The sequence below is a fragment of the Adiantum capillus-veneris genome, chromosome 21 (genome assembly GCF_014529385.1).
Source record: "Adiantum capillus-veneris isolate H3 chromosome 21, ASM1452938v2, whole genome shotgun sequence".
NCBI lineage: Eukaryota > Viridiplantae > Streptophyta > Polypodiopsida > Polypodiales > Pteridaceae > Adiantum > Adiantum capillus-veneris.
The window spans coordinates 87,789,288-87,861,376 of NC_140951.1; the positions used below are offsets into that span (position 1 = coordinate 87,789,288).

The window sequence follows — 72,089 nt, forward strand, 5'->3', positions numbered from 1 at the left end:
ATTGGCAACCATGTGATCAAACCATGGTGCCCCTAGGATTACATCCTCATGATTGAGAGGAGAGATGAAGAAATCCTCCTTGTCCACATAGCTTTGGACATGGGGCCTCAATTTCCCAATTAAGGGAGTGACTCGGGCTTCTTGCCCCTTGAAAGCACCATCTACAGGTAGGAGGATACCAATGTAACATTTAATGCACTAGTAACTTGTGTGTAGCGGAAATTGATAACATAGTGAGCATTTCATTAAGAACAACTTCCTAATGAGCATAGAGAGAGTACTTAGTTTGAGAAAAGAACCATAGCAATTTACACCTAGCTAATTTGTCATAGACAATACTTGAAAAGAGAGAGAAATAGAACAATTGACAACAATTGAGGACCGGATTTACATGGAGCCCGGTCCCCCCTCCAAAAAGGCTTTGGATTATAGCTTCTCCCATCAAAGGAGACTTTTGTACAATAAAATCTTTGTGTTCCTTGACAAAACTAGTTGGTGCAATGAAGATGCAAGCTGCATGCACCAAATTATGCTTGAAAAATACGCCTAATGTCCCTCGCCTCAGTCCCAAGACCTCACACACCTTCAAAAATGGTGAGAGCTAGCAGGGAATGAGGAAAGATTGACAAGAAGAAGATGTATCTTACAAGAAAGAAGTATTCTCCACACATAATCACTCTAATAGCAGAGCTTAGCTTAGTAATTAGCATGGTAGAGGAGATGAGAATGTCATTGAAGCTTGGCTCTTGGTTGGATTTGCATTCCATAGCCAAGAGTTGTTGGTGTAGGTCTCTACTTCTCAATGCTTTGAGAAGGAGATGGAGTTCTTGCTCAACACATGAGTTGTGTGTGTGTGTGTGTGTAGCAAAGTTGGTTAGACTAAAAAAAGCCAACTCTCTCTCTACTTGATTGACCCCTCTTGCGTTTTGCTCTTGTCGGCTTCCCATTGGCTCTTGCAAAGCTAAGCCAATCACAAATTGAACCATAATTGATAGCCTTGTGACAAGTGTCCCCCTTTCCCCTTTTGTGAGAGCTTTGGGTAATTCAATAATTTAATTAGACTCTCATTGGACCCCTTGATAGACTGTCCAATAGTCTTCTAGGGAGCTTAATTTCTATTGATCCTTTTATCAAACATTTTTAAAATTATTATACTAATTTTACTCTAGACTAATTCTCATTGGTCCACCTCTATGGCCATCCACTAGGATTTGAGGGGCAACTAGGCTAGGAGCCTTCCATGTGTCCATTCTTCCCTTTGGGGAGAGCTCGAGTGTGTGTGTGTGTGTGTGTGTGTGTGTGTGTGTGTGTGTGTGTGTGTGTGTGTGTGTGTGTTTCTCTCTCATCCCCTATCATTAGGGCTCGCCCCCTCCTTCCTAGGGATGTGGGAAGACTTTTTAGTCTTCCATAACCATCCGATTTCCCCCACTTTGGCCATTGAACAATTGAATTAAATTTAGGAACTTTAGCCTATGAAAGTCTTAATGGAGTTGAACCTTAGGTCTTTTAAGCCCCATTGAAGCACATTGCACTTTTGCAGATTGTCCCCCTTTGGATCCCTATCTTCCCTCCTTTGGATCCCTGCAGAGACCAATATGGCAGGATTACCAATATTCTAGCTTTTACTCCCCTGGTACTTCCCCATATTAAATTATTAGTTTAACATGAGAAAATTATTTGGGAGAATTAGATATTAGTTTTTATGACATAAACTATAACAACACACACACACACACACACACACACACACACACACACAAAAGAATAGATTGACAAGGAAAAAGTGTAAGAGAGTGTAAGAGGAATTGTAAGAGAGACATAATCATGGAGAACAACGAAATAACATAGCATAGTATAAGAGAGAGGGAAGGAAAATTTAGGGCATCTACACAAGAAAGGCCTAAATATTGCACCCTAAACTCCACTGCACCTACCTCTTCTGGAGTTTGGTATTTGATATTTGATATTATTGTTGGTGCCAAAAATTGGAGGTCCCTCTTTTACACTTTAGTCCCACTTTAGTTATGAGTGGAACACATTACTTATTGCATGACCCTCTTAGGGTGAGTTCTCACTATCCTATTCACAAAGAAGCCATAGTGGCTTATATATAGAAGATCTAAAATACTATGCAAATAAAATGATCAAGATGATTATTATTTGTCGACGCCTCCTTCTCAACTCCCAAAATTCCAATCTACAAATCATCATGCACTCAGTGTTAGTAAAAATCAAATAGATATCACATAATTAACCATTAAGCCACCCATCCCAATTGCAGTTAACCACATGCAACAGGAGGTGCCCAATCTTGTAACACATCGTGGATCTCAATCAATCCAATGATGGAAGCAAGATGGTGAAGGTGCAACATATTTACAAAAGCGGCATAAATGCAGCTTGTAAAGGAAGATAACTTCCCTTCAAATAGCAAGTCCCTCTTTCTACTTCATGTGTTTTAGTTTTTTCTCCCCTTCATCAACTTTTGTTTATGCCTTTTTGTATCTAATAGCTCTCACACGTATGATGCAGACAATTTTTTGTCAACGTTCATAGAATAGGAGCCTTCACGTGATCACGTGAAATGTCTTGTGATCACAATGTGCTATTATCACATTCACATTATCACAATTTACATGATCACAAAAAATCCGATAAGTGGTGATCTGGCAACCTATATATGTATATGTATGTATATATATATATATATATTGTCAACTTTCCCTTCATAGACTTGATAATAACTACACATAAGCCAAAAAAAAAACTTTTATAATATTAACTATGATAACCATACACAAAGAAAAGAAGTACATTGTCTTTAATATATATCTTGGCGTCATAAATTGACTAATGTTTTGATTGTGTAACATGCGTGAAATCTATTTGATTGGAACCTAGATGCTCTATGCTAAACATTTGAATCTTTTTTTATAGTCGCCTCGTGTAGAGATGACGCATGAACAGAAAAAGATCATCATGGGAGCAATTTGCAAAGAGTGCATACAAGCAATCTTAGCATGTGTAGATGCTAGAATCCAACAGATCAATGAAAATGATATTATTAAGGACTTGATTAGCACTGTGGGAGAATATGAATCACAGGGTACATGACGAAGCCCACCATGAGTTATTGGTACCATTGGCTATCAAATAATTCGATCCACATCACAAAATCGGAACAGTGCTTGGTACCATGAAGGTCTGTTGTAGAGATTCCCACATGCAATATGACCAAGGTGGAGACCAGTCCAATTTGTCCAAGAGAGTAAAGATGATGCAAGATGCACAGGGAGACATCGGTGGCAGCTCAAATGCCAGCGACATGGAAACAATCATACACAAATCATTGAATGCTAAATGTGTGTATCTAATTAGCATCCCCTATAAAGATTTGGTAGAAGGTGTCAGAATTGACTTAGGATCCTTTGGTGTTTGCAAATTATACACTATCAAGAGTATTTTCTTCTTTCCAAAGCACTTGAGTTACATCAGCAAATGTTACAAGGGAGGGGCGGAAGCAAAGCTAGGTATGAAAACATTGCATCCATCAATTGTCAGATGCATTGATTTCACCATAGAGACCCATGGATAACTTTCTTCCATACTACAATGGAGATTTAATGCACCGAGTGCCTTTTTTGCAAGGCACATTTCAATGCTACAAGTATAGACTCTAACATGGTTGGAAGACACTGCTCCCAACAAATTTTGAACCTTCAGAGATAGCCTTAGAATGGTGATCCAACACATGTCTACGATTTTGCATGCATTGGTGGATGATGTAGCAATCGCTCACTCAATTGGTATTGTACATTGTGATCTACATCCATACAATATAATGTTAGATTTCACACAAGCAAATCAGCTTTGCATCAACATTATTGATTGGAGAATGATGCTCAAAACCCGGACAAGCGAATTGCAAATAACTATGTATATAATGTGAGTTAATTTTTTATAGCATTTTTGGAAGCAAAGAGTGTAGGAGAAAAAAAATGTCAAAATAGTCATGGATTGCACCAAAATTTTATGATCCACATTCTAATGATGCATACACAAAGGCCAACGACATATATGCTCTCAGTTTTATGTATGAGAAAATGATAGATTCTTGGAATGCAACTAGAAGAGTGTTTTTCAAAGATGAAGTATTGTCATTGAGACCATGATATTCTTAGAGCTATATAACAAAAGTGGATACATGGATGAAATTGAGTGAGCATGAGACCAGAAGGAACACTTTTAACATTTTGCTAGTTTTTAAAGAGCAATTAAAAACAAATCCTAGCACTGTTGACCACTCATTGAACTCAAACATGCTTTTTACCTAGTGTAGACACATAAAAATTGTCAATATTTGTTGTGAATGGTTTTTCATTTGGATTAACTATCTTAGGTTGTGTTAATTACTCTATTTTTGAATTATATATAGAATTTAAACTATTCTCTTGGTGAACTTAAGGAGTGGCCAATGGGATAGTGTTACCAATTGCATAAAGACTTAGGTATTGGAGTTCTCCCACCATCTCAGCTATCTGGGGTTGACAGACTTGATAAAGGCTCTAGATTTTAGCATGCCTCTATTTGTTAGTTCTTGTGTCTCTGGTTTGTGACATCTAGCTATTCGCGCATGATTGTGGGGCAAGATGGCTTGCTAGCTGAGGAGCTAAGGGAGATCAGAAAGATTTCTACAATAGAGCGCCTTACTATCAATAGAAGAGTCTTTAGAGCGCATGGATACTTGTAGGGTAGAGGTATAGGCACGTGTTAAATGGAGGGTCACTGAGAGTGTGCTTGCTGAGGCCAGGTTCAAACGAGCATGGTGGAAATGCACATGCTTTTTGCTACCTTTGCGTGACTTGTACACACATGGTGGATGTAGTACTCCATTATTGTAAAGGGGGCGCAAATGTGAAGCATTTCCTAAGTAGTAGCCTACCAGTATTGTTATTGGCTACTGCAGGGTAATTGTTGTTAGCTCGAGCTCTGGTGTCCACGTTTCACGTTGATAAAGGTAACATCAGGTTTGCTCTTTCGAGGAGGGGTGTGGGTGTGTGTGTGTGTGTGTGTGTGTGTGTGTGTTGGGGGGGGTCGCCGCCCAATTTTGGGTGGGTCTCGAAATGGGCCACGTTTTTGTTGCCCAATGTGCGCATGTGTGCAGGGACTATGGCACCTACCCCTCTCTCTTCCACCACCCCGTCTGAACCCAGCCTGAGTTCTTGGAGATTGAGTTGTGGGATGCTTTGAGGGCTTTATCATTCTCTGGGAAGATGGCCTCACCCCTCGTTTATTTATGAGGCAATGGGAGCTACTTATTCATGGTTTATGCATGGAGTCATGGACAACGTATGAGAGGGACCGATTTATCTCATCCCTAAGAAGGGGCCTCCACAAGAGAGGGTAATCGTAGGAGGGAGGGTTATTAGACCCTTTGAAAAGGCAAGAGCTCATGCATACACCAAGGGAGAGGGGGGGTAAGAAGGGGCCTCCACGGGAGGCTGCGGGCGAAGACGGAGAAGCTACTGGCAAAAAAGGGTAATGGTTAGCCAAGACAAGACAAGATTGATGTGATTGGGAAAATCTCACGCTCACACGAAAGGAGAGAGGGCTTTACGTCTTTGAGGTAAAGTTAATTGAGAGGAGGGGGGTAATGGCACCTCAATGAGGTGCAGTTAGTGAAAGGAGAGGGGAGTAACTCAATTACAGTTACCCCTCCCGTGGAATCCCCTTTTAAGGAGGGAGGGTCTTTGGATGACATCAAATAGTGTAGGCTTGTCACAATCTTGAATTCAGCCTACAAAATTCTAGTGAAGGTCCAACCACTCCTTAGGGAATCCTTACTACAATTCTACTTTTTTGGAAGACAACTAGGGCCCATTTGCATTATGAGAAGGTTATGATTTTGTTGCTTGGCTTGCAGGTTACACCTGTATGTGAGGAGCTCCTCAATGTAGAGGAGCTTGATGACACTGCATTGTATTTGGATGTCAAAAAGTCCAATCTTTATGAGGGTCAGCAGGCAGTTGAGAGTTTTTGTGTTGCTTCGGATGCATTGATTGATTAGTGCAAGGTGGTTATGTTTTGGATTGGTCGATAACCCATTCATGATTGGAGATGACCACTTGATTGGGAAACGCAACAAATTGCCTCCCTTCTCATGAGCATCTAGAGGAAGCTTTTACATCGGATTCATCTCAACTCTGGTACCAAGCGTGAGGTCTTGGCAATGATGATGTACATCACTTCATGTCAGATTTTCTTGAATTCCTATATAAGCTGTCTAGAGTGTCTTGTCAATGTCCCAAGTCTTTGAGCATGTATATTGGATCTGATGTTGCCCCATCATACACCGAGTGTAACCCTAAAACTTACTAAAGAGCCAATTGAAAACCACATTCACCTCCCTCGTCACTAAATGACACTACAGTGTGGAGAAAGGCCGAGGGGAACACGAGTTGGGACTCGTAGCTTGCCTATCATGTCGAGCGAATTGTGAGCTAACATGAGGTCGATGACAAGCTCACATGCTATTATGGAAAGTGTAAGGAAGGGACCCAATCATGATAGCAAGTGGTAGAGTTAAACTAGCCTAGGGAGGATATCAATTCACTTGAAACTTATGGTTAATGAATTCAAACCTAGTGTATAGAGATTTTGTAGTGTAGCATGTGTGGAAGATGAGCCAGTAGTAGTAGTAGTAGTATTTTCTTAACACTCTAAGAATACTCCCACAAGTCTATCCCCAAATCTAGATCTCATAAGGAAAATATTGTATAAGAAAGGATGTGCTCTTGCCAATAGAAGACTTGCTAGAAGATGACAAAGAAATGGTGGTGGTCGTGTACCTAGTTGTTGAGTACAATAGTACGACACTACCTAGAGATGCTACTAAGCCTCGTTTGCTCCACGTAAATTGAAAAAAAATAAAGGAATAGAATCTTTCTCCTCTCTTGGTGCTTGTTAAAATTGAGTATGCAATGACATATTCTCTCTCTCTCTCTCTCTCTCTCTCTCTCTCTCTCTCTCTCTCTCTCTCTCTCTCACACACACACACACACACACACACACACACACACACACACATGTGATTTTTTAGGGGCAATGCCAACAAATGAGTTTAATCTTACCCATATATAAATTTCAAATTTTGGATTTTTCAAATTGAAAAATAAGGCAACAAATTTGAATATTTCTAGGTTTCATTAAATAGTTTTCTCTAAAGAATGGTGCCTCCCTCCAAAAGAGGATGCTCATTGCAAAGCTGCACCTCTCTCCTATTCTTGGGGAAAGGTAAGGGAGCATGATACCTTCATCTTGTTTGACCATGTCTCTACTCACAACTTCATATCAACACTTGGCCACCAAGTTGGGCATTCAAGCTTTCGAGACGGGAGACGCTGTAATGGCCGACACTGCTTTCAAGGGACAACGAGCCTCTGTTACTCCCTTGATTGGGAAGTTGAGGCTCCATGTCCAAATCTATGTCGACAAAGAAGACTTTTTCATCTCTCCTCTCCAACATGAGGATGTTATCCTAGGGGCACCATAGTTCAACAGCATGGCTACCAACATGAAGTTCCTTGAAAGGAGAATCTACTTTGCCTACAAGGGAAAGAACATGTATATAGATGCTAATGAGTTTGGTTGTACTATACCACTTGTAAATCCTCCTGCTTTTGATAAATCAATGAAGAGCTCAATTTCAGCGTACATGATTTTTGTCAAAGAGTCCCTAAAAGATCCTAATGTTTCATCAAATGTAAATGATAGGAGGAATCAAGAAGAGTTAGACTCGTCTGATTTTCTAAAAGGATTCCAAGATGTGTTCATTGATGATATCCCTATGGACTTACCTCCAAAATGAGGGGATGATGACCATCGAATTGAGCTCCTACCAGGAAACTCACCGCCTAACAAGCCTCCTTATCGAGTTTCTCAAGCTCAACAAGAGAAGATCATGAGGCAAGTACAATAATTGGTTGACAAAGGGATGGTGAGGCCTAGCTCCTCTCCCTTTTGTTCTCCGGTCCTTTTACTCCAAAAGAAAGATGGTACATACCGTATGTGTGTGGACTATCAAGCACTAAATCATATCACTATCAAAAATAGATTTCCCATGCCTCGAGTAGAAGATCTGTTTGATAAGCTACAAGGCTCTACCTACTTCAGTAGGATTGACCTTAAAAGTGTCTATTATCAAATAAGGATAGTGGATGAAGATATCCTAAAGACCATGTTTTGCACAACGTTTGGTCTTTATGAATATTTAGTCATGCCTTTTGGCTTGACTAATGCACCGGCCACATTCAATCGATTGATGAAGAAAATCTTTAGACCCTACCGTAAATTCACTGGAGTGTTCTTTGATGATATCATCATCTAATACAAGTCCTTGGAGGAACATAAGCAACATCTCCAAGTGATTTTTCAAGCATCGAGGGAAAACAAGCTTTTTCTCAACCAAAAGAAAAGTGATTTTTTCCTCCAAAAGATTCAATACTTAGGTCATATTATCTCTCAAGATTGTATTCGGATGGATCCATCTAAGTTAGAGGTAATAAAAGCATGGCCTAATCCAAGGAATCTACATGAGCTAAGAAGCTTTATTGGTTTGTGTGCATACTATAGATGCTTCGTAGCAAAATTCTCTCAAATAGCCGGACCATTACATGACTTAACAAAGAAGAACGTTAAGTATTTATGGACTGCTAAGGAGAAAATTGCTTTTGACAAGATAAAAGAGAAGCTTACCTCCCAACCAGTCCTCATGCTTCCGGATCTCTCAAAGCCATATGAGGTCCAATGTGATGCTTGTGGTAATTGCCTTTGAGCAATCTTGCTTCAAGAAGGGCATGCCATAGCATATGAGAGCCTAAGGCTCAATACAGATGAACGTGTCGTAGGCATTTATGAGAAAGAGCTTTTAGCTGTTCTACATGTCCTAGACACATGGAAGCACTATTTATTGGGGACTCCATTCATTTTTCGAACATACCACCAAAGTCTAAAGTACTCCATGACGCAAACCAAGCTTTCCGACAAACAAATGAGGTGGGAAATTTTTCTTTCACAATTTAATTTTCATATTGCTCACATTGCGGGTAAGCACAATCAATGGCCGATGCACTTTCACGAGGACGATCAAAAGTTAATGCGGTGTCTATAGCAACTCACAATGATCTATCTTCTATGATAGATAAGTATGCTACTGACCCTGACTTTAGAGACATGATGTCAGCCCTTACTTTGGGGAAGAAAGAGGAACCATTCACTTTGCAAGATGGTTATCTTCTCCAAGGAGATAGGCCATGTGTTACCCGCTCCCTTCGTGAGAAAGTCATGTATGAATCCCATGCTCCTCCCTATGTGGGGCATAGAGGCATTCAACCACTCTCCGAGGAGCAGAGACGTACTTCTATTGGCCTACCATGAAAGTGGACATATAAGAGTATGTTTTGAAATGTGTAGTATGCCAAAAGACCAAGTATGATAGAGGGAAGCAACTTGAATTACTCCAGCCGTTGCCTAGCCCAAATTCACCATGGGAGAGTATATCCATGTATTTTATCTTTGGATTACCCAAGTCTATCCATGGGAATACGGGAATATGGACAATAGTTGACAGGTTTAGTAAGCAAGCACACTTTATTCCTGTATCACAGATTTTTCAAACACCATGGATTTCCAACATCCATCGTGTCCGATAGAGATCCTAGAATGGCCAGTAATTTCTAAAAAGGTCTCTTTGAAAATCTAGGAACAAGGTTTAATTTCTTTTCGGCCTATCACCCACAAACGGATGGCTGATAGCCAATCTTACGATACTCGATCTACTCAAGACTTATGTTACCAAAGTAGATCAATGCTCACAATGGGAAAATTATTTACCTCTTGTAGGGTATGTTTACAATAATACTGTACATACTTCTACGGGAAAAGCACCTTTTGAAATATTTATGGGGAGACCTAAAAGTCCCTTGCTACTTAAAGTACATGGGAAGATATTCGTTGTCGATGAGTATAGCCATGACCTACAAGAATCTTTTCAAAAGATTAAGGAGGCTATATCCATCTCTCAACAAAGGCAAAAAGCTGTTGCTGACAAGCACAGAAGGGCCTTAACATTCAATGAAAATGGTTAGGTCTTACTTAAGTTTCCTAAGGCTTGATTGAGGCAAACGACCGGCAAAAATCATACGGGCCATCAAAAGTATTATGCTAAATTAGCAAAAAGATACTATGGTCCTTTTCAAATCTTGAAGCCAATCAATGAGATGGGTTATCAACTCAAGTTGCCCAACCATTGGCTCATACACGATGCTTTTCATGTGAGCCTACTTAAGCCCTACAAAGGAGAGCCACCCAGTGAACCAATTTTTGAAGACCCTCCCGAAATTGAAAACCAAGAAGAGGTACTACAACCCGAAGCTATCTTATTAAGTTCTAAAATTATCCTTTTGAAGATGCTAGATGGATGCAAGGAATACAGCTTAAGGATAGTATGAACCTTGTCAATGCTTACAATGCTACATTAGAGCAAGCAAAAGTACAAATTTCTTTTAAATGTCCAATGTTTTTGTCTTATAAGACTAGTTCTCTTTTTATTGTGCACAAATTTAAATAGTATGCATGCTTAGAATCATGTTTGTGATGACGACATCTCTCAAACACTAAGTAGAATTTGTCACTCTACTTGGAAGAATGAAATGAACTAACGAGCAGACATGCTTGCGGCAGCTATGTCTTCCAAGCACCAAATGGATTAGTCACCCATCTTGGAAAGATGTCGTAGGGTAAAACGGGATCCTCTACCCACTAAGCAAAATTGACCAATGACTAAGGCTTTATCTCTTCTACCTCATAGTCGAGGACGACTATGATTTCAAGAGAGAGCTAATGTCATAAAATCTAATATCTAACCAACCCAAATGATTTTCTCATATTAAACTGATCATTTAATGTGGGAGAATAAACGGGAACAAGGGTTATAATATAGACATGTGCTTACAGATCTATCTCAACACGGGGCCAATGGTAGAGGGGTCCAAATGAAGTATGGTATGTAAAAGAGCAAGGCTAGCTAATGTAGCTTAAAGACATTAGGGTTAGCTTCATTAAAGATCTCCAAAGGTTAGTGTTAAAAAGTCCTTTGACCTTAGGTAAGCTAGGGCTGAGCTTGAGGTGGGAAACCGGTCCAAGCTTGAGGTGCTTGTTGTGATTGCTGACTAAGGTGCGTATCGTGCTCGATGACTAAGGTGCTTGAGGTGCTTGTCGTGCTTGATGACTAAGATGCTTGAGGTGCCTATTGTGCTTGCCGACTAGGGAGCATGAGGTGCTTGTGGGAACACTACCCATGCTTGAGGTGCTTTGTCATGCTTGCTGATTAAGGTGCTTGGGGGTAAGGTGTGCAAAAGTCAACAACTATCCCTACAAGGAGGGGGCGAGCCCTACAAGAGGGGGGTAGAGAGAAAACACACACCCTCACACAAGGTAAGCTTGGTTCAAAGAAACTATATAGGACACTTGTTAAGTTCCTCTTCCTGTTGCCCTCATGGTATGCCTAAAGCCTATTAGTTGGCCACCCAAGGGGTCCAATGATAAATTAGTTAATTTAATTAATTGTTTTAGCATTTATCAAGTCCTCCCTCTCAAAGGGGAAAGGGGGACATTTGTCCAAAGGCTACCCTTGTTGCTTGATATGCCCGTGCATGTGATTGGCTAGGCATGGAGAGGTCCCATGATCTTCAATCATGAGCTACAAGGGGGGGTCAACCAAAGCAAGCTAGGGGGTTGGTTGAGGAGTATACTCTCCCACACACCCTCACTGTGTGAAGTGCAAAGTGCAAGAGCTCCATCTCCTTCTCCAAGCAAGTAGAGAAGTTGAGAGCCTACACCAAGAGCCATGCTTCAATGCTTAAGCTTGCCATCTTCTCCATCTTCATTACTATGCTATTATGTATGCTAGCAAGAAGAGTGATGATAAGTGAGGAACTAATTCTTTCTCCTATGAAATGTTTCTTCTTCCTCTTCCCTACCCTCATTCCCCGCTAGCTCTCTCCACCTTCGAAGGTGTTTGAGGCCTTGGGACTGAGGCTTGGGATAGTTAATGCTTTCCACAAAGTTTATGTCATGCTTGTGATGCATGAAGCTTTCCATCTTCATTGCATCACCTAGGTCATAAGGAACACAAAGATTGTATTGTACTAAGTCTCTCTTGATGGGAGAAACTATAATACAAATGCCTTTTGGAGGGGGACCGGCTCAACATAAATCCGGTTCTCAACTATTGACATGTTCTCTAAACTCTCTCTCTCTCTCTCTTGCAAAATCTTTGTTCATGCCAAGTTAACTAAAGCCTCTGTTTATGTTGCTATCATCAATTAAGTTCTCCCTCTATGCTCACAAAGTAATCTCACAAAAGTACTTTTTCTAATTTTCGCTACTCTCAAAGTTAATAGACCATTTACATTACATTGGGCATATATTATACAAAGCATAGGAAAAAACCTTCCTAGTAAGGGAAAAAAGTACCCCGATGGTCCTAAGCGTGTTCACTACCATAGACATCGCAGCATCTCATGCAATGTTGAGCATGATGAGCAATCACCAACTATTGAGCTCTGTCTCGGACCCTTTTTGTGGGTTAATTTTAAGACCCCCACCCCCGCATTAGACAAAAAGGGGGAGGGCAAGGTGTTGCATAAATTCCTCCTAAACATGTAACAATGGGCACCCCCTAATTGCCCAAAAGATTTGAAAGAATTGTTTGGGAGACCGTCAAGTCTTGGGGTCCTACCTAAAATGAGAGATTCTATTACCATCGTAATCTTAGAATTGGAAATGGGTGCACACAACTGTCAAGGAGTAGCAGGGGAGATAGAATGGGCTCACAAAGTGAATAGGTGATCATAAGAAGTCCTCTTTTAGGTTGAGTAGGATGTTGGGGTAAAGGCGTTGTGCCTTTGCCTGAGGTTGGACGTCCGATGTCCGGCCGTCCCCACTGACCATACTAACCTTATTCTTCATATATCGAAGAATAAGGAGCTCCTCACATCTTGGAGGCTTGCTCCACCCACACAACACGGTCTTTCCTCTTACCTCTCCTGCACCGCCCCGCGCACACACACATTCCATGCACCACACACTCTTTCAACGTCGGCATTGTGTGCACGCAGATTCTAGTGCAAGAGAAGCCCATTGTCATAAAATCTAAATATCTAACCAACCCAAATGATTTTCTCATATTAAACTGATAATTTAATGTGGGATAATAAACGGGAACAAGGGTTATAATATAGACATGTGCTTACGGATCTATCTCAACACGGGGCCAATGGTAAAGGGGTCCAAATGAGAGATGGTCTGTCAAAGAGCAAGGTTAACTAATGGAGCTTAAAAGACCTTAGGGTTAGCTTCATTAAAGACCTTCAATGGTTAGTGTTAAAAGTCCTTTGACCTTAGGTAAGCTGGAGCTGAGCTTGAGGTGGGAACCCGACCTAAGTTTGAGGTGCTTATCGTGCTTGATGACTAAGGTGCTTGTCGTGCTTGATGACTATGGTGCTTGAGGTGCTTGTCATGCTTGATGACTAAGGTACTTGTCATACTTAATGAGGAAGGTGCTTGAGAAGCTTCCCATGCATGGGGGGCAAGGTGCTTGAGTCAAAAAGAGACCCTACAAACTTAATGAGGAAGGTACTTGAGAAGCTTCCCATGCATGGGGGGTAAGGTGCTTGAGTCAAAAAAAGACCCTACAAAGGAGGGGGAAAGTCCCAAAGTTAGGGGAATATTTGACTTAACCTCCCACTTACCCAAACAACACCCTTTTTCTCAAGGGGCACATGGTGTTAAGTATGGAGCTTGATTTACCCTTGTAATTTTCTGTGGTAAAAGTGCACATTTGTAAGGCCCCCATTATGAGGAAAAGCCATCGTGCGTGAAGGAAAATCACTCAGTGGAAACCAGTGACAAAAAATCAGGGGCAACTTTAGGGGCCTCGGGGGCGGAATCCCCCGAGACTTTTTTTTCCCCTCGTCGGAATATTATGGCCGGACGGCAGCCGGAAAGTGGTCGGAAAACAACCGTCGGTTGGCCAGTGGCCAGTGGTCGGAAGTCAATGGCCGGTGGCCGCATTCAAAAGCGGACTTGTCTTCTCAAGGGCGGCCACACATGGGCGGATTGGAGGGTCCGATTTGGACTTATCTACACAAGGGCGGCTACACATGACTGCCTCTCATGAGAGAGGGCAACCCTTTTTGGCCTATAAAAGGAGGCTATTTCTACACACATTTCATAGTGTGAAGTTGATGCAACAAGGTGAGTGTGAGGTGGTGAGAGTGAAGCAAGGTGGGAGCTCCATTAAGGGTATAATCCCTTTGTAAACTACTTCTTGTTTTGAAGTACTAAAGCCATTGAGTGGCTGCTTTCCCGTGGACGTAGCCCACATTGGGTGAACCACGTATATCGTGTGTACTCTCTCTCTCTCTACTCTATAATCTTTTGTGTGTGAAATCTATCTCTCTCCATTAAGTAATCTACTCAAATATCTATTTAGCTTCGTCTTATTTCCTAACACATGGAACACATGTCAGACTCTCCCTATGCTTAGCCACATGGTGTGCTTGAATGCTATTGGTTGGGCTAAAGAGGGTTCCAATGAGCTTCTAGTTCCATCCAACAAATATCTATATATTTTCAAGCTCTCTCTCTCTCTCTAAGGGGTAAGGAGGACACTTGTCCAAAGACTACCCATGTACTTGAATGCATGCTGCATGTGATTGGGGAGAGGGGTCCAATGAGCTTGAAGCATGTGGAAAGGTTATAACTCGCCCCAAGCAAGCAAGGGGGGTGTTGGGGGGGTATACACCACACACACACTCATTTTGTGGATCATTCACACTTGGGGAAAGTTGAGGAACTCCACCTCCTTCTCCAAGCTTGTGAGAAGTGAGAGCCTACACCAACACTCTTGGCTATGGAATGCAAATCCAACCAAGAGACATGCTTCAATGCTTAAGCTTGCCAACTTCTCCATCTTCATTACTATGCTATTGTTGGGATTCAGGCCAGCTGGCCGGACATCCCACTTACTACTAACCCATCTACTAACTTAACCAGGTATACACTTATTCTTTAATACAACAGAATAAGGAGCTGTAACAGGAGAACGTTGTTGTGCGCTCCACCCAAAGCAAGTCTCTCTCTCTCTCTCTCTCTCTCTCTCTCTCTCTCTCTCACGCTTCTCGTGGTATCTTCAACTGGTATCAGAGTAGGGTTTGTGCTTGCCGTTTTCGCGTCCGCACGTGCGCATTTTCATAAGTGCAAACAGGTTTTCGATTTTGGCATTGACAAATTCAGCGTTCTGAGAGCGTTTCCAGTAGGCGTCTTGGAGTTTTACCCCTCTTTCAAAGCTATTCGTGCAGTCAAAAGCTTCATTAGAGCTACGCTTCAGGAGTTGTATTTTTTCAACTCCACTTTTGCTACAGATATTGGTACAGGTACAGGACACAGGTGCAAGTTGTTCAGAGACTATTTTGGGATGGTATATAGCCGCTTTATGGCTATTATGTGCTATTGAGATGGTGTTTATGGGCTGATTAGGAGCACTTATTGGCATCAACATTGTCTTGGGTTTTTCAGGCATCCATCTCCTCACAGGTTCTTGCATACATACAGGACATCCACGTTTCTTACAGGTTGCAAGAGCCGATTTGGCTTGTTTCTGGTAGTCCCGATCGTTTCTGAGACTCGGGTCGGAGGCCCTTTTTGAGACCGGGCTGGTTTCTTGTCTGCATAACCTTTTGTGAGGGTCAATAGTGTGAGGTTTTCTTGAGTTGGGGGATTCTCAAATGTTGAGATCCTTTCGGTGATATAGGTTGCTGGAGTACCCCTTTTTTCGTGGCCTCGCCATCGAACATGTATAGAGAGGGCTAGGTGCATTTGACACCGTGTTGGCAGTCTTGGGTCAACTTTTGACTTTTTATGCACAGTTAGTGGTTGATGCGCCTGACTTATGCTTTGAGAGCATTACTTTTGATGCGTTACTGATCTCTTGTGACAGTTTTGGATTGAGATTCTGTCAGTTTTTCTGGGGAAACACTCTGCCAAATTTTTCCCAGAATTACCAGTGTTTATCGCCATATTATCTTTAGCTTGCAGCCATGTCATCTAGTGGTGAAAATGATATTTACAATATCCAGAAATTTGATTGAACAAATTTTGCTATCTAGAAAGAGCAGATTCAAGATGTTCTTATACAAAAAGGCCAGCTGGATCCTATCATGGAGCGCCCAGAGGGCGAGTATACAGATGTTGAGTGGGAGAAACTTGATGCTAAGGCCAAATCTACCCTCCGTTTGCATTTGGCCAAATATGTGTACTTTACTATAGTTGGAGAAAGGACTGCTAGAGATGTATGGGAGTGGGCTAGTGATGTACCTTCCACTAGCAATGCTCTAGAGGGAGCGGATAGCAATGGTCAAGGAGTGAGACGGTCTACTAGAGTCTCTCGTCCACCTGCGCGTTTCGAGCCAGGTCTTGATTACAACATGTTGTCCGATTGCGGTGAGCCAAGCTGCTACCAAAAAGCCATGATGGCGGATGATGTGGTGAAGTGGGAACAGGCTATGCAATCTGAGTATAACTCAATTCTGGCTAATGACACTTGGGACTTGGTAGAACTGCCAAATGCTGCGAAAGCTTGACCTTGCAAATGGGTTTACAAAAAGAAATTTACCTCAGGTGATCCAAATCCAAAGTACAAGGCTAGACTTGTAGCCAAAGGGTTCAAATAGCAAAAGGGAGTCGATTTTGATGAAATCTTCTCGCCTGTGGTCAAGATGACAATGCTTAGAACCGTACTTGGTCTTGTAGCGATTGAGGACATGGAACTTGTCCAAATGGATGTGAAGACAACATTTCTTCACGGGGATCTTGATGAGGATGTTTACATGCAGCAGCCTGAAGGGTTTGTTCAGGAGAACGCATCTCATGAGGAGCTAGTATGTAAGCTCAAAAAGGCACTTTATGGCTTAAAGCACGGTTCAAGGCAGTGGTATCATAAATTTTATGCATGTATGAGGTCTCAATGATATAAAAGGAGCGAAGAGGATCACTGCTTGTACACAAGAAAGCTAGATGATGGCTCGATGATCATTCTAGTTTTGTATGTTGATGACATGCTTATAGCTGGGAAATCTATTGTGGAAATTGCCAACTTGAAGAAAACACTTAGCAATAATTTTGCAATGAAAGATTTGGGGGATGCTACACACTTTCTTGGCATGCGAATCAAAAGAGATTGCAAACGTCGTATTCTTGAGTTATCTCAGGAAACATACATTGAGAAATTTTTGCAGCGTTTCAATATGCAGGGGGGGAAAGCATTGAGTACCCCAATGCAGGCATTCTTGAAACTCAGCAAGGAAGATACACCCAAATCTGATGTTGAGCAAGCTGAAATGGATAAGGTACCATATTCTTCGGCAGTGGGTAGCCTCATGTATGCTATGGTGGCCACAAGACCAGACATTGCTTTTGCAGTGGGACTGGTGAGCCGATATATGGCAAATCCTGGTAGCAAGCATTGGAAGCACATTCTTAGGTACCTCAAAGGTATGGTCATCAAGTGTTTACACTTCGGGAACAGTGATGCATCCATCGTGGGTTATGCGGATATAGACTATGCGGGTTGTGTCGACAATAGAAGATCGACATCGGGCTATGTCTTCATATTTGCCGGAGCTGCAATATCTTGGAGGTCATGTCTTTAAGATTGTACGTCGTCTTCCACTACGGAAGCAGAGTACGTTGCATTGTCGGATGCAAGTAAAGAGGCTGTATGGTTATCTCGCTTGGTCAGAAATCTTGGCATTGATGAGACTCCAGTGATATATTGTGATAGTTAGAGTGCTCTTGCATTGGCAAGGAATCCCGTGTTTCACTCCAAATCGAAACACATTGAAGTCAGGTATCATCTCGTGAGAGATTTCTTGGCCAAAAAGCTCATTGATTTGGTCAAGGTACACACTGACGACAACCCAGCAGATGCTTTGATGAAAGGCTTAGCTTTGGAGTGGTTTACACATTGCAGTGAGTTGATGGGTATAGGTTGAAGCCACTAGATTGCTTCACTGTTGTACATACCAGGTCACTTGGGCTGTGTTGGCCTTCAAGTGGGAGTTTGTTGGGATTCAGGCCAACTGGCTGGACATCCCACTTACTACTAACCCATCTACTAACTTAACTAGGTATACACTTATTCTTTAATACAATAGAATAAGGAGCTGCGGATAACGTTGCTGTGTGCTCCACCCAAAGCAGGTCTCTCTCTCTCTCTCTCTCTCTGCTCTCGCACACGCTTCCCGCGGCACCTTCAGCTATCATGTATGCTAGCAAGAAGAGTGATGATAAGTGAAGAACTATTTCTTTCTCCTATGGAATGTTTCTTCTTCCTCTTCCCTATCCTCATTCCCCGCTAGCTCTCTCCACCTTTGAAGGTGTTTGAGGCCTTGAGATAGTTAATGCTTTCTACAAAGTTTATATTATGCTTGTGATGCATGAAGCTTTCCATCTTCATTGCATCACCTAGGTCACAAGGAACACAAAGATTGTATTGTACCAAGTCCCTCTTGATGGGAGAAACTATAATACAAATGCCTATTGGATGGGGGACCGGCTCCATATGAATCCGGTCCTCAATTGTTGTCATGTTCTCTAAACTCTCTCTCTTGCAAAAGTATTGTTCATGCCAAGTTAACTAAGTACCATGTTTATGTTGCTACTATCAATTAAGTTCACCCGCTATGCTCACAAAGTAATTTCACAAAAGTGCTTCATCTAATTTCCTAATTCCGCTACTCTCAAAGTTCATAGGCCATTTCCATTACACCCATATTGTAGATCCGAGCTTAGACATTTGTATTCATCTTGTATAAAGCTTGTGCAGCAAGCCATTGTTGATTTTTTGCAGTCAATTAGTAGGAGGAGCTCGACATCAAGCAACAAAACCTAGGGATTCTTGAGCTCACGGGCATCAACATCAAAACTTGAGTCGAGAGCAAGCTTGATGATAAGCTGCAAATGGGGGCAAGTAAAATTAGTGAGCAAGGCTTGCGGTAATTGGACATTCAGCATTGGAAAATCAACACGTGAAGTGGGCAGCCAAGACTCAGACAGTCCTCAATCATCTGCAGCCAATCGAGTGAGTTGAAGGCGAATTCAAGGAGCAAGGGACACACACACACACACACACACACACACACACAGAAGCTACATAGTTTTTCTACAGAGAGAATCAAAGTTTTTTTCTCTTTAAGAGTGTGTTCACACACACACACACACACACACACACACACAAGCTTGAGCGTCAATGATGACAAACGAGAGAGAGAGAGAGAGAGAGAGAGAGAGAGAGAGAGAGAGAGAGAGAGAGAGAGAGAGAGAGCCTACGCTCTCAGGTGTGTATACTTTGGAGAGAGAGAGACGCCGATGTTTTTCAACAAATGCACAAGCGAGTAAGGTTGGGCATCCCCTATCATTGGCCCGACACCCTCCAGTGACATCGACATAGAGCGAGGGAAGGAGAGAGAGTGCATTGGCACTCTCAAGTGTGTATACACAGGAGAGAGCGAGACGACGATGTTTTTGGCTAGCGCACGAGCGAGCGAGCTTGGGCATCCTCCAACATTGGCCCGAGACCCTTCGACGACATTGGCATAGAGTGAGGGAAGGAGAGAGAGCGCACCGGCTCTCCTCCAGTGTCATACGACTTCAACTACTGTAGTCTTGGCTTTCGGTGCTCTCCTTGGTTGCTCTGCATTGGCAGCTACGCGTCAGCGAGTACTTCCCTCTAGCAGTGAAAGGTGGCATCGAGCATTTTCTCAGCTTCGACTTAGCAAGAGTGGTTTGGATCTACTCTGGCGTAGCGTCGTTATCAGCTTTCCTCCTATGCCCATTTCGGAGTAAATTTGCTTTGACGGTTTCTCAGCCCGACATCGTGGCCTCGCTTTGACAGTTCCCACTTTCTTGCCTCGGCAATACACATGAACATCCCAACATTTATACTATTTAATTCAATACTTTCACTCTTATGGCAATGAAAGCATGATAGCTTAACTTGCTTCTTTAGCTGCTCGTATTGTTCGATGATTAGGCCTACTAGTACGGCCGGCCGCTTCGGCGGCCTCTCTCTCTCCCCCTCTCTACCTCTTTATCGCGTGCAAAGGAGCTTTTTTTCGTTTTGGACTTTAACCTTCAGGTCGGAGATTGCGACATGTGTAAAGGGCTCCCCCTTCCGCCATATTATGTTAATATTATGTTAATAGTAGAATAGTAGATATGTTAGTAGATGCACCTCGTGAAGAAGAGGAGTCACGCAGATGCCCGTCCGAGTGTTGTCTTTCGTTCGCTGGTACTGGGTATGAAGCTCGGAAGAACAGAAGATTGACAGACAGGTGGTGCCCGGTCCATGGACATGATTATGGAGGCCAGCCCTATCGTAAGAGCGACTGAAGATGTTTCCCTAACAGGGGGTGTCGAAGTATGGCGCATTCCGCTGGGGTGCTATGTCGATGCGGTGCGCTGGATGCCTCCTGCAACAGCATGGCATCAATCTCTTGCTACTGCTCTTTGGGATCCGGACACAGGCTCATTCACGCTTCAGCTGTCATCCTTATCACTTGACGAGGGTCCTAGCATACATCCTCAAGCTTCCTGGCAGCTACCGGCGCGTGTATCTTCCCTGAAGACTTCACCTCTTTCGTCGCAGCAGGCCCTTGTTGCTTCTGCTACCTTTGCAGGAACTATATCCTTCATTGTCAGCAAGCTTCTCGGCCCAGATGGAGTATCCCCTGCTCCCCTCAGTTCTTCACCTATTCACGATGGTGCAATCACTGGCATGGACCTACAAAGTGATACTCATGATTGTATTTCTGTTGGTGAAGATGGGAAGATCAATCTTAGCAAGCTTGCCGAGTCACATCTTAGGCATGTCTCCTTAGTTGACAACCATGGACTGACTTCTTTTATGGCTGTTCACTGGGCTTCCCCTGCTGAATTTGTGACTGCTGGACTAGGATTTTCTTTGCAATGGTGGGACCATCGACGATCTGGTGGGCCTGTCCAGATGTCCAACAAGTGGTAAATATTACAAACTTTTCTACTTGTATGCACACCTAGACTGACAAAGAATATCTTTAGTTTAATATGCAAGGACACTTTGTGTTCCAGGAATTTGGAATTTTAGCTGAATTCTAAGTTTTTTGAAAGCACTTTTTGTGTTACAATAATTTGTATTTTTAATTGAAATCTTACACCTTAAGATCCAGCTAGCCTTGGTGAGGGTCTAGGAGTTATAGTGAGGTTTCTAGGACTTGCCAGAGTTTTAGCCGCATAGAATAGAGATTAGTAGTAGTCTAGGTTTTGCTCTGAGTGAGGGTCCTCTTTCACGAAGAATCCTCCTTGGTTTCTCCTTCCACTGACAATTCATGGAGGAGATCTATGCCAGCGAGTAATTTTTAATTGGTTTACGTCTGTATGTGGCAGAGCTGGTCATATGGCAGCTGGTTGCTCTAGGCGGATATAGCAGAGGCAGCATATAGTGCCTTAAGAGTGTCAGGCAGAGATTTCTAAAAGGTCAGAGATTGAGAGGGCCAAGAGGAGAGAAGCAAAGAAGAAGAGGAGAAGGCGATAGAGGCAGATAGAGATATCTCTAGTTAGATAGGTGTAGAGGCGTAGGGATCCTCCACAGGATCGACATCTTGAGGCTTTTTTTCCTTCGACAGAGATACCACCTGCTTGAACCCGCTAGGGTTCTTGGAGATATTGATCTACGTTTCAAGCTTGAGGAGGAGGTGAGACGAGCCCCCAAACAGCCCCAAATCAGCCCTCCAAATAGCCCCAAACATGCCCCCAAATTTGCCCCCAAACAGCCCCAAACATACCCCCAAATGGCTAGTTAAAAAATATTTGACTGTACAGTTTACTGTTTTGGCGTTCCGCCCCGTTTTGGGTCAGCATTCTGGTTACACCCCATTCCGGTACGGTGTTTTGTTCCCGACCCCGTTTTGGGAGCTATACCCATTTGGAACGCCATTTTGGAACGTTTAGGGTGCGTTCGGCCCGTTCCTTGTTATGCTGGACTCACCATTGAGAGTCCACATCGTGGTTGGGAGAGGAATGTGTGTTGGAAGAGCTTATGGTTAGAAAAAGTGGGGAAAGCAAATTCTAATGTGATCAAAGTTTGAGCACTCAAGTAGGGTGTGATACTTAGATTCGCGAACATGTTGAGGGCATGAAGTGCATAGGTGATGAGGCTCCTTACTGGTGTCCCAACGCATTGTCTCACATCGAAGAGAGCGAGAGTTGAGTAGGATAAAGGTGATAGTGCAAATCGCACTGTAGTTAGGCGGAAAATCTACTGCAGACACACGAACATAATTGAAACTTGATAACAAACAAACTATAGTCGAGATAGGAAGTGACAGAGCTCCACTTCTAGTTGCATTGGCCCTAGAGTTTGGAGTCCCTTTCGGTGCTTCTTTTCATATTATATCAATAAAGTCACAGAGTACAATAACCGGGGTGTCACTCTGCAACATGGAATTATGCACCGACCTGCAAAAGTGACCCCAAGGGCACACTTATATAGGCAATTAAGCCCCAAAAGCTACGGATATAGCAGTAGGCGTCCAAAAGCCAATGTTGCTTATCTAAAAGCTCCATTGTTATTTGCTGTAGTGACTGCGGCCAAAAGCTTGTACCCATGCAAGGTGGAAAGGTATGTAGTGTTTGTATGTAGTATTAAAGGGTTTTTGTTATTAGGTACGAATAATTTCTACCCCTTTATAAAAAGCCTATAATCTAGTATACTTTAGGAGATTTGTGGTCAAAAGTGATGACGTGGCAGTCTCAATAGAAGATGAGAGAGAAAGGATTGAAAGTGACGAAGGGGCACCATTGTACGGATGTGTTGATATAGATCTCGTAAAATGCGGCGTGAATTCCGACTGATGATGTGGTGGATTCGACGCAAGATGAAGAGCTTGTTAGGCGTGCAGTTTTTAGCAATTTCTTTTGGATGCAGTGCAAGCTTTTGTTGTTTTTCGGTGAGTGGCCTTTTAACATGAGCCTTGAGGGTCACTTTTCCAGATCAGCTTTGGAGGAGATTGTAGAGCGTTGTCCTCCAGCTCTTGTACTCCGTGAAGATCAATAAAAAAGGGAAACCGAAAAGGGAAACCGAAAAGGGTGCCAAGGTTTGGGGCCTATACTTCTAGGAGTGGAACTCCGCCACCCCGTGTCTATAGTGGTGGTATTAGAATGCACCTGGAAGCTATGGAGCTGGAAGAAGAAGAAACAACAACAAAGAGGAGATGAAGAAGCAAGAGTTTGTTTTTGCCGTTAAAAGCCAAACAAACATGTTTTTGGTGCTTTTTTGTGTTTAAGAGACCTCTAAAAATCTCTTCAACAAATGAGAAATTGGACATGCAGTAAAGTTGAAGTTGATCCTCTTGACGAGCCCTATGCATTGATGCGAACAGATGTTGATTCTGACAATTTTGAAAATAAAAAAGAAATTTCATTAGTTGCAGAATATGTCTACATGTGTCAAATTTATATATGGATGCTCTTGTTATTACGACAAGTAGTAGGATGCAGGAAGATGGCTTTACAAACATTTGGGAGTATGGAAGACGGAGATCCACTCTTATGCAACAAGATGAACCACTTGTTTGAGATTTTGAATACTCTTTGAGAACACCATAGCATCAAGCGTCTTCACCTTCTCCCACCACTTGGTATGGTTGGCTCGGTCTCCACTCTCTGCCGATCGCGGATGAAGACTCTTGCATGCGGTTCTATTTAGCACTAAGAAATAGCCCTCTCAGTGTTCCACTACAAGTGGACAAACGGCCAAGCATGAGGAAGTTGTAGGCAAAGCGGGTTTCTGAATATTCCAAGAGGGAGAGAGAGCTCCGCTATGAGAACTCATGCCTCCTCTTTTTGTGGTTGAGTGTGAGGATTAGTAAAACATTATATTTAAGATTAAATTAAAACTCAAGAGACAAGAATTGATTTGATTGATTGAATGAAATTGAGTACAATAGACTCCTTATATAGGAGACAAAGAATCACAAATGAAAAGACATGTCTCATGGTGAAGAGACACGACTTTAGACGTAAAGACACATCCTTGGGACGAAGAGCTGCAACCATTGGGTTGAAGGGGTGTGACTGACTTTTAGTGAAGAGGCATGTTTCTAGAGTGAAGAGTCGTGACCATCCAAGCGTAGGGGTCCTCCTTGGTTGCCACTTCTCGTATCTACAACTAGGACTAGATGTAATAATGTAACACAGGCACAATCGTGACGTTCCTTGGCATATCATCATCAAGCAAAGAATCAAAGAAATCATAATGGTCTTTTGACTCAGAATCTACAACTATATCTTTATCTGGTAACGAAGTATCACTTGGAAAAACTTCTTGCTCGAAATCATCTTTGTCTTCATCAATTGATTCAAGGGAAATTAATGAATTAAAAAATTCATCAATAATAATTTCTGCATCCGCATCGAAAATGATGTTCGTTTCATAATCCACTGTATCATGCCGTTTGACTTGTATACGTGAGGCTTGAATCATTCATTCCCCACGATAAGGCTCTTGTAAAACCAGTTCATGTCCATCTTTGAACAACTTGATAGTATGCCGAAAGCTAATTGCTGGATCATACTTGAATAACCAATGCCGACCAAGAATTATGTCGTAATGTCACGTGACACATCCAATCCTACGTGTTCGTCGACAAGCTACAACATGACCAGGGTTCAGTTTAGTCAAGTCAGTCTAGAATAAGAGTGATCTGGCACTTTTGTGAGTCTGTTCGCAGACTGTGCATGTCCAGACACTTAGAGTAGATGCATATCCTCTGGTTGCACACAACACGACCATCGGATTTCAGTCAGAACCCATCAGGAGCATTCTTACAGTGCATAGATCTATTTTCCCTATTTTTGACATTTTCACTTATTATTTTTAAGTGACTTTTGTTGGAAACCAGGTAGGGCAATTTTGCTAAGTTTGTATATGTAGAAACCTAGCGCTATCACTTTCTGGTAGAAGAGGCAGCAGGAGCTCCGGTTCAACAGACACCTTCTCAGCAGGACCCCCCAAGACCAAGTAGGAGCTCCGGTTCAACAGACACCTTCTCAGCAGGACCCCCCAAGACCAACGTAGCGTTTTGCCCAACAGCAGAGCCTAGCGTTTTCACTCCCAAGATCAGCCTTGGTGTTTTTTCATTGCAGAGCAACCTCGACGACCATGAGACACAGCAGATTAGCCCTAGCGATAGCAGATCCCCTGGCGACAGCAGATCAGCCCTAGCGTTAGCGTTAGCAGATTTCCTTGCAAGGTTAGTTTTCAGCCCTAGCGTTTTTGGTTTGCAGATCAACCTCAGCGTTTTTGTAGATCTTCGCGACAGAATCAGCCCATAGACCAGCGTTTTCAGTTTTCAGTAGTTAGAACACGCAGAAGAAGTCCCGAACCTCGCAGATCTCACCTTCCCGCAACAGATCCTCGTCGCACGGTCAGATCTCCGTGCCAAACCGTTCATCAAACACACGCAAACAATGGGGTTGAAACTTGTCTTTTTGATCTAAATCTATCAAATGTGGCAAATCACAATGGAAATGCCGGTGCTTGATGCTCAATCCTTCTTGTGCTCTTTCGGATACTGTGTCATGCCAAGGAAGAGACATGGTAGGTGAATTCCTTGAATGCAAACATTCCATCTTTTCATGAGTAATCCGCATTTATCCGTGCTCATTCATGAGTGAATCGTGTTCATGATACCATATGTCATGCCTATGAAAAGGGATCACATAAGGATTGTGACTAAAATACAGGAAAGCATCACGAATGAAATACTCGAACAATGCCTGTCGACTAATCTGCGCACACATAATACTTCTTGTGGGGTTTCTTTGGACCTCGACTCGGGAGCCAAGATCGAGTCTTTGTGATTGATCGTATCTGCAATGAGGTTAGCTTCACTAGACAAAGTATCAACTAAACCATCATCCTTGTGAACAATCACATCTTTATCCTGCAAATCATCATGCTCGTGAATAATCACATCTTGATCATACAAATCATCATGCTCGTGAATAATCTCACATCTTGATCATGCAAATCATCATGCTCGTGAATAATCACATCTTGATCACGCAGATCATCATGCTTATCATTATCATGCAAATCATCATGCTTATCATTATCAAGCAAAGCATGTGTGTCGTGCTTTGGAAAAGAAGAGACTGAGAGAGTCTTCTTCTCCTGATTCTTTTCAATCTTCTCCTGCGTATTAGGAATGAGAGATGAAGAATGAACAACTTGCTCGCAATGCAATTATGTTTTTCTTTCTGCGGCCGCCAAGCGTATTTGCTCGCGCTCACGCTCTATGGTTGCCATTCTTTCTTCGTACCATGCTACGTATTGTCTATGTTGTCGTATCATCATGTCCATCATCGACTTGATCAAAGCCTCCATCGGATTTGGTACAATCGTTGGCGTAGGTGGGGAAGGGGGAGGGTCGGAAAAACCTCCTGGTGGGGAAAATTCTTCTTCATGCTCATCACCTTCATGTAAAGTATCCATTCCGCTTCCGGGTGATGACCATACACTGAGATCTTTGGTTCTTAAGTTCACGAAGAACTTGGGTTCTTGTGGGTCTTGGGTTCTTGGGTTCTTGAGGTTCTTGAGGGGCTTGAGAGTCTTGAGGTTCCGGAGGTTCTTCTTTAGCTTGCAATTTGTGTTCGAGAAGGATCTTCTCTTACCTGAGCTCCTCTCTTTCCCACGGGTGCACCTCTTGGCGGCCTTGCGCTTACACCAAGGTTGCCTTTTCCCACCTCACGTCGATTGGCCGACCACTAAGTGCACGGTCCGCTCTCAATGAGTGAAAAGAGAAACAAGGGGAGGCTGGACAAGCCCTTCTTTCTTGGGTTTCTTGTCACTCTTCAAAAACACGATTAGGAATCGACACGCCCAAGAGGTCTTGGGTTACGTGTGACTGCAACAAGCAAAAAAATTATGTGGTTCTTTTCTTGAGTGATACAGAACATTGCCAAAGCTTTGATACCAATGTAAGGTGCAACGGAAGTGTATGTTGAACTTTGCTCAAGATGAGTGCTCCGAACTGTGCTCAAGGTTCCTTTTACTTACGGAAGGGAGAGCCTTCCATTCCTTTAGTGAGAGTGAAAATGATCACAAAACAAAGTGGTAAACATTGTGAATGAAGGTACTAAGACTGAGAGATAAGAGAGAAGAATACGACATCAGAATGTTGTCAAACCCTCCTCCGAAGGCCCTACTCTCTATGGCGGGAGCGGTCTACTATTGATTGCACAAATCTCTACAATGCAATGGACTTGCCGACGATGTCGACGATGAGATGGACTGACATCTGAAAACGCTAATGGTTGAAATCTGCAAATCTTTATCTGCTGAATTCTGATTCTATGTCGGTGACGACGGTGATGACGACGATGCGACGACGACGCATTGAAAACACAGATGCTGAAATCTGCGTTTTCTGGGCTGAATCTGCAAACTTCGGTGGATTTGACCATGCGGCGAGGATCTGCTGCCGGAAGATGAGATCTGCGAGGTTTGGGACTTGCGGTGCGGAGTCTGACTGCTGCAAATGCAAAACGCTGATGCAAGGGGTGTTCTACCGTCGAGAATCTGCAAAAACGCTAAGGGTTTTGCTGCTCTCAAAAATGCTAGGGCTGAATTTGAGTATGATGCAAAACGTTGGATAAGCAAAAATCAGCCCCAGCCTCAAATGGGTGCCCCCTCCAGCTGAGGTGTCTTGCAAATGGCTCTACAACTGCCAAGTGTCCAGTTTGCCCCTTTGAGTTAATTCCCTAGTTCCCACTCACTTATAAAGTTGTAAGTGACTTTCCGAGTGGCCCAGATTTCATTTGGTGGGCACAGGCTTCCATACTCATCAGAATTCAGTGCTAATTGGCCCGACCAGTCCCCGATTGACTGACCCAGACTCTCGATGTGAGAAACCTATTCAGCTGCAGCCGTTTCACACTGGCCATGCAATGTCCACTTGCACCTTTTCAAGGGTCCCGAGGAAACAAGTAAAAAAAAAAATATAAAAAAAATATCTAGTACTTATTTATTGAAGGCAACAAGAACTCCTGGTGACACTTGTGACACCTGGACATGCACGGTCTGCGAACAGACTCTCAAACGTGCCAGAACACTTCCTAAGCTAGCTGAACTGAATCCATGTCATGAAGTAGCTTGTCAACGTACACATAGGGTTAGATGTGTACGTGACAGAATGTGCACGTGACAGTGTGCTCCTTAGTCTTCTTCACCTAGGTCGTCTGTCTCTTCCAAGTATCCAATGGCCTCCTTATATAGGTGCAGAGAGCTGAGTCGAGCAGTGCTTCCACAACCTCCACGATTTGGATTAAAAAAAGTCACTTACTAATAATAAGCGGAAAAATGGTGGTTCAAAAAAAGGGTTCATGCATTGGAAATTGCTTATGATGTTGAATGTAATTCTAGTGATCATGGGTTGTGCAATCAGAGGGTATGCAGCTACTCTAAATGCCTGAACATGTATGGTCCGCGTACAGGCTCACAAGGTGCCAGAACACTTCTTAGGCTACCTAAACCCTAGAAGTAGGAATAGCTTGTCCACATGCACATAGGGTTAGATGTGCACGTGACATCCCTCCCTTTTCAAGGTGAGGTACTGGTACCGAGCTGCATGGCTTCTTTATAGTCTGCCAACAACTCAAGGTAATCTATGAAAAATGCTTCATCAACCCACAGTGCCTTGTGGGTTCCTCGATCTCTGAACTTCAAAAGGTATTGTCTTGCTTGCTTCTTTGAACCATGGCAGAACCGATGCAACAAAATTTGCTCCGTTTCCATGACTTCTGTTTCATCAATGATCTGTGGTTCTTCTTCTTCAAAAATGTCCTTTGGTGGGTCTCCTTGAAACAACTTCAACCAAGAAACATGGAAAACGTTGTGCATTGACCATGAGTTGGGCAACTGCAATTTCATAGAAACCTCATTTATCTTTTCAATGCCTGGAAAAGGACCATTCTTTTCCATACATACGAAAAGACAACTTTGGACACTTCTTTCCTACTTGCTTGAGACGTTGCTTCATGATCCTAAGGTAAACCCAATCCCCTTCCTTGATGGTAACATCCTGATGATGCTTGTTAGCCTGACGAGAATAAGATTCTCGAGCCTTGCTTAGCCGAAGCTTCACATTCTCAGTAATCTCATCCAAAGTGTAACAAACTGCTGACGTGTCGACCTACTGAAGAACGGAGCTACCGGTCGAGGGGCCTAAACCCTAAGAAGAACAAGTAGCAGAAGAAGTGTCACAAAGTGATGACGTGGTTGCTCGAGAGCAGAAACTCTAACCCTAATTTTTGCCAGAAACCCTAACTGTTGAAACCCTAATTTTGAAAATCCTAACCCTAAAACCTGCAAACCCTAATTTTGGAAACCCTAACCCTAAAACTTGCAAACCCTAATTATGGAAACCCTAACCCTAAAACCTGTAAACCCTAATTTTGTTGCCAAAAACCCTAAAACTGTAGAAACCCTAACCCTAACCCTAAGTGTAGCAAGGAGATTTTTGAAAATTGCACTGACTGATGACGTGGCAGGTTGTACGAATTTTCGTGATTTACACTGACAGCTTTTTGGCTTTGCTTTTGGACTAGATGCTTTTAAGTTTGAAGGCTTTTCACTATAATTGCTTTTTAGGCCAAGGGCCTTTAAATATGAGGCTAGGGCTCATTCTCTGGCATGCTTCTTGGCGAAGGTGCAGCAAACTGTTGACGTGTCGACCTACTGAAGAACGGAGCCACCGACCGAGGGGCCTAAACCCTAAGAAGAACCAGTAGCAAAAGAAGTGTCACAAAGTGATGACGTGGTTGCCCCAGAGCAAAAACCCTAACCCTAATTTCTACCAGAAACCCTAACTGTTGAAACCCTAATTTTGGAAACCCTAACCCTAAAACCTGCAAACCCTAATTATGATGCCAGAAACCCTAAAATTGTAAAAACCCTTACCCTAACCTAGGGGTAGCAGGGAGATTTTCAAAAATTGCGCTGGCTGATGACGTGGCAGGTTGTACGGATTTCCGTGATTTACGATGGCAACTTTTTGGCTTTGCTTTTGGACTAGATGCTTTTAAGTTTGAAGGCTTTTCACTGTAATTGCTTTTTAGGCCAAGGGCCTTTAAATATGAGGCTAGGGCTCATTCTCTGGCATGCTTCCTTACGAAGGTGCAGAGTCTGGAGTACCTGCTTGTACTATGTTGATGCAATATAAAGAAATATCGAAAGGGGCGCCAAGGTTTGGGGCCAGTACTCTCTGGGGTGGAATTCCGCCACTCCATGTCGCGTGTCATCTCTCTCTCTTTCAGTTCAGTTGTTATTGAAGTGCTAAAAAGCGTGTTTAGTCTGTTCTTTTCTATTGGCACGTGGTGCTCGCCTTGTGACACAAAGACTGGCTCTCACTATTTGCATTAGGCAACTGATGCCAATAGGTAAACCCAATCCCCTTCCTTGATAGTAACATCCTGACGATGCTTGTTAGCTTGACGAGAATAAGATTCCCGAGCCTTGCTTAGCCAAAGCTTCACATTCTCAGTAATCTCATCCAAAGACTGGCTCTCACTATTGGCATCAGGCAACTGATTGACCGATCGAGTCAACAAAGACTGAAACGGACAACCAAATGCTGCCTCATATGGAGTTCTACCAATGGCATTAGAAGGACTCATCCTCAGATAGTTTGGACTTCGATGATAACATATTTTACGCAAAGAAGAAGGATTTCTATAAAGCCAACTAGTATGACTTCCTCGAAGATAAGAGCAAGAAAGTTAGAGAATTTAAAGAAGGTGGATAGTCAATTAAGTTTGACACTTTTTTTGGATTCCGAGATGCTTCGAGAGCTTTGGCCTTCATACAGCAGTTTGTCATAGCTTTCTCCGGAGGGCATTACTCAGAGCACTAAGATTCGGAGGGCTACCTCTTTCTTGAAGGGAAATGCTCAAACATGGTGGTCCACTCTTCTATTGAACAAGGAAGCGCCAATTAAATGGCTGAAATTCAAAAGGCTTTTTATTTCTTCTTGGTTGACTCGGGAGTACGAACAAGATATACGAATTGCTTGGAATCATCTTTGGATGACCAAGAGAGATTCTCTGGACGCACATTGTGAGAGATTTTGGAGCTCTTTTCTACCAGTCTCTTCATTTAAGATCTCATTTAAAGAACAGATTGAGCGGTTTTGCTGCGGACTTCCTACAGAGATCCGAGATCACTGCTTAGAACAAAAGTCAAATTCTATTCAAGAATTGATGGGTTATGCGAAACGGGGTTTTGCCATACATTTAGGTAATTTGACTTACCCCACATATGAGATCATGATTTAGAAAACCGAACAGACTTCTAATAATGAAAGTAGAAAGAAGAAGAGCCCCCAAGAAAAGAACAGAATGAAGAAAGGCCAGAGAGTTCGAAAGCAGCTGAGGAACGTGGACGAAAAGGCAAGATGAAAGTAGGACTGGTTCCAGATTGCATGGGTACTGACCCAAGCACGATTGATGAAAGTACAGAACTTTGCCGAGCTTGGGGCAAAGTGAAAGATCAAGAAGCCTTGATTTTCTTTGATGGAGGAGCCAAGGCCAACTTCATTTCACCTGAATTGGCGGCATGGCTTGAGATTACACCGAATCAGATGGGACCACAAGCAGAGGCAGTTCTAGCGGCAACCGACAGGGACGTGGCCATTACACCTGTCATTGGCAAACTTCGGTTGCATTGTCAGGGGTATTTGGTGCACGAGGACTTCTACATAATGCCCTTGGAAGGTTGTGGTGTCCTCTTGGGAGTCCCTTGGTACCATAAGAACAACGCCGTGGTCGATTATCGGGCGAAGAAAGCGACATTGACTACTTAAAAGGGCCGAAACATTGTACTTGATGTGAATCTGAAGAGCGAGTCTGTCCCTATTGTATCGGCTTCGGCTGTTTTGAAATTAATGAAATCCAGTCTGTTTGTTTAGTCGATCTTTTTGAAAGAGTTGAATGATGAACATAGAACAAATATGTCTGAACTTGATAAAGAACGCCAAGATTTTCTCCACACTCATGCCGATTGCTTTTCTGAAGGCCTGCCAGGCGAGTTGCCACCAGCAAGATCATACCATTGATCTGATACCTGGAAGCACACCACCGAACCGGCCACCTTGCCATGTGAGCCGAGCCCGGAATGAAGAGATTATGAACCAACTGAAAGACCTCTTTGAAAAGGGTCTTATCCAGCCGAGTACTTCATCTTATTGCTCTCCAATGTTGTTTTTGAAGAAAGACGGATCTTGGAGAATGTGCATTGATTATAGAGCTCAACAAAATCACCATCAAGAGAAGATTTCCGATTCCCAAGATCGATGGTATTCTTGACCGACTACAGGGATCCTCTTGTTTCAGCAGGATCAATTTGAAGAGCGAATATCATCAAATCTGAATCGCACCGGGAGATGTCTACAAGACAGCTTTTTGGACGACCTTCGGTTTATTAGAATTTTTGGTGATGCCTTTTGGCCTTACCAATGCTCCAATGACTTGTAACCGAATGGCGGACATGATTTTCAGAGAGTACAGATCTTTTGTTGGCACTTTCTTTGATGACATTATTGTCTTCTCCAAGGATGAGGCAGAACATAGAGAACATCTGCTACAGGTCTTTCAGGCATTGCGGGATCACAAGTTGGTGATCAATGCAAAGAAGAGTGAATTTTTCTTATCAGAGATACAATTTTTGGGACACATCGTCTCAGCAGCAGGAGTGTAGATGGACCCGGCCAAGATTGAGACTATACGTGATTGGTCAGATTTGAAGAATGTCCATGAAGTTAGAAGCTTCTTGGGTTTATGTTCTTACTACCGGCGGTTTATTAGAAAGTTTGCAGAGGTTGCTTCCCCTTTGCATATTTTGACACAGAAAGGAGTCCCCTTCTCGTGGGGACCCGTAGAAGTGATTGCCTTTCAGACATTGAAAGAGAAATTGACTACATGACCAATTTTGACTTTGCCGGATTTGCAGAAGTCATTCGAAGTATATTTTGATGCTTGTGGTCGTAGTTTGGGTGCGGTCTTAATGCAAGAAGGCTATGATAGCCGATTGTTTTCAAGGCCGGAATTGACAACACAGATATATGAGAGAGAGCTTTTGGCGGTTATCCATGCTCTTACTCAGTGGCAACATTACCTACTCGGAGCCGATTTTACAGTCTTAACAGATCATTAGAGTTTACGCTACTTCTTGTCACTGAAGCAGCTATTGGAAAAGTAGATGCGGTGGGCGAACATCTTGTCACAATTTCACTTCCAGATTGTCCATGTGCAGGAACTGAAGAACTTGGTGGCAGATGCTTTGTCTCGGAAGCCGTTGGTCTTGGCTATTTCCGCGATACATCATAGAAGCTTTGAGGATATGGTCGATCAGTACGCTACAAATCCAGAGTTTGCAGATGTATTCAGTCGAATACAGAATGGGGAGGTAGTAGTGGGATATTCCATTCGGGATGGCTACTTGATGAAGAAAACGATGTTGTGCGTTACACAGCCATTGAGGGAAAAGGTTCTAACCGAATGCCACTGTCCACCATTTACGGGTCATTGCGGCATTGATACCACCTTGAAAGGTGTGGAGCAATACTTCTTTTGGCCGAGACTCAAGAAGGACGTGGACGATTTTGTACGCAGTTGCTTGGTATGCTAGAAGGTCAAGTTTGATAGGCATGAAGCACAGGGATTGTTACAGCCTTTATCCATTTTCACCCGCCCCTGGGAAAGTATTGCTATGGATTTCATTTTTGATCTCCCGAAGACACAAAGTGGGCACGATGGTATCTGTACTGTTATTGACAGATTTAGCAAGTAGTGAAGAAAACAGTCAAGCCGGATCACTTAGCAAGACTGTACATTGCCCAGATATTCAGATTACATGGCATGCTTGAGACAATTGTTTCTGACAGAGATCCCCGATTCACGAGTTTGTTTTGGAAGGCTATTTGGGAGAACATTGGCACATGGTTGCAGTTCTCGTCATCCTTTCACCTGCAGACAGATTGCAATCTGAGATTGCAAATTCAGTCGTACTGGAGCTGACGTGGTAGAGCGTACGGATTTTCGTTTTTTGCACTACTGAAAATCCTACACTGGTTGATTTGAGAAGCTTTTGGATTAATTGCTTTATTTTTACAAGGTTTTAAAGTTGACAGCCTTTGGGGCTCTGCTTTTGGGCATCCCTTGTAACCTATAAATTAGTGGGCAGGGCCCTCACTTCTCAGAGCATCTGGACGCAGAGTCTGAGAGTGAGAACCCTCCCACTCTCTTGTACTTTGAACACATATTAATACAAAAAGAAATACCGAAAGGGGCGCCAATCTTTGGGGCCAGTATCTCTAGGCACGGAACTACGCCTGGCCGTGTCGAGACTCGAATCTAGTGTGAATCGTGAAGTGTTTTGAAGTGAATCTCTGCTGTGTCGCGGTAGACTCTTGACTTGGAGTGTCCAAGTTTGTTACAATGACCCGCCGGTCTCCTTGAGTGGCTCGCCTTTCATGGAGAGTACCTGTAGCATAGTTACCTGGAACGGGAACGGGGAACGGGAATGGGAGGGTCCGGAATGGTACGGGAACGGGGAGGAGGAGGGGGGACGGAACGGGAACAGGGCCTGAACGGTCCACCTAAAGTAAGGCTTGAATTACCTACATTCAGCTTAGTCCTAAATAAACTCCTAAACAACCCCAAAACTACTCCCAAATCTGCCCCCTAACCTGCCCTCAAACTGCACCAAATATGTTCCCCGAACAGTCCCAAATCTGCCCCCAAAAGCCGACTTTGTTTTCCCCAAATGCCTACTTTTGCCCGTTCCGCCCCGCGTTTCGTTGTTCTGCCTCGTTCCCCCCATTCCGGAACACCGTTCCGGTTACACCCCGTTCCGGAATGGCGTTCCATTCCCATCTCCATTTCGGGAACGAGACTCGTCCGAAACGCCGTTTCGGAACGTTTGGGCCGTGTTCCCCCCGTTCCCTGTTACACTGACCTGTAGGAGCAACTCTTGCATGCGTTGGTCCCTCTGCGCCTTTCGTGGTAACTCCATAGCCGCACGCTTCTCTTCGGCCGCTATGCATTGAGCCTCGCGTGCTTGCTCACGCTCGAGCTCCATAGCTGCCCTTCTTTCTTCACGCTCGTGGTCCATGGTGGCGCGTTGCACCTCTTGTTGTAGCATCATCTCCATCAAACAAGGGCAAAGCAAAGTTAGAGGAGATCAATGTGCTAGAGTCTTCAAATGCTCCTATTGTAGAGACTCTTCCAGCGGTTGTTATTGTTAGGGAATAAAGGCCTAAGTGCCTTGTACTTATTAACTTATAAGTTAAAAGACTTATAAGTGAGGGGGCCCAAGTGTGAATGGCCCCCTAGTCACTTACTCATATACTCAAAGGTGAAGCCCAAATAAAACATAGCGTGGCTTTTCCCAAAAATTCTACGAGCTCTCTCTCTCTCTCACGTTCTTCTCTGCGTGAGCTTCTTCAGCGCCTCTCTCCTCTTCTCCTTCACTCTCATTGCATAGGACAGCAAGTGGGCTCTCTCTCCTGCTCCCCCACACATGGTATCAGAGCTCTAGGGTTTCCAAGAGAGCCATCTTCGCAACACAGATCAGAATTCTGTTTTTGCTCGCTGCGGGAAGGATATTCAACCGTTTTCGATCAACTCTGTCGCGAAGGGATCCTCTCACCGTGTAGAATCGACCTCCGGTGACAGTTTCCCCAAAATTAGGGTTTCAAAAACTGGCGAACAGCAGCCTATTTCTGCTGAAATTGACCAATTTCGGGGTCAATTTGATGCAATTTCATTAGGGCAAGTCTCACAGGTCAATCTTACAGGTGTTTCCACCAACGAGGTTCTGAAAATTCAGCAAAACAGGTGTTTACAGGTCTGATTTTTGCCCCAAAACAAGGAATTTCAGCAAGCAAATGATGTATACACCTTGTGGAAACCTTTGGTAAGGGTTTGGCAGTGAATGTACGCCGTTTTGGAGTGATTTCGCGTGAAATTTGCTCGCTGTTTTTCTGTAACAGCAAGCTGTTTTTTGCTCGATTGCGCACATTTGGGCGTGTTTAGGTCGGCAAAACAGGGTTTCAATGTTTGTAATCACTCAGAATGGCTTCTAGCAGTGAAAGTGGCAATTTGTTGCACATTCGCAAGCTTGAAGGTGCCCATAACTTTGCTATATGGAAGAAGCAATGTTATAATGTGATGTTGCAGAAGAAACAGGCGAAACCTATTAAGTTACAGGGTGTGAAACCGGTTGATATGGAGGTTGAAGAATGGGAAGAAGTGGACGAGTTGGCTCGCTCCACGATCATGCTTTCGGTGTCTGACAATTTACTCTTCAATGTAGAGAATGAGCAGATAGCATGGGGCATGTGGAAGCGTTTAGACGAGTTGTATGCACAGCAGAGTGCTGCCAGTAAAGTGTATTGGCTTAAGAAGCTTATGGATCTCCGCATGAAGGAGGGCACGCACATGTCAGTGCACCTCAATGAATTCAATTCTATTTTCAGCCAACTGACAGAGCTAAAATTCACGATTGATGAGGAGTTCAAAGCTACTTTTCTGCTATGCACATTGCCCGAGAGTTGGGATGTATTCCGGACAGCTCTTAGTAACTCAAGTGCGTCACTTAAGTATGCAGATGTAGAGAGTTCTCTCTTGATGGAAGAGATGAACAGGAAGAACACCACAGGTGGGTCTTCTAATGCATTGCACTTGAGAGGCAGGTCTCAACAGAGGGAGAAATCTGACAGTAAGGACAGGGCACGCAGCAAATCTCGTAGGAAAGATGTTGTGTGTCATCATTGTGGAAAGAAAGGGCATTATAAACGGGAATGCTATGAGTGGAAGAAAGAGAAGAACAAGGGTGCTGAAACTGATGCAAAGGACAAGGGAAATGCCAAGAAGAGCACTGTGTTGATTGAGGAAATCAATGTTGCTAGTAGTTGTGACAGTGACAGCAGCACTGATGTACTCAATGCCTCTTCTGTGGATGCACATGCCCTTGCTATGGGTTCTGATGTGGACATGCATACTTGGATTCTTGATTCAGGTGCCTCCTTTCATGTAACACCTCATAGGGATTGGTTTACACAGTACTCAGGTGAGGTGCAGGGCACTGTTTATTTGGGAGACAACTATGCATGTGACATTGCAGGTATTGGCAGTGTCCAGTTTTCCTTTGCTGATGGTATGACTTTTGTTTTGCACAAAGTGCGCCATGTGCCACAACTCAAGAAGAGTTTGATTAGTACAGGGCAGCTAGATGATACAGGCTATCACACCACTTTTGGTGATAGCAAGTGGAAAATTTGTAAAGGGGCCCGGATTGCAGCCAAGGGTTGTAAATCAGACACTTTGTATCCTTTGCATGTATCTAGTGTGCGTGACCATGTTGTCGGCGTAACCGAGCAGCCAAGTGTTTCTTTGTGGCATGGCCGGTTGGGACACATGAGTAAAAGAGGAATGGAAACTCTGTCTCGTTGTGGTTATTTGCCGTGTTTGAGGTATGCTGATTTTTCTCATTGTGAGCACTGTATTTATGGTAAGCACAGTCAAACACCGCACAAAAGGTCTCTTTCTTTGAAGTCTGACAGGTTAGACTTAGTGCATTCCGATGTATGTGAAATGCCACAGTTGTCCTTAGGGGGAAAGAAATATTTTGTCTCGTTTATCGATGATACTACACGTAAGGTGTGGGTGTATCCAATACGTGCTAAAAGCGATGTTTTGGATACTTTCAAGAAGTTTCTTGCGTTTGTTGAGAATCAAACTGACAAGAAGCTTAGGTCTTTGCGCTCAGACAATGGGAGGGAGTATGTATCAAAAGCATTTATTGACTTTTGTGCTACTAAAGGTATTAAAAGAGAGCTCACGGCTCCTTTTAATCCCTCTCAGAATGGAGTTGCAGAGAGGTTGAACCGGACTATCCAAGAGAAAGTTCGGAGTATGCTGTCACATGCTGCATTACCTCATGGTTTTTGGGCAGAAGCTGTGCAAACAGCTATTCACTTGATTAATCGCTCACCTAGCAAGGCTTTGGGTGGAAAGGTGCCTGAGGAGGTGTGGTCTGGCAAGCCACCCTCATATGCACATTTAAGAGTGTTTGGTTGTGAGGCCTATGTTCACATCCGAAGTGAACTGCGCACCAAACTAGAACCAAAGTCTCATAAATGCATTTTCCTAGGATATGGTGAGGATGGTGAAATGGGATATAGATTATGGAATCCCGCATTACGGAAAATCATACGCAGCAATGATGTCATCTTCAATGAGAATTGCATGCACAATCAGCCCACAAAGGTCGAGGAAGTGCGCCGGGTTGTTTTTCGTGAAGATGTTACATATGGACAGCCAAGAAGGCCCAATGTTCAGCAGCCTTTACATGCTGAAAATCAGCCATTAGCTGCTGAAAATCAGCCCCAACAAGTTGCCATTGATGCACCACAGGTAGGGGAACAGGTTGATGCTCCTAGACCGCCCGTTGTTGCGATGCAACCGGCTGAACAGCCTGCTGTTTTTGATGGTTTACAGGCTGAAAATCCACCTGTTATGGATCATTGGGTGCGTAGGTCTACTCGGGTGACAAGGCCCCCCGATAGATATGAACCGTCTTTGGACTATGTCATGCTCACTGATTGTGGTGAGCCGTCTTGCTATAAAGAGGCTATGCAACGGGAAGACAGTAAGAAATGGTTCAAAGCAATGGTTTCGGAAATGCAGTCTTTGGAGAAAAACCATACATGGGACTTGGTTGATTTGCCTAAAGGGCATAAGGCTCTGCCATGTAAATGGGTTTACAAGACCAAGGTCACATCTGATGCTTCTTCTAAGTACAAGGCACGTTTGGTTGCTAAAGGGTACAAGCAAAAGCATGGTGTGGATTTTGATGAGATTTTTTCTCCTGTTGTAAAGCTTGCCACATTACGTCTTGTTTTAGGCCTGGTTGCTTCTGAAGATATGGAGTTAAAGCAAATGGATGTCAAAACAACGTTTTTGCATGGCGATTTGCTTGAGATGATCTATATGATGCAGCCAGAAGGTTTTGTGTCAAAGGGGCAAGAGAAGAAAGTATGTAGACTCTTGAAGAGCTTGTATGGTTTGAAACAGTCTCCCCGTGCATGGTATCACAAGTTTGATACATTCATGAGGTCTCAAGGATACAAAAGAAGTAATTCTGATCACTGTTTGTATATCAAAACGGCAAGTGATGGATCTCTTCTATTGCTGATTTTGTATGTTGATGACATGCTTATTGCGGGTAAAAATGTCACGGAGTTGGATGCATTACAGCAAAGCCTAAAGAATCGCTTTGACATGAAGGATCTTGGTGATGCTAATCATATTTTGGGCATGCGTATCTCTCGAGATAGACCCAACATGCGTCTGTATCTATCTCAACGAGATTATGTTAATAAGGTGCTACATCGTTTTCATATGGATGGGGAAAGGCACTTGGTACTCCGCTGCCTCCATATGTAAAACTGACTGCACATGACTGCCCAAACACAGATGATATGCGGGCTGAAATGGCCAAGATTCCTTATGCATCAGCCGTTGGCAGTTTGATGTATGCTATGGTTGCTACACGTCCGGACATTGCATTTGCGGTGGGAGTGGTAAGTAGGTACATGAGCAATCCTGGCAAAAAGCATTGGGAAGCAGTGAAGTGTATCTTGAGATACTTGAAAGGCACTAAAGACTTGTGCATTTGTTTTGGGAAGAGTGAGACATCTGTGCATGGCTTTACAGATGCAAATTTTGCTGGACATCCAGATTGCAGGAAGTCTACCTCTGGATATGTGTTTACATTCACAGGAGGTGCAGTTTCTTGGATTTCTAGACTGCAAAAATGTGTTGCTTTGTCTACCACTGAGGCTGAGTATGTGGCTGCCACTGAGGCATGCAAAGAAGCTTTGTGGCTCATGCGTTTGGTAGAAGAGCTTGGCATTAAGTCACCGGTTCCTGTGCTACACTGTGATAGTCAGAGTGCTATTATGCTTGCAAGGAATCCTCTTTTTCATGCCAAGACAAAGCACATAGAGGTGAAGTATCATTTTATCAGGAGTGTGCTTGATGACAAGAGCATTACACTTGTCAAGGTGCACACAGATGACAATCCTGCAGATCTTTTGACCAAGAGTCTTCCAGCAGAGCGGTTTGCATATTGCCGTCAGATGATGGGTGTTGGATGAGTAAGTGCATGATCAGCTGATGTATCATAGTTAGCTGATTCTTTGATCTCCCAAGGTACATTGCCTTTAGGTGGGAGGTTGTTAGGGAATAAAGGCCTAAGTGCCTTGTACTTATTAACTTATAAGTTAAAAGACTTATAAGTGAGGGGGCCCAAGTGTGAATGGCCCCCTAGTCACTTACTCATATACTCAAAGGTGAAGCCCAAATAAAACATAGCGTGGCTTTTCCCAAAAATTCTACGAGCTCTCTCTCTCTCTCACGTTCTTCTCTGCGTGAGCTTCTTCAGCGCCTCTCTCCTCTTCTCCTTCACTCTCATTGCATAGGACAGCAAGTGGGCTCTCTCTCCTGCTCCCCCACAGTTATGCCACTTACCTCTAACGTATTGGTCTTCACAGCAGATCTACCTGTCGAGGCTCTTGTTACAGAAGATGCGCAGTATGCACAAAATTGGATAGTAGATTTTGGTGTGAGTTTCCATGTGACACCACATAGAGAGTGGTTCTCTACTTATTCTCACTCTTGTGGCAAAGTGAGACTTGGTGATGCTTATGAACTAGACATTGAGGGTGTCGGAAACGTCAAATTGCATCTAAGGAATGGCACGCACTTTACTTAATGTAATGTCAGACATGTGCCCAAGTTGACTAAAAGCTTGATTTCTGTTGGTCAACTTGATGATTTGGGGTACAACACCACATTTGGCAATGGTTCGTGGATAGTACACAAAGGTAATCTTGTTGTACTCAGAGGTCAGAAGCATGGTATCGTGTATTCCATGCATGTGTCAGATGTTGGTCATGATTACATATCTATAGCCGAGTTGCCGTCTACTGAGTTGTGGCATTGTCGGCTAGGTCATATTAGCCAAAAAGGAATGAGAACTTTGACTCGCTTTGGCTACTTACCTGTCTTGTCTTATGTTGACTTTCCTGTTTGTGAGCACTGTATCTATGGCAAACAGACTAGGTCCGTGCACTTACCATTGGGTCAAAAGCGAGCTGAACCTCTAGATTTAGTGCATAGTGATGTTTGCGGTCCTATGTCAATCAAATCTCTAGGGGGGCCAGCTATTTTGTGACATTCATAGATGAATCTACTCGAAAGGTGTCTTCCTGTGTTCCAAATTTTTTTAGCACTCGTTGAGAATCAGTCTGGCAAGAAACTCAAGAGATTGCGGACTGACAACAGTGGAGAGTATGTCTCCAAGGAGTTTGACAATTTCTGTGCTAAAAGGGGGATTAAAAGGCAGTTTACTGCACCATACACACCAACTCAGAATGGAGTTGATGAGTGTATGAATCATACGATTCAGGAAAGAGTCACAACCATGCTTTCTAGGGTAAATCTCACACAAGGCTTTTTGGGCAGAAGCCGTCTTGACCGCAGTGCACATTATAAATCGTTTGCCTAGTACGCCATTGAATTACGAGATTCCAGAAGAATTATGGTATAAACGTAAGCCCCACTATGACCATCTACGTGTTTTTGGTTGTGAAGCTTATGCTCACATGCCTAAACAACTTCGCCAAAAGTTAGAGCCAAAGTCACACAAATGTATTTTCATTGGATATGGTGCAGATGGAGAGATGGGATATCGTCTCTGGCACCCGGAATCTCGTCGAGTCATCCGTAGTTCAGATGTGATCTTCAATGAGTCGAAGATGCATAAACAACCTATCAAGGAAATAGAGATTCGGAGAGTCACTTTTGAGGATGTTGCCTTGCCCCCTACCCACGGGCCACACCTGCAGCCCCAGTCTTACCCCCGCAACCAGTCCTCGCTCTTGCCATTGCCGCGTGCTGCATCGTTGCTGCCTCTAGTCTTCAGTTCATCTTGACACATTTTTTATGGTATGGAGACGTGTAAAAGTGTCCGTGCTACATGATTTTCAGCCCGACTTATACATGTATTTTTTTTGGGTACATTCGATGCTGTAGAGTGTAGACAAACATCTGCAGAGTGTAGACAGCGATCTTCTAGTGAAACGGCTACTTGTTTTTTGGTGTCAGGACCCCTGGGAGAGGAAGCGGCTTTATTCATACTGTTGATGTGCATCCTTCTCGTAAACATGTCTGTGTGGTAAGTGATGGGGAAAATAAACATGCTTTTTCCTGAGTTCCAGTTTTTGTACACGAGTCTAATTTTCTTTTTTCTGTTAAGGTGGGAGGTTCAGATGGTACTGTGCTGGCCTGGGATCTTAGATGGCAAAAGGAACCTATTCAACTTTGTGGTTCCTCAGATCTCAGAGGGCAACCTCTTGGAGGCACTATGGCTGAAAGTGACGTTTGGGACGTAAAGTTTGATTCATTCTCTTTTTCTAGGAGCAGCGTATTGTCGAGTAAAATTCCTCCCATAATGATGTGCTCAGAAGATGGCATCCTTGGAGTTGTAGAAGCAGGTTATGGGCTTGCATCAAAATACTTTCTATTTTTAGTAAATCAGCCCAAAAAATGTAGAAGAAATGAGCCCAGAGAATGTAGATGTTTCACTGGCCCCTTAACATTTCCAGTTTTTTTTTTAATAGGTGAGGCGCCTTGGGAAATTTTGGCCGAGCCTTGTGCCATAAATACTTTTGATATTAATCCAGAAAGCCCTACTGTAAGTATGGATTTAATTGGGAAGAATTTTGTGTGTGTACGCAGCAACCTATTTAGATTTTGGCTTTAAGTACGACATCGAAAGTGCATTTTGGGTTGCAAAGTTGCATTTTTTGGTAAAGAATATGTTCATGGTTGTGTAAAGAATTTGCATATTTAAATATATCAATATATGCATCCATACGTACTTACATATCTATCTCTTATTCTCGAGGTCTCTCTTCACACATTTCTAGTGAGTTATAATGACATGCACAGCATACTATTTTATTTATTACAAGAAACATTAGTTTCTCATATGTTGCTTCTTGTTATGCAGGATGTAATCTGTGGGCTAGAGTTTGAAAGCTTGCTTTATGTAAAGAGGCCTTCCTGAATCAGATCAAAGCTGCAAGTTCCCAGTTTTATTTTGCCCTTGTGAGATCATCTTCTTTGGATGTCATTTGGTGAGAGAGTGGTTGTTTAGTGGGCCGAAGGGTTTTTCCTTGTCTATGAGAAATTCATTAGCTGACAGTATAATGGTTAAAAGTAGTACATTTACAACTCACAAAGGCCCGCAGCTCCACCTCCCTTGCGGACAAGGACTTATGCATCAGAATGTGCTAATACGACAGCAAATGGGTGGCTCTTTGTAAAGTCACAGGGCTGGGCAAGCAAATTATTAAAAGTTGGAAATATATGAGATGCATCTCATTGGCATTTCATCAGTTTGCAGGAGTTGCGATCTCTGCAGTGGATGTAAGCCGTGTCTTAGTACGTGCTCATGTGGCTCTTTCGTTTCTCTTGGTATTTTAGATATGAGGGTGTGAAGTAGGTATAGTTTGCTCACATCTCTCTCTCTAGTAATCGCAGTGGTCATGCCATTGGGTCATACTTGGCTGCCCAGGTTGAAGTCTTGCTGCCAACGGCTGGCCATTGTTTTCCTGTTAGGAAATACAATTTTGGGAATGAAACACGCATGTGTTGCATAACACAATCTGTGACTACGTGAATTTGTTATTATTTTGCTATCTTTTAAGGTTTCAAAATGTTATAAGAGCCAGGACATATTTTACCAAGAAGTTAAACATTGGTTGCATTGTCAAAAGTTGCATACGGTTAGTTGGTAAGGCTTAACAGGTCTAGTTCTGATATGACATTTTTGGCCCATGAAGTAACAGCAGTTTCATTTCAATGGTTATTCACCCATAATGTAACTAGATCAAGAATCCATGCCACGTGTACTAGTGAGCGTAACATTACCAACTCTCTTGACTAGAAAAGCAACTTGTTGGCACAATTGATAGTATTCTTGTTGATTTGAAAGCGAATTTAAACAAATGATGACGAGATGCAATGTAATGTGATTGGTTGCATTCTTGTTAATGTACATTATAGGATCCAAAAACTTTTTGATACATGTATCATGAACAAATGGGTGATGTTGCCATTGCGTATTGAAAGCAACTTTTGCATCCTACACAACATTTGCTAGATTTTCATTTGAAGAAGCATTTACAATGGTTGCGTTTTCCTCTTTCTTGTTGAGAGCCTCTAGCCTTAAGCTTAGACGATTGCTAAAATGACCATTTGGCTTATGGTTATTGTATTTCATCTTCTTCTTGCCTTTATCACTAGAATTCTCATACCTTTTGTTGCTTGAAAGAAGCATTTGTTTCTGCAGGTTTGTTGCTTGAAGGGTGGCTACATTAGTATTGCTCTATTACTTTGCACCAACAAAGGTCTATTCAATAGCATGCTACTCAGACTCATTTTTTCTAGATTGGGCTTGCACTATTCCAAGTGAAGGCAAAATTTTGATAAGAATTTGGCAACGCATAAAGAATCGTCTCCACAAGGGAACTACCAAGAATGAGCTCATCAATGGCAATTAAGTGCACCTTTTGAGATCTGTAATCTCTGTGAGAAATACATCCATTTCATCCTCTTCATACACAACGTTTGATTCTAACTCCTTACATAAGAACCTTTTGCCTCATCAAGAATTGTATGCAAGTCTGTCGCACGACTCTTTCGTAGTTTTTGTTGAGCAAATGTGTAGAGTAATTGAACAATTACCAGAAAATGCAATCAATGCATGAGCCACAATAGCCACCATAGGGATATGAGTAGATCTACTAGGCACCATTAAGAGAGTTAGAACAACTCCCTTGGTCATTGAAGTCGCTAGGCGTAGGTGATCCGCGTTCGAATCCTTCCTCAACTACCTTTTGTAGGGATGAAACCCATGAGAGAGATCTCATATCAGAAAATGTTAGCATCGGGATAGGATATGGAGGAGGTATCATACGAATGAAGGAATATAATATAGAGAGAGCTTGTAGGGGGGACAATTCTTCGGATATATATCTAGCATCCGAACATGCACCCTCAATACTATGCCAAAAAAATCTAGCTCGCGGACTCTTCCTTGACAAATAGAAACATTACGACCCATGCTCATAAAAAGGGCCTTTTCAATAGAAAAAATCTACATAACTTTATAAAGGCAAACTTTGAAACCTCGTGTGATAGTGCGGGGAGTGGGGTAAAGGGGGTTACTATTTATAGAAAATCCAAAAACCGAGCCATAAAAATTGAAGCCCTGTTAAATTTCTGCTAATACCCTGAAAATTAAAGGTGCTAAGCTATTCTTATGGCGTGCTTCAAAAATCACACTACTCCCAGTGCGACTTCGCCCTTAACAAGCCCACTGCTTATAGTTACACGTGTCACGTAGATAGCTCCCAAAAAATCTGTGTCGACACACACACACACACACACACATACACAGAATCTACATCTCTTTGAAAGTTCCTCCTCTTTTGAAGTTCTGAGTCATCAAGGCACAACACGACTTCATACCGACAATTTATCATTATCATTCTAGAACGTTCCGCCTTAAAGGTTGGATAGTGCAGCATCTTGGAGCAAGGTCCCCGTTTCAACGAGGGTTTTCTGCTCGCGACGCCCTCTTCACTTTTGAATCGCCAACCGTTGTGAGTAGCGTCTGTGCACTTTTTGGGTCTTCTCTGCGTCTCTTTCGTCGATGATCCTGCAACCTACGGCGTACTTTTGGGTTTCCTCTCTGTCTCGATCTCGCAAGCAAAGGGCTTGTCTCGAGCCTCAATATCCTGAGTAAGTGCTCCTTAACAAGAAACCCTAGCCGTATTACAAGGGCTGCGCTGTTTCTCAGCTTGCTGTACGAAACGGGCTGGGAGCCTATTAGGGATTGAGTGGAAGTCAGCTTAAGCGACACTTATATATAAAAACAAGGCAGACGAAGCTGTCATGTGAGCAAATCTGAACATGGGTATTGATTACTACAATGTACTGAAAGTTGGGCGAAATGCATCTGCTGAGGATCTTAAAAGAGCTTACAAGAGGCTTGCCATGAAATGGCATCCTGATAAGAATCCTGGTAACAACAGGGAGGCAGAGGCCAATTTCAAGCAAGTTTCAGAAGCTTATGAGGTACGTGTCCTTCTATTTGTTACGTTTGGATAATGATTATGCAGGAGGTTAAATATCAAAAGATAGTTGTCCTTCGAAAACGTTGTGTGCAGGTTCGCTTTTCCCAGCATTAGTGAGAAATACAACTCTTTAAAGTAGAAAGAAAATTAGATGCTGCAGCATAGCTGCTGCATTTTGGAGGAATTACATGTGCGCAAGCGTAGAGAGAAGCAACTGTGTCTACTTTTTTGTCCAGGCAGTGGAATTTTGCTTGCCTACACAAGGCCTGAGGTGAATTGTGGACCGTTGGATAAAGCTTGTCGATTAGTGCCACACAGTTGACATTTGTTTTCCTCTCTCCATAAAAGAGGGGCATTGAGTAGTGAATCACACACTCTCTTTCTCATCCTCTTATGTGGGTCATTGTTACTTCTCACCTTCTTATAAAAATGCCCGTCTGCCCTTTACATTACAAATGAACTGCAGGTGTTTAGATGGAGCTCCTAATTAGGAAGATGAAGATCTCTTGGGGCTGTTTTGCCTGGATTGTTAGCTATCAATCTGTCTTGTTGCTTGGTAGTAAGAATTTTACTTTCGAAGCGAACAACCTATTGCCATGGCATCACACCTTCAGTGTCGAAGCTAAGAAGAACGATAACCATACAATGGCCACTGTACAATTTATTACGATAGGTGATATGTTTTATCATTGTTGAGTTCACTATTTCAGCTGTTGTAGTTGCTTCTGAGCTGGGAGGGCTTGACATGCTCAAAGTTCTCTGTATATAACTGCATAATATCACGGGAGCGTATGTTAGTTTGTCCTCAATTTATGCTGTAGGAGACTTAAATTTTTCTTACTACGAAGAGATTTTTTGTTTAGGTGAAAGTTTTAATTCATTTACATGTCTCTTACAATGCACAAGGTTTTAAATAGGTCTCGCCTTTTGTAGGTTCTAGGAGATTCCAAGAAAAGATCTATCTATGATCGGTATGGGGAGGAAGGTTTAAAGGATATGCCAGTGCAAACAGAATCAAATGGCAAGGCTCAGAGCTCTTTTAATTATAATCCCAAAAAAGCAGAGGATTTGTTTTCTGAGGTGTTTGGGTCATCGAGTCCATATTCAGGAATGGGCTCTTCGTATGCTAGTCGAAGCAAGGCTGGACGCCCGCCCTACGGTGAAGGCCCTTTTACAACTGAGAACATGTTTAAGAACGTCAATGAGAATAGTTCGAGTGCACTCAAAAAGATTCCTTCCATTGAAAGTAAGCTTTCTTGCAGTTTGGAAGAACTCTACACTGGTTCTACACGAAAGATGAGGATATCTCGAAATGTTCTGAGTGTTGGCGGGTGAGTAGCCACTCGATTACATTGATTTTTTCTTTTGGCAGCTCCTTGTGTTTTCGCACGTTCACTTTGCGCATCTGTTGAATGTGGGATGTCAGGAGGGTGACCACTGTTGAGGAGGTGTTGACAATAGACATCAAACCTGGCTGGAAAAAAGGCACTAAAATCACCTTTCCAGAGAAGGGCAATGAGCAAGTGGGTGTCATACCGGCAGATTTGGTGTTTGTTATTGATGAAAAGCCACACGAGCTTTATAAACGAGAGGGTAATGATTTGGTGGTGATACAGAGGATTGCACTTGCGGACGCTATTGGTGGCTGGACCATCTCCCTCCCACTCTTGAATGGAAAGACTCTAGCTGTAGTTTGCTCTGAGGTCATTTGCCCTGGGTATGAGAAGAGTATACCCAACGAAGGCATGCCGATTGCGAAGGAACCAGGGAAGAAAGGAAATCTGAGGGTCAGGTTTGATGTCAAGTTTCCTACACACCTGTCATTAGAGCAGAGGGCAAGTATCAAGAAAATTTTGAATGGAGGCTCTGCTTGATGAAGATGGTCGCGTACTCTTTTGTGGATTTGAGTGTTAGATTTTGTCATCGAGGGAAGCAGTGCATTGGTGGATAATGGAAGGTGGGAAATTACTTGTATGTTTATTTCTGGTGTGAGGGGCAGCTTATTGGAATGGTAGCATGCTGTCCACATGCCAAATGCATGCTCTGCCTGCATTCTTGTAACCCGTTCTTACTGAAGAATGGAATGCATGGCTCAGGCTGTGGTGCTTTACACGTCTTTGGTAAGGGAGTCTTGTACATACAGTTTTTGGAGCCTAGAAGATGCTTTACTATACTTGAGATTGCCACAAGATCTGACAAGGTGGATGATTATTTTGTTTCGTCTTGTACACATTAAGGGGTATATGTGGGGTTGACAGATTCCTCGTTTCCATTAGCGATGTGTCACAGTTGAAGGGCCACATACATATTGTGCAGGATGGCCACCGTGATACAATGTGTGCTCTGTGTGGGAGGGCCTGTACTTATGTTGTGGTCCTCATATTGGCTTGAATTAGTGGATGAGCCCTTTGACAGGGGTTGTGTGATTATGTGTTCACTTGCCCATTTCTTCTATGTATCATGACTATCATGTTTGCTATGGTGTATGTAAATTTGTATTGGAGACACCTGTTGTCATATTTTCTTTTTCAATTAAAAAAAAATGTGAATTCTGGTAATTTCCCATTCTCTGAGCGAGTATGAAAATGATCCTTTTTTTTTTGTTCAACTTCGCGATTTAGCCTTTGAGGATGGTTTACAGGTGAAATCTCGTGATTTTTGTTATTTCAGGAATACTATTTGTGAATAGAAAGGGTGTACCTGTAAAGATGGGATATGCCCTTCTGCCTGTGAAAAATACAATGATGGAGTTTGTAAGAGTGCATAAGATGTATTTATCGTGGTCTTTTAGACTGAGGGACCAGTGCTGCCTTTTGATGGAGAATTGATGGGTATGTCCGGCATAATCAGTGACAAGAGACGCCTTGTTTTTTTTGCTGTTTCATGAAGGAAGTCCTTCAAGGAATGAATTATTAATTTGAGCAGCCTTTAAACAGTGTAAGCTGATAGGGTGAGTATGAGTGGTGTGACCACAGCCTTCGATCAGTAACTTGATTTAGCATGGTCACTTGGAAGTATGACTATTGTCTATAATTTTACATAAATGGCTAGTCTCTCCATAAGTTTATCATCGTGGTTGACAGTACTTAGGTGATGGAATGCTAGCTTTTTTTCTATGACGCTTAAGTGCATCTCCATGGGAATGACACCATGGTTGGTGGTAAAGAAACATAAAATGATTTTTGTTGAATAGAAGCATAACTTTTGAAATAAGTGTTTGTGTTTTACTTTGAAAACACCCCAATGCTTCAAAAAGGCTTTAAGGTGGTTGACACTAAGATAGTCCTTTTGTGGTTGTTGATAAACATAGTAGTTTATAATTGCTGAGAATAAACATACACATGAGAAATTTCTTTTACTCATATGAATTGGGAGGATAAATATATGGTTTATTCTTTGACATCTAAGTAAAGCATTCTCAACTATAAAGTAGTAACAATTGGTTTTTATTAACTACTCTTTTTAGAACGTTTAATGGCGTAGTAAGTTGTGTGTAGCGGAAAATAACATAGACATAGTGAGAATTTCATTAGATTCTTAATGAGCATAGCAAGGGTGCTTGGATGGAGAGAGCAAAAAAAAGCATAACACCTAGTTAGATAGGCATGAACAATACTTCAAAAGAGAGAAATTAAGCTATTGTGACAACAATTCAGGACCAGATTTACATGGAGCCGGTCTCCCCTCCCAAAGGCTTTGTATTATAGGTTTCCCTCATCAAGGGAGACATTTTACAGTACAATTCTTTGTGTTCCTTCAATAACTAGTTAGTGTAATGAAGATGGAAGCTTCAAGCACTAAGCAAACACTTGTAAAACACAACATCAATTCCCTCACGGTCTCAGACTCAAGACCTCACACCTTCAAAGATGGTGAGAGCTAGCGGGGTATGAGAGTAGAGTGAGAGGAAGGAGTAGTCGTCTTACAAGAAAGAAGTATATCTTCTCACATAATCACTCATAAAAGCTTAGCATAGCTTAGTAATTAGCATGGTAGAGGAGGTGAGCATGCATTGAAGCTTGGCTCTTGGTTGGATTTGCATCACAAAACCAAGAGTTGTTGGTGTAGGCCCCCCTTCTCACAAGCTTGGAGTAGATGACGAGCTTTCTAGTAAAGCTTGAGAAGGAGAGAGAGAGAGAGTCTTCTTGCTTCACACATGAGATTGTGTGAGAGTGTGTTTGATAATGCCTTTGAAAAATCAGTCTCCTCTCTCTCTCTCTCTCTCTGTCGACCCCTCTTGCTAAATCTTCTTGCTGGCTTCCCATTGGACCTCTCCAAGCTTAGCCAATAGGATTTAAGAAGCATAAATGATAGTCTTTTGACATGTGTCACGCTTTCCCCTTTTGTGAGAGATTTAGGTAATTAAATAATGCAAGTAAACTCATTGGACCCCTTTTGTCTTCTGGCCAATAGGTACCAGGCAAGCCATGGGGTTGCTGAATGCTCATTGGACCCCTTGGAAGACTGGTCAATAGTCTTCTAGAGAGCTTAATTCTTATTGGTTCTTTTATCAAGTGTTTTTAAATGAATTAAACTAGATTTACTCTAGCCTAAAGCTCATTGGTCCACCTCTATAGCCATCCAAAAGGATTTTAGTGCACCTTGTGGGCAATTGGTCTAGGGAGCTGACATGTGTCCCTTATTCCCTTTGTGTAAAGGGAGCCTGTGCGTGTGTGTGTGCATTTGTCTCTCATCCCCTACTTACAGGGCTCGTCCCCTCCTATGTAGGATTCTTGAAGACTTTTTGGCACACTCACAAAGCATCCAATTTTACTAAGCTTGACCATAGGACACAACCTTTGAATTTTGGAACCTTAGCATTTTGAAAGTCTTAATGAAATGAACCTTAGGGTCTTTAAAACCCATTGTTGCCCATTGCCTTTTGCAGATGGCCCCCCCCTTTGGATCCCTATTTTTCCTCCTTTGGATCCCTACTATGGCCGACCTGCCAGCTTAACCAATATTCTAACTTTTTCTCCCCTGGTACTTTCCCATATTAAATGATCAGTTGAACATGAAAAAATCATTTAGGAGAATTAGATATTAGTTATTATGACATTTCCTCTCTCTTGAAATCTTAGTCTTCCTCGACTATGGGGTAGAGAAGATAACGCCTATTCATTAGTCCTTTTCTAGGGGATAGAGGATCCCTATCTTACCCTACGACATCGTTCCAAAATGGATGACTAATCCATTTGGTGCTTGAGAGCCTAAGCTGCTGCAAGCATGTCTACACATTAGTTCTATCAATCTTCCATAGTAGAGTGAGAAGCTCTACTTGGTGTTTGGAAGACGTTGTCTCCACAAACTTGATTCTAAGCATGTATACTACTTAACATTTGTGCACAATAAAGAAAAAGAGTCTTATAAGACAAAAACCTTGTTCATTTTAAACATTTATACATTTGCTTACTCTAGGGAAGCATTGTAAGCATTGAAAAGGGTTAGGTTATCCTTTAATTGTATGACTTGTATCTATCTAGTATCTTCAAAAGGATAGTTCTTGAACTTAATAAGATACCGTCGGATAGTCTTACCGCCTCTTAATACCTTTTCTTCATGTCGGAGGATGGACTCGGGCTGCAACACCTCTGCTTGGTCCTCGGTCTCTGGTGGGTCTTCATAGTTGGTTCTTGAGGTGGCTCTCCTTTGTAAGGCTTTAGTTGGCTCACATGGAAAGCATTGTGTATGAGCCAATGGCTGGGCAACTTGAGTTGATAGGCCATCTCATTGATTGGTCTAAGAATCTAGAAGGGACCATAGTACCTTTTTGCTAGCTTAGCATAGTACTTTTGGTGTCCCGGTAGGGTTCTTGCCCGTCGTATGCCTTAATCGAGCCTTGGGAAATTTAAGTAAGACCCAATCATTTTCTTAAAAGGCTTGGGTTCTTTTGTGCTTATCAGTAGAGCAGGATTTTGCCTTTGCTGTGATATAGAGATAGCATCCTTAATCTTTTGGAAAGATTCTTGTAGATCTCGACTATACTCATCTGTAGCGAAGATCTTCCCGTGTACCTTTAGTAGCAGAGGACTTTTTCATCTTCCCTCAATTATCTCAAAAGGTGCTTTTCTTGTGGAAGTATGTACAATGTTATTGTATGCATACTCCACTAAGGGTAAGTACTTCTCCCATTGGTATCTTTGATCTACTTCCGTTACGCAGGCTTTTAGTAGATCAAGAATTATTAGGTTAGCTATTTCACTTTGGCCATCCGTTTGCGGGTGGTAGGCCAAAGAGAAGTTTAGCCTTGTCCCTAAATTCTCAAAGAGACCCTTCCAAAAATTACTGATCATTCTAGGATCTCTATCCGACACTATGGACATTGGCAAGCCATGGTACTTGAAGATTTGTGAAATGAAGAGGGTTGCCATTTGATGGGCTTTGATAGTCTTTTTCGCAGGTATAAAATGAGTTTGTTTGCTAAACCTGTCTACTATTGTCCATATTCCTGTATTCCCATGGATAGACTTAGGCAATCCAAAGATAAAGTCCATGGATATGCTCTCCCATGGTGAATTAGGGATTGACAAAGGTTGAAGCAATCTAGGTTGCTTCTCTCCATCAAACTTTGTCTTTTGATATACCACACATTTAGAAACATACTCTTGTATGTTTGCTTTCATGGTAGGCCAATGGAAATATGTTTCAATCCGCTTTAGGGTAGACTGAATCCCTCTATGCCCCACATAAGGAGGAGCATAAGATTCATACATTACTTTCTCACGTAGTGAGTTAGTAACACATAGTCTATTGCCATAGAGAAGATAACCATCTTGTAAAGTAAATGGTTCCTCTTTCTTCCCTAGTGCAAGGGTTGAAATCACATCTCTTAAATCGGGATCAATAGCATACTCATCTATCATAGAAGATAGATCATTGTGAGTTGCTATGGAAACCGCATTCACTCTCGGCTGTCTTGAGAGTGCATCGGCTACTTGATTATGCTTGCCAGCAATGTGAGCAATATGAAAATGAAATTGCGAAAGGAATTTTCCACCTCCTTTGTTTGTCGGAGAGCTTGGTCTGTGTCATGAAGTACTTAAGACTTTGGTGATCCGTTCGCAGAATGAAAGGAGTGTGCAATAAATAGCGCTTCCATGAGTTTAAGGCGTGTAGAACTGTGAGGAGTTCCTTTTCATATATGTCTAGAGCTTGCTCAACAGGGTCAAGCCTTCAACTTTCATAGGCTATGGCATGCCCTTCTTCGAGCAAAACATCTCGAAGGCAATCACCACAAGCATCACATTGGACCTCAAATGGCTTTGAGAGATCCGGCAGTGTAAGCACATTTTGAGAGATAAGCTTTTCTTTAAGCTTTTCGAAAGCATTGTTCTCCTTGGCAGACCATGTATACCTAAAGTTTTTCTTTGTTAGATCATGTAATGGTCCCACGATTTGTGAGAACTTTTGTATGAAGCGTCTATAGTATGCACACATACCTATAAAGCGTCTTAGTTCATGAAGATTCCTTGGATAATGTGACCTAAATACTGAATCTCTTGTAAGAAAAACTCACTTTTCTTTCGATTAACATAAAGTTTATTCTCTCTTAAGACTTGAAATATTACATGGAGGTGTTGCTTGTGTTTGTCTAGTGAATTAGAGTAGATGATAATATCATCAAAGAACACTCCAGTAAAGGTTTGGTGAGGCCTGAATAGCTTCTCCATCAAGCGGTTGAATGTGGTTGGTGCATTGGTCAAGCCAAAAGGCATGACAATGTATTCGTAAAGACCAAACATAGTGCAAAATGCGGTCTTTACAATGTCTTGATCAACTATCCTTATTTGATGGTAGCCACTTTTTAGGTCAATCCTACTGAAGTAGGTCGACCCTTGCAGCTTATCAAATAGGCTTCTACTCGCGAACGGGAAACCTATTTTTGATAGTGATCCTATTTAGTGCTCTATAGTCGACACACATGCGATATGTGCCGTCTTTCTTTTGCACTACTAGCACGGATGAACAAAATGGAGATGAGCTAGGCCTAACCATGCCCTTCTCAACTAACTCATGTACTTGCCGCATAATCTACTCTTGTTGAGCTTGAGAAACTCTATAAGGAGGTTTATTAGGCGGTGAACTTCCTGGAAGAAGTTCAATTGAATGGTCATCATTGCCTCGTTTAGGAGGTAGTTCACAAGGGATGTTGTCAATAAAGACATCTTGAAATCCCTTGAGAAAATTGGATAACTCTAGCTCCTTGTGATTGCTTATATTTTCTTTTGCTAAAGCATTAGGTTCATTTTGAGAATCTTTAACAAAAATCATGTATAGAAAATAGAGCTCTTTATTGACTTATTGAAAGCTTGCGTATGTACAATGGGTATGGTGTTACCCATCTCTTTGGCATCTATGTACATATCTTTTTCCTTGAACCTAAAGTAGATTTTCCTTTCAGGGAATTTAACATTGGCAGCCATGCGATCAAGTCATGGTGCCCCTAGGATTACATCCTCGTGCTTGAGAGGAGAGATGAAGAAGTCCTCTTTGTCCAAATAGCTTTGGACATGGAGCCTCAATTTTCTGATTAAGGGAGTGACTGAAGCTTCTTGCCCCTTGAAAGCACCATCTGCACGTAGGACATCTCCCATCTCATAGGCTTGGATGCCTAGCTTGGTGGTCAACTCTGTGGATATGAAATTGTGAGTAAAACCATGGTCAAAGAGAATAAAAGCACCATGTTCTCTTACCTTTCCCCAAGCATGGCATAGAGGAGATCCTTTGTGGTGAGCTTCCTCTTCTTGGATTTCAACCAAGGTAGCTCTAGGAGGCTCATGGCGGGTGTTCTTTTGGGGACAAGCGCGGTACGCATGTCCTTGCTCGCCGCACTTGAAACAACGGTTATCCTTGCGATAACACTCCTCTCATTGGACCCCTTTGTCTTCTGGCCAATAAGAATCAGGCAAGCCATGGGGTTGCTGAATGCTCATTGAACCCCTTGGGAGATTGGCCAATAGTTTTCTAGAGGGATTAATTCTTATTGGTTCTTTTATCAAGTGTTTTTAAATGAATTAAACTTGATTTACTCTCGCCTAATTCTCATTGGTCCACCTCTATGGCGATCCAATAGGATTTGAGTGCAGCTGTGGGCAATTGGCCTAGGGATCTGGCATGTGTTCCTTATTCCCTTTGTGTAAAGGGAGCCTATGAGTGTGTGTGTGTGTGTGTGTGTGTGTGTGTGTGTGTGTTTGTCTCTCATCCCCTACTTACAGGGCTCGTCCCCCTCCTATGTAGGAGTCTTGAAGACTTTTTGGCACACTCACAAAGCATCCAATTTTACTAAGCTTGACCATAGGACACAACCTTTGAATTTTGGAACCTTAGGATTTTGGAAGTCTTAATGGGCTGAACCTTAGGGTCTTTAAAGCCCATTGTTTTACATTGCTCTTTTGCAGATGGCCCCCCCTTTGGATCCCTATTTTCCCTCCTTTGGATCCCTACTGTGGTCGGTCTGTCAGCTTAACCAATATTCTAACTTTTTCTCCCCTGGTACTTGCCCATATTAAATGATCAGTTTAACAAGAGAAAATCATTGAGGAGAATTAGTTATTAGTTATTATGACACTTTTGGATCTCTATTTACTCCGGTGTATACATTAGGAAAAATATGAACCCTCTAGGGGCCCTTTGGGATTAAAGCTAATTAGAGGCCATCCAATAGAAAGAGGGTGGTGGACACACTCTATACCCTCAAAAAAGTAGGGAGACAAGGTAGCCTTACACCTCTTAATGGCCTCTTACCTAATGAGAAGGTAAGGGAGGTGGCTAGGGAAAAGGGAACATGACCACTTTGACCTCTTTTCCCCCACTTTTTGGCCCTGATTTAAAAATATACTAAAAAAATTCAAATTTCCAAACAATTTCAAATTTCAACTTTTCCCTCTTTTAAAGGTTCTCAAACCTTTGGTCAAAAAAGTATTTTGACCTTCAAAAGTAAAAAACGTGCACTAAAAAATCCAAAAAAATCATTTTTTTTGAAAAACATTCAAAACATCATTTTCCACCCTCCAAAGTCTTTCCAAACCTATTCTATAGCTAAAAAGTAAATTTCTCTCTCTACAAATCCTTTTCCAAGCTCTCCATTGCTGCAACAACCACATACACCCCCTATAGTCCAGATTATCTCTTTGCTAGCTTTCCCCCACCTCCATTGTAGCACCAAGCAAGCTCCTCCCCCATCTCTTCCCCTTGCCTTCCACATAGTTTCACACCAAGCTAGCTCCTCTCCCTTCTCTCACCTCCATTACAACATGAAACTATATTCTAATCCTTCTATTTTCATTCACTCATACTACATGATGGAAACCTCTACTCCCGAAGATGAAAAAACTATGAACTCACATGAATTGCATACCACACCAACATGAGGTGTGAATAGTGTGTGGGCATTGCAAGGGTTCATCTCCAATATAAAGATAGAATGGTAAGAAAACTACCCTTGTAGCTTACATTCAAAGCTTAACATCATCTCCATCTTTAAGTTTATCATGCTGGAGAGAATAAACCTCTTTATGGCTTTCAATGTTTTGGCTTCACACCTCATAACACTGGGTGGTGCTATTTTGTTGATGGCTTTGGTGTGCCATCTATAGTTGTGTAGCATGTGATTGAGTCTCACAATGCAAGTAAGTTGTGTTATCTATGGAGAGTCATCAAATATATTTCTTTTAATTTATTCTTTGTATAGTTGTCATTAGATTATTAGAATGATATCATTTTGTACTTTATAACTTTGTGCTCAAATAATTTGTTGTTTCCTTACAGAGTCAACTTAAGTTTCAGAGGACATGAGCACCAACCATGTGCAGAGATGGAAATCACTCTGTTTTTGTTCCGTGAGGAATCTTTCACTACCATATTAAAGGATTTTGATAAGAACAGTAGAATTTTTATAGAATGTTGAGCCAATAGGTACTCTCTAGGATCTCTTAGAAAAGCTATCCATATAGTACTACTATCTTCTCTAGTGTCATAGACACACAAATACTCAAGTGTATATGAATCTCTAGATGAGGAAGACAAATACTTGTAAGAGAAGCCTAAGAAAAAAATCAGTCTCCGTTTGTAATTATTTTCATGAGGCTGGATTCCTCTATAAATGCAATATAAATATGTTTTTTTGTTAAATGATGTCGCATTGAGTGAGAGTATTTAATTTAGATTACTGGAGTTTCATACATATTTGAGAAATATTGTTGACCTTTATGGATATTTTGATTTGCCAGTAAGATGTTTCAAGTCTCAACTCTTAATCACTCCACCATGAAGAAATTCAACCAATATTTTGATTTCAATTTAATCATTAATGGTTATTGTTATTAAAGTGGATCATAACCTTTGTCAAGATGTCCTCATTTGGGGATGTTGAATATACATCATTAGCAATGTTTCACAAGTTGAGAAAGCTAAATTCTTGCTTTCCAACATGTTATTATTTCCATACTATGCCTATGCCAAGCTTGACTTAGAGAAATGACAACTTGAGATGGAGGTGTCGATGTATAGGGGTGACTTATTATTGACTCGTGTTTCATCATACATATATTGTAAAGCCTTTGAGTTTCCACCTTTTTGAGTAGTATTGACCAGTTTTTGGTATCAAATCTTCTTAAATATCCCTATTCACGAGCTATTGCTAGCTATTTCTTTGGTATAGCTAAAGATGATACCAATAGCTATTACCTTGTGAACTTAACTGTTAAATTGAGCATTTGATTTGTACTATGTAGCTCATTTGGATAGAGAAAGTGTAAACATAAATTATAGATAGATGCATTGTTAATATAGAAGATAGGTACCACTCGAGCCTATGTAAACTGCTAATCAAGAAACCTTTGGTTGGATACTATAACAATAGGGGTCACATGTGGTTTCAAATTACCAAAGAAATAGTTTAACCAAAACATTTCCAAGAACACGAGGTGGACACACGGAAGTAAAAATTGGCTCCTTGTTTGGTGGATTTCTAGTGCTGAATGTTTAATGCAGAGGATTTGTGAGGCCTTTGACATGGGGAGTTCACTAAAGTATATGTAACATAGCACACGTGTTCAACAGAAGGGATTTTATATTCTTGTAAAGTTACAGAAACATGTGTACATAAGGCCTATAAGGGGTATTTTTAATCCATTTTGGTGAACAGACATGATATAAGAAAATTTTACATAGTGAATGTTCCGGACCTTTGAACACAGAGAAAAAGGGGGGACGGAGGAGGGGGGGTTTGCTCTGATTACATCAAACACTACACCTCTATCTCATGGCCATGCATTAAAAAAAGCCCCTATTTGTCATTATAAGGCCTTAGGGACCCTCAAAAAGAGGGGCCACAAGGGCGCACAGAATGACCATCCAGGGACCTTGGATGGCCATTCTGCACGCCCTTGTGGCCCCTCTTTTTGAGGGTCTCTGGGCTTTATAATGGCAAACATAGACCAAGACATTCCCAAGAACAGGGGCAGTGGATACAAGGAAGTAAAAAATGGTTGATGAGCATGATACAAGGTTTAGGTATTTGCCATTGGGGGGGGGTTTGCTATGAACACATCCAACTGCACACTTCTATCTCATGGCCATGCATAAAAAAAGATTGTATTTGCCATTTTAAGCCATAGGACCCTTAACAAGAGGGGCCACAAGGGCATGAGAATGGCCATCCAGGCCATAGCAAAATGGGGAGGGGGCGGGGGGGGGGGGGGGGGGGGGGGAGAGGGGAGGGAGGGAGCTCTTGCTCTGTGTACATCTAACATTACATCCTTATCTCATGCTCATACACAATAATTTTGCAAATTTTTGCCATGTAAAGGCCCCCAGGGCCCTCAGCAAGAGTGGCCACAAGGGCGCAGGAAATGCCCATCCAAGACTTTTGGATGGGCATTTCCTACGCCCTTGTGGCCACTCTTGCTGGGGGCCTTTACATGGCAAAAATTTGCAAAACTATTGTGTATGAGCATGATTCATGAGTGTTGAACTTTTAAGTTGTTTTCAACAGCTTCTAGCTTCCAATCGGTTCCAGATCTATCTGGGCTTGTCTCACATGAATTTGTTCATCTCATCGTGCTCTTTGACCATTGTGTGATGCAAAAAAAACATATCTTGCTCAGATTCTCCAAAAATCAATGTGCAAGTTGGATTTTTTTTAAAAAATGATGTAAAACAGTCATTTCTTACTTTTTTCTTAATCTACGGGCTCCAACGAGCATTGAAACCATGGAATCTGAAAATACTCAAAGAACCAATGTTTTTTATTGTCCTAAAGACTGTAATTCCTACATACAAAACTTTCCCAAAATCTCACCGTAACACCTTCAAAAGTGGCTTCCAAGTGCCCTCGATCAAAATTTGAAACTGAAGGAAAACAATCAGAATGAACTCCTAGACCGTGTATAAACTTTGAAATAACCAAAATTTCCTTCAAAAAAAAGTTATTGCTAAAAATTTGAAAATAGTCTTCCCTTGGACTTCTCACAACGATAGAAATCAAAGGGTTCAAGGAGAGGTATGGTGTCACAAGTGCATGGTAGGAATCTCATCAAGGTTTATTCCGTCAAGATCTCTTGTACTTTATCATGTCTTCTTATGTACAATCTTACCACCCAAAAACAAATTTGCACTTTAAATGACTACAAATACTATTTAAATTATTAAACAATCTAAACTGGCTAAAAGCATGCAATGGTGGTACAAAAAAAAGGACCTTTTTTGTTTGTACCTAGTTGGTACTTCTACAAAAGTAAGAGGTTGTTTTGGAGGGAACCGTTTTTGGCCTCTAAAATAAAATGGTATAGGAGGGAAGCTAGTAAAAATCAAAAATCCAGTGACCACTCCGTCTGAAGAGACATCGTGGGTGGGGCCAATGATGGATTGGAGTTACAACATGTTTGAAATCGTGTGACATGGCATGTGTGTCCTGTGTAGTACTAGTGGCTTTTTGTAGTGGTTCTCGACTACGCAACACTCTCACAAAGCTCTCAGGCATCACCTTCAGGATTCCCCTATACAGCTAGCGTGGTCTCCTGCTGTGCACCTGCATCACAATGAGGACGCCCGCGAGGAAGTCTCCTGTTGCCAAGGGTTCACCCGACAAAGGCAAGAAGCCCAGGACAATGGATGCAACCTCTCCCTTCAAAGGCACAAAGTCTCCCCAAAGCATCAACACACCGAACACAAGGGCTAGCAAGGGGAGCATTTCTACGGAGAAATCAACAAAGTCTGCAACACCTTTTGCCGAGGACGAGAATCGGTCTTGAACTAAAACAAGAGGTTGGTGTTTCTACGTTGTCATGTCCTGTTTACAGGATTTGATTTTGTTTCATGAGAGGTAGCTATGTCAAAGGTTGTAAGGTCATTGCATGCAAGTTTATGTACTGTTTCTTGCTCAAGAGCCTTGCATTATGCATTCATGAAAGCTTATGTGCCTTGAACCGAACACAATTTTAGGAGAAATTTCAACAATTGCACGAGTGTATTGTTTCATCTATGCATTGCATGTAAGTCAATGTTTTGTTTCTTGCTCAGAGCTTTGCATTTCTATCCTTCTTTTGCATTGCATGCATTCATGATTCAAGCATATGTGCCTTTAGCCGAACACAATCTCATGAGATTTTTCAACAATTGTGAATGTATTGTTTCATCTATGCATCTATGCAGAAGGGTCTTATTGTATCCCTATAATCATACCATGTAGGACACGAGGGTTTACTAAGAAAATGAGGAAGTTTAGAGTTCAAAATATGGTACTGTACACTACCAAATTTGGTACTTTACAATACCAAATTTGGTACTGTACAATGATAACTCTGTATAGCCTCAAATTTGGTCAGTACCAAATTGTGCATTGGCAAGGTCATCTGTGTGACCAAAGGGCTGTTTAGGATGTAGGGTTAAGTTTGACATTGCTGAAATGTTTCCAATAGAAGGTCATTTAGGAAGCATGCTTAGGTATTTTGGATTGGTAGACGGAGGGCATGTCTAACATTTGAGCTTTGTGTTTCCACATTGCAGGCAAAAACAAAATGGAAGAATACCCTATTTTGACCAAGTTCTGTTATACAACCGAGAGCTTCACAAAGAGTATGGTCTCAGCATGGAGGGGGTGCTTGCAAAGGATCTTAGGGATGAAGACCTCCCTCACAACGAGTGGATGACGGTGTTCAAGCAAAGCTACCAGAAGAATGCAAAGGTCTACTTGAATCACGTGCACCCAAGACTCCTTGAAGATTGCAGGTTCCTCTTCCACAAGGTATATCAAGCCCCTCCATCTTGTGGGGAAATCACTGCGAAGTTTGCACGCTGCTATGCTTTTGAGAGATGCCTTGCGGCAATAAAGGACCCTGTGCGCCATAAAGTCGCATGGCCGAGGTTTGGAGAGGCAGTACTGAACATGTGTGCCAGCCGCCCGGGAGGGTTGGAGCGGAAGGTCGAAACTTGGGGAAGAGCAAACGGTGCCTCCCACGGCGGTTTAGGGTCATCTATTAAGGAGCCTCGCCTTACGCAAAGTGGTAGTAACCTCTGTACAGAGTTAGAACCCCCACAATTTCACGCAGAGTGGCATGATTATGTTACAGAATTGGAAAGTATTGTTGAGAGAGTGCCTCAAAAAAGTGCAGCTGCATCGGACAGGCTGAAAGAGCTGAAAGAATCTCTGCAGCAGAACAAGGAAACATTGTTGAGAGCCGAGGGTTCCAATGCTATTGTGAAGCGGATAAAGGATGACATAGAGCACTATGAAGTGTAGCTTGCAAAACTAAAGAAGGAAAACCCTTTCAATGATGAGGACATCAAAGAGGTTGAGGTTGACCTGGGAGCCAGTCGATGCATGCTTCTTCGACTTGGAAACAATGAGGACATGCTGAAGCTAGAGAAGGGGGTTCATCTACAACAAGTAATTCCTATCATGTATTAAGAAAGTGGTTTTGGGAGTGCATGCAGCTTTTTAGTATCTATAAATGTTGCTTTGCTAGTTTGACAATTTTGGTGGTTTTGCTTCTGTATGGCAATCGCATATTCTAGGTAGATTGCTAGGTCCAGGTGGATTTTTTGAATTTTCTCTATGTTATTTTGGTACTTTTTATCCATACTGGTATCTTTTGGGTTTTTTTGGATATACTTTCTTGTTTTGTTATCTTCTATTATGTTGTTTTTAGTAGTTAGGTAGTCTGATAAATCTGCTGTTTTGGTAGTTCTGGTTGTGTTGCTAGGACCACTAAACCCTTACAAGTAGCTTTTGGTAATGCTTTGGTACTTTCTGGAGTGGATCTAACAATGTTCTTTTGGTAGTTTTGGTTGCTTTTGGGTATTATTAGTGGACTTGGGTGTATTTGTAATGCTTTTGGTACTAACTGGTAGCAATTGGTACTATTTTGGCACTCCCTTTGGTAGTTTATGGTTCTTTTGTAACGACACTACTTTGAATGTATTGGTACTTTTAGGGTTTTAGGGTAGCTTCTTACAATGCTTTTTTGGTGGCTGTTAGGATTTTTGATACTAATTGGTAGCTCGTGGTTATGATTTGGTACTAATTGGTAGCTCCTGGTTATGATTTTTGGTACTAGTTGGTAGCTCATGGTTATGATTTGGTACTAATTGGTAGCTCCTGGTTATGATTTTTGGTACTAGTTGGTAGCTCATGGTTATGATTTGGTACTAATTGGTAGCTCATGGTTATGATTTGGTACTAATTGGTAGCTCCTGGTTATGATTTGGTACTAATTTTGGTAGTTTACGGTTGTATTCTTTCATTGATGACCTGCTAGTTTTTGGTACTAATTGGTAGTATGGTGGCTTTGGTACTGTGTGCTAGGTTCTGGTACTGATTAGTAGTATGCTGGCTTTGGTATTGTGTGCTAGTTCTTGGTACTAATTGGTAGTATGATGGCTTTGGTATTGTCTACTAGTTTTTGGTACTAATTGGTGATGGCCTTGGTATTGTCTGCTAATTTTTGGTAGTAACTGGTAGTATAATGGCCTTAGTACTGTCTGCTACTATTTGGTACTAATTGGTAGTATGATGGCCTCGGTACCGTCTTCTACGTTTTGGTACTAATTGGTAGCATGATGCCTTTGGTACTGTCTGCTAGCTTTTGGTTTCTAGTTTGGAACTGTTTGTATTGTTGCTGGTTGACAAGAGGCTGAGTATGATGTGCTGGAGGCAACATGGAAGGAAGCACAAGGCCATGTCCTATTTTTGAAGCAGATGATTACTGATGTTCATCACGGGAAGAGATTTATGTTATATCCTAGGCCCCAGGTTGTTGATTCGGGGGAGATGATCCATGTGTTTGGAATGTGTGTTGCACGTGGTGAGCTCTTGGAGTCTGCAGGAGTTGTAGGAACCTTTATGCTTGAGTGCTGACATCAGTATCAACCCCTTTGATTTAGTGCTTTGCTACTAAGCAGGGATCATTGGGCCAAACCTGGTTGTAACATGGCGATCCCCGAGGTGGCAAAGTCTTGGGTCGTTGGGCATCGTGGTGTGAAGAGTAAGTATGTGTGTGTTCTGCAAATCATATGCCTACCTGCACTGAATGTGAAGTCGTTTGTAAGTATGTGCTGTCTTTCTCTGTTTTTGTAGAGGAAGCGGATGCTGCAGCGGCTGGGCCTGGTGGGAAAAATGGACAGGTAGTCAAGGATGGACCAGATGCCACAAAATCTGCTGCAAGTCATGCAGGGGAGGAGGATGAGGATACTGCACAGATAAGGGATGTTCTCCGGGATTTAAAGCATGGTGGTGTGGAAGGGAAAGGGACTGAGAAGGGACAACATTGTGATACCATGCGGGACAACAAAGAAAACAATGATTGTGAGGACAAAGATGCTAAAAGGAATAAAGACAATGTTGGAGGTAAAGTGCCTCACATAGTGGAGTTGGATGGATCAAATGCTGCTGCCAAGGGGCTCGAGGATCGAGTCACTAGCGAGGATGAGAACAAGCAAAGGGAAGGTGCAGGGGAAGAGTGCACTATGGGGAGGAGGACAAGACCGGGGAGGCCAAGAAGGGGGTGGAAGCCAAGGATGATAAATGTGCAGAGGATGCCAAGAAAGGGGATGACGGGGAGGACAGGAAGGGGGAAGAGGTAGAAAAGGAAAAGGCAGGCAATGCGATGAAGGGGGACGGGCCCGAGGATGCCAAGAAGGAAGTGGCAGTGGAGGATGCAAAAGTGGATAGTACTGACGGGAGTGAAAATCCTGAAGCTAAAGATGCTGTGAAAAATATGTCAGGTGATTCCACTGATTTGGTGACCCTGTCAGAGCTTTTTAGTCTGCAAAGAAAGAAGCACAACCGCGCCCGTGACCAATTTTCTCGTGCATGCAAGCTGTAGCCCTTCTCAAATGCTTATGTATTTTGCACAATGTGCTTTTCATTCTATCAATACAATCAAGTTTTGGCCTTTGTCTTTCATCAGTTGTGTTCCAATGTAACTGTTCACTATGGTACAATACAATTTTCCAATGTTACTGCTCACTATGGTACAATGCAATTTTCCAATGTTACACTTTTATAGTGCAATACAGTACCAAATTTGGTAATGTATAGTACAATGCAGTTTTCCAATGTTACACTGCAGTTTGGTACAATGTAGTTTTCCAATGTTACACTTCTACTGTGCAATATTGTACCACAATATGATACTGTATAGTACAATGCTGTTTTCCAATGTTACACTTCTACTGTGCAATATTGTACCACAATATGATACCGTATAGTACCCAATTTGGTACCGTAGTACCCAATTTGGTACTATATACTACCAAATTTGGTACTGTATAGTATCAACTTTGGTACATTACAGTATCAAATTCTGTACAGTACAGTATCAAATTTTGTACTTCTTGTGTCATAGTGGTGCTCTGTTTTTTATATAATGTTTGCATTGTATATTTGCCACCACTCATTTGGACTGTTGGTATTGTAGTAAGATCTTGGTGGCAAGATGAGACACAACCAAATACAACACTTGCGGCCGATCTGGCTGCTAAACTTGGCCGGCTGATTGTGCTTGACCTTAATGGGGTCTTATTGACAAGCTACATAGAGCTGCCAGAAGGCCTTTGGGTTTTGGCGGATGAGCTCCAACCACGGATCGTCCATGTCAATAGCTCGCTGGTTTGTTGTGTAAGGCCAGATGCTGACGAGTTCATACAAACTCTTAAGAAGAAAGCCAAGATAGTTGTGTGGTCCTACTGTAGAAGGAAAAAATTGCTAGATATGTTGAACGCTTGCTTCCCCCAACATGTGAGGAAAAAGTATTTTGCAGGTAACAATGCCTTGAGTGCTTTAGATGTTTAGCTACTCAGACTTCTAACCGCCTTTATGGCATGGAAGGTATACTATCACAAGAAGACTGTGAGACCTGGTAGCAGAGTATGGCGGAGGTGCCACACGTGCCCAACGATGTGGCCAACAAACCTATTATTTTGAGGAACCTACGGAGAGTGTGGGCAAGGCACCCCCATTTTGATGCTAGCAACACAATACTGGTGGATGACTGCAGATACAAGTCGCTGAAAAACGACTATGAGAATTGCCTTGCCATTAGATCATATGAACCTCTAGTGGTTGAAAAAGATTACCCTTTTTGCTGGACCGTATTTTGCCCTGGTTGCAAGGATAGATACAAGATCGATACCCAACAGCATACACTCACGAAAACCCAATTTTTGACACACAAGATGATGTCTCTCCATACGTTGCTAATTACTTCATACAGATAGAGGGGTACTCTTACAGATTAGATCCCCCTGACCTAGGAGATTCCTGAAGTGTTGTACTTGGTGAACTTTTGTATCATGTCACATAAAATGTAATGGAGATTCCTAAACTTTGGTACTTGAACCAAATTTGTATCGTGTCGTGCACATATATGATGGAAACACTCTACTTTTGTACACTATCTTGGAGCTTGAAATGTACTGTCTTTTTTTTGGTGTTGTCTAGAAAGAACAACAGTAAACCATGAGGACAAAAAGATATATTCTGACCAAGAGGAAAAGCATTCCTTTTAGCATATCTTCTATGGCTGAGAGTGGGGCCGCAGTAGCCGTTCCCACTTGTGCTGGTTTTGTGGATGTTGTTTTCTTGCTTTGGTTATCCTTAGGGACATCCTCTTCATTGAAGATCTCACAATTGTCTCCTAGGTCAATAGCATCAGACACACACGCCTCTAGGGTTGTATGCTTTTTACTATAGAGTATAGCATGAAGTTCTTTGTTTAGCAGTCCCTCAAGAAAAAATGATACAAGTCGTTCTTCTGCAGGTATCTCCATCTCTGGACATCTGGCAATGTATTGTTTCATTCGAGTTGCACAATCCCTAACAGACTCACCATGTTTCTGTTTAAAGCTGTAGATTTGAGCTACCGTATTATGTTTAATCTCCATTTTAGAACAAGCAGCTAGAAATCCTTGATCTAATGTATTCAAGTCCATGATTGACCTTGGTGGAATGTTTTGGAACCAGGTCAAAGCTTTTCCTTATAATGTCATTCCAAACCCCTCGAATTGAGTATGGAAATTGAATATACGCTCTACTCTTAGCACTTGCTTAAAGCTTCCTAAGTGGTCATATGGATCCCTTGATCCACTGTATTTTTTGACCCATTTTTGAAAATCGGCTGGTCTGACATGTCTGTTTGGTTCAACTCCAGGTCTTCTGGGAGTTGGTCCTGTTCCGAGTCCTTCAAACCAGTTTGTCAGAAATAGTGACTCATGTAGCCCTGGATTGGCCCTAGTGTCACCCGGTTTTCTACGTGATGAGGTGGTTTTTGGTTTCTTCACATTACTCTCAGATGATCTCTCACGATGTTCGTCTCTTGGAGCGGTTTTTGGTCCTTGACCGAATATCCAATCCCGTATGGAATACCCCTGGTATTTGGTTTGTTCTACCTCCTCAGGAGTCATCATAACAAAGTTGTTGTTATCACAATCCCTAAACAGGTAAGTTGGTAGATCCGCAGATCCCTTATCTTTGATCTTGAAGATATAGATGATCTTCATGGCCGTTAATTGTCCTGATCTAGCATGAGAAGTCCACAAAAGATCTTTTATGTTTCTATCTTCCCAACAATAGACTTCGATCCTAGGATTATCTGTACTAAGTCGTTTCAAAGGCTTCAAGTCTACTTGATCGTATCCCTCGAATTCCAAAGTTGGTGGTCCTTCTTTTGATGACATATTTGGGATTATAGTGTTTACTTCTAATCCCCATTTGTCTACCACATCAGGATTTTTGACTTGTACATATTGAGTTCCGTTTCGATCCATGCACATTTTTCCTTGTTTGTTTGTCCTAACCTCTTCTTCAAACTCAATACCATGGTCATCAATGCGAATAGCATACTCTTCGTTAGGATCCAAGTAAACCTGGGCTCCATGATGGTTAGTCTTGTAAAAAGAGATTATATGCTTATAGCGCATTGTCATTCCGGTTTCCGAGTGAGTCAAGTAAGAAGACATTTCGGATGTTGAATCTGAAAAAGTGTCTGAAACTTCTTCAGGAATTGTGTGCAAAAAGTTTCCTTGATTTACGCTTTCTTCAGTGGATACTCTACTCGTGTTTTCTCCGAATAGGCCTTGATTTCCTATTGCACGACTAGATCTAAGGCTCATATAGACTTATGAAGCCCTCGATAGAGTACTCACCTTGGATTGACTTGTCATCAATTTCCACTCGATTCAATTGAAACTTTCTGTCAAGCCACTGATTCCTCGTCTCTAACCTGATTCTTGTACAAAATTAATCAATTTAGCTATTTTTCTATAAGGACAGTAGGGCTCTTGAGTACTCTCGTGATTGGTCTTTGTATCTTACTTCAAATCGTACTATGGAAGTCAAAATTTTGACTTTCAGATTCAACTTAGCAAAATTAAAGGTCTAATCAGTAACCTGTAAACTGAGTGTATATGTACCACTTTTGATCCGATTGAACCCAATATTACCCTATGCTCTTATATTATGCTAGTCTAACACTGTATAAGCCCAAAAATCAAAATTGAAATCTCTGGATATCATAAGTAAATAATCGCGATTATTTACTTTTACTAGGTTCTTGCACTTTTTGGATTGGTATGGCAAGTATACAACTTGTTAAATCCCTTGGACAAGTTTCAACAAGTTTAGACAAAATTTGATCAAGTTTACCCACTGTTCTGTGTCTGCAGACTCTGATTTCAAGAATCTGGCTTATGTCTCACTTTTGTGCTCCAAATTTCACCAAAATTGATTTGTGGGGTCTACTTGATGAGCTTGGCCTTGTGGTATACTCAAGTTTGCAAATTCGCCAAGTTTTGAAGCAGATGTAAATAATCATGGTTATTTTATCCCAACATTGACACAGATCGATTAAGCACCTTATGTTAAGGTCACTAGCCAATTTTCATCAAGTTTGGACAATTTTTTGTCAAATGGTTATCAATTATCTGTCCGCAGACTAACTTTGCAATTTTAGCCGCAATTCTCACTCCAGTGATTCAAATCTTACCAAATTTGGTTTGTGGGCTTATTACAACCTGTAAAGCTAGTGGTATGCCACCTTGGTCAAAAAAATTCAAAAACAGGATAGATGTAAATAATCGCGATTATTTACTTTTGATAAAATTTTGAAAGTTTTTTATCAACTTAGCATATACACATGTTTATCACATCAATATAAGCCTATGAATCAATTTTCAACAAGTTTGGATAATTTTTCCTCAATTCACACTCAAGATTCAAAAAGTCGGTACAAACATTAGTTTTTACCCAGTTTTTTACCGGTTTAGTGATCCAAATCTCTTGGGCATTTACAAAAGTTGTTTGTACATATGCAATGAGTCAAAGGTATATATCTTGGCCAATTTAGAGCAAAAAGTTAATAATCATGATTATTAACTTGAGGCTTGAAATGAGCACTTTTTTACAATTTTTTAAAAGACGGTCTTTTCATGATGTTTTTGAAACCTATAAATCAAGTTAAAACTTAATTTGGCCTAAAATGTCAAGAAAAAGTAAATAATCTGAGTTTTGGTCAACTTGTTGAAACTTTTACCTCAAAGTGTCTTTGGCTTACCCATTGGTTCAGACAACTCTTAGGCTTACTCTCTAGTCGGATTGAGTGAATTTGAGTCTTCAAGCTATTTCTAGCCGTAGATCTGAAATTCTGCAACTTTACATAACAACTCACACTTGATTCTTTCAGAGACAGCAACATTTTGAAATCCACCTCGAATCCTACTTACCCTACTCCTAGTTTCTCATGCAATGGGGCTGTGGAAAGTGTCCACAAATACTCGTTTTCTTGTGTTTTTTATGTTTTCCAAAGTCTTGATCTTAAGACTTGTCTCGTCTACCAATCATTCTCCAAATCCTAATCTAAATCTACAATTCTACAGTCCTAAAGGTACTCAGCAAGTACGATTACTTCCAAGCTACCTCTACACAGTAAAAGACGACAATCTTAAGCTATGCAGTTTCTAAAAGAGAGTTTTGAACTCTAGGCGAACCTAGAGGAAGTTAAAGGACAATTACACAAGACGCTCATGTTTTTCCCTAGTTTAGGTCTCTTCGATCCCCGACAACGGCGCCAAATGTGGGACGCATGTCTAACCTCACTATCCTATCTTATTGCAGTATTAGCGAGAACCACGATTAATTTGTCAAACCATGGGACGAAGCTGACTCGACTAGTGCATAGAGGCTACAAGAGGTTGTCAATCTCTCAGAAAACAACTAACAACTCGCATCTAACTCAAGCTACACTCAAGTGACTGAAATCACCAAAAACCAATCACTCATCGGCAAGAAAATCACATGCGTTACATATCAACATCCAAACGTAACGAAACTTCTAGGACAAGTTTATAAGACCTAAGCACACATTCCTATGGCCTCAAACCCCACTTTCGGTCAAGTTTCAAAATCGCGATTATTAACAACAGTGGATTTTTGACCTAGTTGTTTTCGACCCAGAATGCATCTAAATGCTTAGCAATGATGTCCCAATACCCCGCCTATGCTTAGTTTTCGTTTTAAAAGTGTAAATTCCTAGTTATGATGAAATAAGGTTGCGGGTCGGCGATGTCAAAAGCTACAAAATACTGTGAATGGCTTACGTCAATGCGTAGAGCTCTTACCTGCGGTTGCAATGCAATAAACCCATTCACAATTTGACAACCGGAGAGGGAGTAGGAAGCACGAGAAGGAGAGAAGGGAGCGTCGCTAGCTCATGCTGTGTATTTCTTATCCAAAAACTTAAAAAAACTTACAAAAATTGGCTTTTATACCTTAGCCAAGGTTTTTGAGTGGTCAAAAGTAATAATCTGGAGTTCTACCAAAATGGAGAATTGACTGGTTAATACAATCTGGAAGCTTGTAGCCTTGGCTCATTAATTACAAAGTTTACCAAGAAAATAGGAGTTACAATATTATCGATTTATCAAAATAATAATTGTTTTACAAGGAAAACTCCGAAAAATGGTGTCCACGTTAGCTTGCTGCTAACAGTGTGTACATCCAATTTTGGTACATTACTATCTTTGGTACTGTTTACAACCACTTTGTTCTACAATGCAATCTTTAGTAGTGTGTACATCCAATTTTGGTACATTACTATCTTTGGTACTGTTTACAACTAATTTTGGTTCTACAGTACAATCTTTGGTACTCTCTACATCCAATTTTGGTTCTACAGTACTATCTTTGGTACTGTTTACAACCTATTTTGGTACTACAATACAAGCTTTGGTAGTGTGTACATCCAATTTTGGTACATTACTATCTTTGGTAATGTTTAACACTAGTTTGGTACCAAAAAGGACACTTTTTAGTGTCCTTTTTTCGTGAATTTAAGTAAAATGGTACATGAAATCTAGAACACATCTCAAGAAATGCTTTTTCAAACTTATAAAATATTATTCAAAGTACTCCTAGAAATTATAATCCCTTACTTTTGATCATAACCTTAATAGTAACTACACTCATGAAAAGAATCTACACAAAACAACATTGAATGTTTCATTAAAACTTGTACTCTAGCTTAAGAAAAAAATGAGCATGGTGCATGCAATGATCCGTGGTTACTACTTATATATGTGTTTGATATTTTTGCAATTGTAATGTGAGAAAAAGATCCTTTGTGACTAGAAGTAAATATAGAAAGTCCTGTGGGTCAAATATGCAATGTTCACAAATTCAATTAACGATCACAAAAACATTTAGTTCATCTAAATTTACAATTTCTTATTATGCATATATACTAGATCTATGACTCCACTACATAAGGTGATAATTTTTAATGGTTATGCAAGCCACATTTGGTGATTTATGGCATATCCAAAAAACTATGCATGTTGTAATCATGGTTTTTTATTTATCAAAGATAAGCCTTAAACAAAAGTCGACTTTTGAATTTTTTGTTCATCTCACTTATTTGTATACAAATGCCTCATATAGACACAATTGGAAGATCTATATACACACTTTCATTAGTTTTTCATAGCAATGTTTTTTTTGCAAGAAATTACGCACTATAATTTTTTTTAAAATGAGGTTAAATTACAAGATGCCTATGAGTTTGAACCCTTGAAAAATGCTTAGTTGATGGGTATTGACCTATAGATACATTATACACCTTGGTTTTGTCCCATAACCTCATCATGCTAATGAAAGAGGCCTTGAAAGACCAA

At 41.9% G+C, this 72,089-nt stretch overlaps 2 protein-coding genes across 2 annotated transcripts; both read left to right on the forward strand.

Annotated features, from left to right (window-relative positions):
• Nucleotides 1-20,352: 20,352 nt before the first annotated feature.
• LOC147431307 (Transducin/WD40 repeat-like superfamily protein) lies at nt 20,353-44,013 on the forward strand. Its single transcript, XM_086493917.1, has 5 exons — nt 20,353-21,138; nt 42,388-42,457; nt 42,539-42,776; nt 42,903-42,976; nt 43,295-44,013. Exons 1-5 carry the CDS (start codon nt 20,468-20,470, stop codon nt 43,349-43,351), a joined length of 1,110 nt encoding a protein of 369 aa, XP_086350043.1. The 5' UTR covers nt 20,353-20,467; the 3' UTR covers nt 43,352-44,013.
• A 1,784-nt stretch (nt 44,014-45,797) lies between these two features.
• On the forward strand, nt 45,798-48,985 carry LOC147431308 (uncharacterized). The gene is made up of 3 exons (XM_086493918.1): nt 45,798-46,428; nt 47,361-47,758; nt 47,854-48,985. Exons 1-3 carry the CDS (start codon nt 46,264-46,266, stop codon nt 48,299-48,301), a joined length of 1,011 nt encoding a protein of 336 aa, XP_086350044.1. The 5' UTR covers nt 45,798-46,263; the 3' UTR covers nt 48,302-48,985.
• The last annotated feature ends 23,104 nt before the right edge of the window (nt 48,986-72,089 follow it).

What these genes read in the sequence shown, in the direction of transcription:
- LOC147431307 (XM_086493917.1), top strand. Translation starts at nt 20,468, where the DNA reads ATGGACATGATTATGGAGGCCAGCCCTATCGTAAGAGCGACTGAAGAT. An exon ending in GTCCAGATGTCCAACAAGTG is followed by an intron (nt 21,139 to 42,387) that starts GTAAATATTACA and finishes TTTTGGTGTCAG; the next exon opens with GACCCCTGGGAGAGGAAGCG. An exon ending in CTCGTAAACATGTCTGTGTG is followed by an intron (nt 42,458 to 42,538) that starts GTAAGTGATGGG and finishes TTTTCTGTTAAG; the next exon opens with GTGGGAGGTTCAGATGGTAC.
- LOC147431308 (XM_086493918.1), top strand. Translation starts at nt 46,264, where the DNA reads ATGGGTATTGATTACTACAATGTACTGAAAGTTGGGCGAAATGCATCT. An exon ending in AAGTTTCAGAAGCTTATGAG is followed by an intron (nt 46,429 to 47,360) that starts GTACGTGTCCTT and finishes CGCCTTTTGTAG; the next exon opens with GTTCTAGGAGATTCCAAGAA. An exon ending in AATGTTCTGAGTGTTGGCGG is followed by an intron (nt 47,759 to 47,853) that starts GTGAGTAGCCAC and finishes GTGGGATGTCAG; the next exon opens with GAGGGTGACCACTGTTGAGG.